Source organism: Pezoporus wallicus, unplaced genomic scaffold (genome assembly GCF_028554395.1).
Source record: "Pezoporus wallicus isolate ANWC-B61680 ecotype Strahan unplaced genomic scaffold, APGP_CSIRO_Pwel_v1 contig_2456, whole genome shotgun sequence".
Classification (NCBI taxonomy): domain Eukaryota; kingdom Metazoa; phylum Chordata; class Aves; order Psittaciformes; family Psittacidae; genus Pezoporus; species Pezoporus wallicus.
The window spans coordinates 1,117,537-1,189,625 of record NW_026637053.1 but is presented as its reverse complement, the minus strand read 5'-3'; positions in this window follow the sequence as shown (position 1 = coordinate 1,189,625).

Genomic DNA, 72,089 nt, shown 5'->3' with positions numbered 1-72,089 from the left:
AGGATCTAATATTTATTCATTACTTCTGTTTAAAATATTCTCAGATCAACTTAAACATGTTTCCTCACCTATTCCAGGTCCTGAGGTCATTTGGCTGTGAGAAGAACTGAGATATTGTTATGACACAATCTTGGATAAGAGTCACAGCCTTATAATTTCTCCTACTGTGAACATGACAAAGAAACACTGCACTTGTTCTTGGTAATCTATTTTTGTATGAGAAATAGTTTTGCAGTGATACACAAAATAGGCACTGTATTGTATCTATTGGGGGTAAAATAAAATATGATTGTGTCATTTGGTCCTGCTGTTTATCTTCAGACGTAGTCATGACATTTGGGAGACAGCATTCCATGACAACGGTCTCCTGACATGACAAAGGTTGTTGTTGTTGCAGTGTCAGAAAATGAAGCACACAAGGACTCATATTTAGCAATAATCTTTTAATGCAGAGAAAGTAAAGAGTGCCCTGTGATGGTATGCCACAAGCTCTCCAGATCAGCGAGACAGCATAAGTAGCATCTCAGTCTAGGCCTGCTATTCTTTTATGTTACATTGTCAGGTTTTCTTTTTAACCATTATAGTAGTTTCCACTTTTTGCAAAATGGTTAAGAGTCTGCCAAGTAATCAACTACAAAAACACTAGATCTAGAAGAAAGGGATAACTCTTGCTGTCATAATGGTTGCAGCCCCTGGTTGTTTCTAAGTGAATAACCTGCAGGTATATTCCACCAAGTAATACGTTTTCATGGTCAGTTTTTAACATCAAAGAATATCATAGGGTTCAATGATGGCAGGAGATGGGCCATGAAGACACACATAATATCCTACCTCACAGCATAGCTGTGAATAAATTAAGACGGGAAATTAGGAGTTGCTTTAAGTCATAAAGGGAGTTAGGTTCTTGAATAGCCTGAGAGAAGGAGTGCCATAGCCCTGTGAAGTGGGGCTGGATGCTGTAATGCATCTTGAACAAGTCAGCTGAATGTAACAGATTTTAAGGCAAGCTTCAGCAGTTCATACAAGCTTCCGCAAAACTGTTCAAAGAAATAGCTTTACCTATGTCACAGAAAAAAATCTCTAAGAGTTTTGATTGGATTAGGGTCAAGAGGAACATCCCAGAAATGGCTCACAGTGATAATTCTGGAATTTCTATGGCAAGTAATTTGCAGTGAAAATTTGGTATTATGCAAGTTTTCCATTTGCATGAGAAACCATTCTTGATGTCTCTGCACACAAATTATTTCATTTGCATTACAAAGGACCCTAACCAAGATAAGTGCTCCAGTGTTTCAAGACCATAACAAGTTCATCATAAGAAATTGTCTCAGAGAAGCTACAGTAACCTGAGCAGTAACCTACTGCACACCTGAAAGTGCTGTTCTGAGATTCACAGGTGTAGCCATAATAATGGCAGCCTGCCAGAGGGAGCGCACAGCCTCCAAGCTAACATGGACCAGCACTTTTAACACTAATTCGTGTAGCTATGAAAACACGTAAAATGGCATAGTAGGGCAGGAGGAAATTTTTCTTTTGCAGAATTCATTCTCTGATTAAGAGTGGAGATACTGTGTAAATAAAGATGAAACACAAATGTCAAGACTGGGCGGCCAATGCCCAACCTGTTGTTGCCAACAGAAAATGTACTTTCAGCTTGTACTGTTTTATTGTTGTAATGACCTATTCTAATTACTTTTTAGCTCAATGCAGTAGGAGCCTTTTGCTAACTGGAATTTTAAATATTAATGCAAGAGTGTTTAAGATGTGTCCATTAAGGTTGGTAAAGTTGTATTTGATTAACAGGCTTTCCATAAACGCACTGACACAAAGTCTTTTTTTTTTTTTAATTAATTCAGCCTGCAAATGAACATCATCCATTTTGCTATCATATTTTATCAGTCTGTAAAGTGCATTCTCACTTCAATTTTCAGCCCTGAATGCAGAACACTTTGTGAAAAATGACAGAATTTTAATGAGAAAGTGAACAACATGCCATCAACACCCTTTCGCCAGTAAAAATGGAAAAATATCAAGCTTTAAATCATGTTCCCTCCACACCTTTGGACATCTGCGATTCTGTCTGAGTCCTCAAAATCTGCTATATCTATCACCAGGTGCAGCCTTTAAACGCTGAGGAGCTTTCTGCTTCATTGGTTGGCATGGCAACAGTTGTCAAATCATCCCTTGATAATGCTCTTTAATTGATTGTATAAATTATTCCTGAGATATGCGATTGCAAAATGATGTACTGAAGCTCTTAAGAGAACTGATCAGAGTATGTGCATTTAAAAAAGCACTGCATTCACTGACCCTAGCCAAGAACCTGACCCTCTTACAAGCCTGAAATTCTTTAGATGAAGCATAAACATGAAGCATTAAGGAAAGTTCAAAATGATGGCAAATGTATATTCTACTCGAAGTTCACATTAACAGTTATACCAAGAAAGATGACTTACAGAAATGTCAACAGCAATAAAGCTATTGTTAATACATTTGCTTTTGCAGAGACAGTTAAACGGTCAGGAAATACAGAGATGCTTTCTTATCCATTATACTCCAAGTCATTTTAGATCACTAACTAGTGTAAACTCCAAGGATACTATTCCTCTGGCCAAACAGGGACATTTGCAGTGAAAATGCCTGTATTTGAATTGGTTGTCTAAACTTACTTTTATGGCCAGCAGAAAGAAACATACATTTATAAGACAGATTAGTAAATGTCTAACAAAAATCAAAAGATTTGCTAAACTCAAAAGGCCTACTTTCCCTCCGCTGACTATAAAGGGCTCTTGTTGTAACTAGCTCAATTGGAGGTACCTATATGCTGGATATCTGAAGTTAACTGTGATTAATTTTTATTTTGCTGTCTCTTCCATCCAATTTTTTTCAAACTGAGACTAAAACTTGCTCCATGATTTATGTGTAACTGATAAACTCTTCGAGATCCATGCTTAAACTGATCTATTTTTGCAAGCTTTGTTTCCATTATAGCAAAACATCTGAATATTGAGATAAATTTTCTATCTGAATAAAAATACAGAGATGCCTCGATCAATAGATATCAACATAACTAAGAGGAACATTTAGTTTCCCTAGTGCTTACAAAGAATTGTGAAATTATTAATCTGGCTTTGTCTCTAAATTTCAATGTCAAAAATACTAATCCCGAATAGACTGTTGATCAGTGAACTGCAACTGGGCCTTAACACATTGAACAAGCTTTAAATCCTAACTAGCATTTCAACACATGGATGAGCACAGATAATCATTTATAGAGATATGTGGAACAAATGCTTATCTCAGCCTTAAAGCACAAATATTTCACTGACCCTCAAACAGAAATTTGGCCACTTTGTAATGGACATCTTCCATCTCCATGAAGCAGGCAAGAAGGTTGGTAAGAAAAGGGTCATTTAAACATAAAACCATCCCTAACAGATAATTTAAATGTTTTGTGTTTAGACCGAATGTAAGGATTTTTTTGAAGCTATTCAAAATCTCATACCCACTGATGCAGGAAAGACCCTGCAGAAGAGAGGTCTTTGTGGAAATAAATAGCTACATGTCTGTTATATTTATCTTTCCAAAATGTTGGTCATAAGACAAGCAGTGTCCCACAGCACCATCATGGAACTGGTTTCTCCCATAGCAATAATCCTCTTGCAGTCTATGTTCATCTACGTCTTAAGTCTGACATAAAGAGATTAAATGTGTGCACATACACACATATGAATTTATCTTGATGCCAGTAATCAGAAAATGGCAGAGAAATGGCTCATTCTTTTGCTATCTAAAAGCATACAAGATGTTCTGTACAATACTCCATTAATTCACTGTTGCCGTTACACTGAAGTTTCTGCTTCCCTTTCACTGGAGAGGTTATCCTGACTTTGAAGACAAAATGGGAATACACTAAAGAGAGTAAATGGTGGCTTTACTGTCAAATGTGTCTCCTTCTATGAGAAGATGTCTACCCTGGAGGACACACTGTTTGGGCAGCAACTCTGGAGAGGTCAGGCTGTGATGTAATGAGCTCACCAACTCTCCTTGGAGTAGCCACAAATGACAAAGGATGGCTAAACCTTGCTATGATGGAGAGGCAAGCAGGGCTGTGGGTTGGCCAGGCTGGTGTTCATGTCAGTGCCTGTAGTTTTCAGGGCCCTCCAGCAGTCGGGCTGAGCCCCCTTTTCCCATGCAACACGCCAGGAGCTGCTCAGCCAGGATGGGGTCTGGCCAAGTCTCCAGTGTCAAATAGACCTACACAAAAGGGCTTTAAATGACACTCTGGATACAGCCATGTTCAGAGCTCAGGACTGGCAACACCCCATGCTCCTCAGACAGCCTGATGCCACACTTGCTGGCAGCTATCTTGCATTCATCTCTATGCCACAGTCTGTTTGGTGCCGGCAGTGTAGGCACCCTCTAAGAGACAAAGAGGGATGGGGGATTTTCACTTGAGTTAAATTAACTGTGCAGTAATTGATATATTGATTTGATATATTGCTCTCATTCCTGAAAATTTCAAGGTTTCTAGCACACAAAAATAAATACTGAAAGTATAGAATGGTCATAAAACGCAAGACAAGGAAGTGGCATCTATCTTTATGTATCTAGAAAATGCAATGTATCCAGATTATAATCTGGTAAATATCCCTTACTCTTGGATGAGGCAAGTATGTTCACTAAGGGAGATATATGTCTTGAATTTGTCCTCTTCAAGCTCAGACTGAAGCCCTTCAGGATCTGGTTGTCCTTCTTGCTTTTCCTGTCTTTTTAAATTCAGTTTTCATTTCCTAGCTATTGTCAGAAATATTCTAAATGCATCAAAACTCACACATTGTTCACTATCTAACAGGAGAACAGATAAATACATATGTCAGGCTTCGTTAGCAAAAACTGTCACTGACGAATGCCTGTTTTCCTTCCCCATGTATCCTACCATACCTCATGCAGCTGATGATCAACAACTGCTGCCACTTAATGAGCCTGAATCTTCAGCACTGCCCCCTCAGATATGCCTCATGTTGTAACACCTTTGAAAACATAGAAAACAAACAAACTGGCTATTTTACACCCAAAGAAAAGGATTTTTTGGAAGAAAGGGTCTGTCATTGAGAAGGGCCCTTCTCAGCCTCAGTGTTTCTGCTGAACTCAGCACAGGAATATTTCATGGCTGAAAGACATTGCAAAGGTGGGAAATCCCCACTGGGGCTGTCAGCTGGAAGCCAAACATCCTAAACTCCATCTAGCAATGGTGGGCAGGCTGTGAAGATGCTGGGAGCCCCGGTAGCACGTGCCTGCAACAAGTGACCCATTTCAGCAGCAGCCCATTGTGTTGGCGCTGGTGGCAGTGCTGCAGGGCTTTGTGATGATGGATGGCCTGGCAAGGGGCTGCCTCTCCAAGCAGCCCCTTCCTCCTGGCTTCTAAATCTGTTCCCCTCCATGTCCAGCAGCAATAGGGTGAAATGAGATTAAATTAAACCAAATGAGATTATGTTAAGAACCTCTCGGGTCTGTTAAACCTGGAGCTGATGGATGAAGGCAGTATTACACCTCCAGCACTGGACATCCAGAATGGGTTAGAAAAGGTGGGCACCAATGCATTTTTACTGCATTGCCGCTGTATTACTTATGATTCTCTCAAAGTCTCCTTGACCTCTGGTTGTAGCAAGCATAGGTTCTTTCCAGTTTTAGGCAGTACCCATGCAAATTTTTAAAGCGTGTATACAGGCATACATACATACTTATATATGCACACTTCAGCTGAAAAACTGTAGATCCTTTATAAAAGGAGGGTACTTAACACAAAAAAAAAATCCATCTGAAGGCTGAAATGAGCTAGAAGCAAATGTTGTTAGGGAGGTCCCCTTCCTCCCTGTGGGTCCCTTACAGATTTCTGGTTATTCTGAAATTGTATTTCCACTCCAACATTTTGCCTTGCTTGGAGGCAGCTGTGAAATAGCAGCAGCAGCAGCAGCTGATTAATGCCAGGTGTACTTTCAAATCCATGCATCTGTATTTGTTGCTGCAAACTTAAGTAAACAATGACCAAATGTGGCTTTTCTAAGTGCAGTTTGAACTGTGTGTGCATACAGAAACTTAATCACTGTCAGCTGCTACTCGCAGGCTCAGAGGGCTCTAACCACAGAGGAAAGCTCAAAGGAAAGTTCAAAAGGTATTAACCACTTGACATATCTTGCATTTTGGGAGATATTTTTGGATGACCAGAGAGCAATAGCAATTGTTATTTTTTATTCTAGAGTCTGCTTTTCCATTCCATGGAAAAAGATAGAAAAGAGACATTTTTTTACCCATATTATATTGGTTTGTTGATTTTTATGACCCGTATCATCAGCTGAACAAAATACAGGAGGAGCTGATTCACCTAAGGTTTGTCCTTCTTGAACAGTGACTGCGCAACATCAGGGAAATTCCTCTTAGCAGTTAAGATAAATTCACCTTTCATTGTCCCTGTGACTGGGGGTTTCCTGGTGAGTTGTTTTAATAGCTTGCTTTGATTAAGACAAAACAAGAAAACAAACAATGTTATTTTTTGAAAATTGGGACCCAACATTGTGCAGTCTGTGACAAAGATAATGAGAAAAACCTAGCCTGACTGAAGTCAGTGCTGAGACCCCTGGGGATTTCAATGGGAGTAGAATTTTATCCGCTATTTTGCATGAATGAGGCATCCGTCTTCAGGTGTTTAGACAATAGTAATCATAATAAATAAAAACCATTATCCATCTCAAAACTGCCAGGCTAGATACAAAAAGTGTTACCGAGTTAAAAAAAGCTATTTTCGATGCCTGAACAAGAAAAAATGAGGGAAGGGACTGAGCATCTTGTGAACAAACATAGGGAAGAGAGAGTAGGGAGGGAGTGGAAGTTACTTCTGAAGCCATGCTGATGGGGTATGCAGACTTGGCAAAATAAGTCACATATGTATGTCATCAGTAACTTGAAGTTTCTGAGTAACATGAAGTTAGAGCAGATGCTGACTTGAAATCTCATTTGTAGCAGGGTTAAATCATGTGTGGATAATTATTAAATATTAAAAGCACAAGTCAAAAAGATTACCCAAAGAAGGAAAAAATGGAATATTTCATAAAACTTCTTGATGAGGAGGTGCTGATGAATGAAGACAGGCATAGGGATGGATTTAAGCACCAGACCAAAACATTATCAATTTTGCATGCCAGGTGTTTGATAAAGGCCACAGAATTCCCACTGTATAGTCCTTGTCTTAGGTATAGCCTTTTCCTGTCCTTAGATCCCTTATGGGGAAGGAAAAGTGTGAAGGTAGCACTTGGACTGGCAGAGAAAGAGGAAGAACCTCTAAGGCTTCTGTCACTTTCAGCCCAATGAAAAAGCATACAACCAGGTTCTTAAGGGTCAAGACAGCTCTTAGATTATGACTACAGCCATAAGGATGACAGTGGCACTGGAAGAAGTATGTTGTTTCTGGAGACTTCGGCAAAGGTCTTAATGGAGAAGGGTGTTAGACCATCCAGCCCTCCAGTGTAACTGGGTAAACAGGGACTAAAATCACTTGCTTACCCTAGGATGATTTCTGCCTTTTAAGAGTGAATATTTATGTGAAGTCAAGAAAGATGGGTAATTTATTATAAAACATAGCAAACAAGCACCCAAATCATAAAAACTTCACAATGTCCATTCAACTGTAATGAACTTCCGCATTTTTAAAGTAAGGAGTTAAGATATGAAGAGCTAAAACAGAACTAAATATTATTCCAAGACTTGATATTTTAAGCTGATATTTGTTTTTTAATCTGCCCGACATTTATTCCTCATGGACTAGGTGTAGGCAGCAGTGCAAAGAAAGGGGAAAGAATCCAGCCATAAACCTCTGAACACTCTTCATTTATCAGGCCCACTCATATAATTCCTATGGTAGTCCCAAAGTTCCTATTAAAAAGTCTCAATACACCTATAACTTACCAATAACAGAACCTTTTTGTTCAGTCTTGGCTTTTTGATTACATCTTTTTTGAAATCTAAAGAAAAAGCTGTGTTTGAGCATGGTTCATTAGATCATAAATAAGTTCAGAAATTATGGATATTCTATATTTTTACAGATGGATTTTGGGATTTAATTTCATTTATTCAATTACAAGGGGGCTTGAAAGTTCAGAGTCTTATCCAAGTCCAGTATCTAACACCTGAATAATTTTCTGCTGCCAGAAGACCAAATACTGTGGTATCAGCCAGCCAATAAGTTGTAATGTTTGTCAAATGTTGGGATTTTATTGTGGCAGCTACTGTGTTTCACAATTTGCAAACTGGTATTGTCCTAATAATACAGTTAAGTTGGACTTGGGAAAAACAGCAACTTAAAACATCAAAGCTACAGGAGAACATTCAACACAAGCTCTGCTCTAGCTCTTTATGTCTTAACTCTCCACATAAAAATCACTGCAAGTAATACTTGAAATTAAAAAGGAGGTCAATTCAAGAAAATAAATTCCTGGAGTTCAGAAAGTGCTTGAGCATGGAGGTCGGAAGAGGGTGAAGGGGTGGTGGCAGTGTATATTTGCTTTGTCACAGAGACCCTGAAACCTCAGCTGGCCAGGTGTGAAGGCTGCCACTTCCATGGATGTCTAAGCTGCTCCTGGCTGCTGGCCCCAGCACCTGAATCCATTTGCAGCTGCACAACCCTCTTGGCCAAATTCTTAAAAAGACAAAGGTCACATTGTGCTCTCTGCTGTAAATACATAGAGGCTGCTGCAGCTGCAGGAATGGGAATGGGAGCAGAAGCCAGTCAAAGTTGTTGCTATAAAACTGCAAACAGGCATTTGGAAAATGAATTCCCATCAGAAGTTTTCATGCAGGTTTTACTTTGGCTGATAGGCTGCCCAATCTGAGAATATAACCCCAGGCTTATGCCTTTTCTTGCTGTTAGTTTATATTAGTGTAACTCTATTAACTCAGCTGCATTATTTCCAGACTCCCTTGTAGGAAAGAGAACATCTTTATTTACCTGGTACATCTGGGTGTAGCAATCCTTCAGCTCAGATTGTCTGACCAATGCCAGAGAAGAAGACTGGACCTCCTAAACTGGGCAAGCTATCTTGCTGCCGGAGCTGCAGTTCACTGTCATTGCATACCATAGCAACACAGAGAAATAAAAGATGGTATTTCACAGAGTAAAGGTGGGTACAGGAAGGTTCACTAGCTAGCATAAAATTTAATTACTTTTCTCTGTTATGAGCTTTTTAAATAAACTGGCTAGATAGTAGAATGCTTCGCCCAAACTAGGTATTTGTATCTAGATATCTGTAGATATTCAAGGTAGAGAGAAGATTTCACCCTGGAAGTTGATATAATGTCATGAAATATATTCTTTCAGAAGCCTACAAGTGCAGTGTTATGTCTGAAAGCAGAGGAACATTTCTTTGCTTTTCTTCCTATCTTTGGTAAGAATAAGATCATCCTTCTCACCAAAATCAGATTCCAGTATATTTGACTACTGGTAAATTATTCAGGCCTTCTGCTCCTCTCAACCTTTTTTGATAGGACTGCACCTTTACCAGGCTTATCGCTTATTTAGCTTCAGGGAGCTGGGGTGGGAGCTACACGCAGGTTGCTTAATTTTAATTTGCAATTGCTCCTTTCAGCAGCCTGTGTTGTCATTAGTGTTTTGTTATTGAGAGACACCAGTGCAAGAGACCACCTTTAAGTCACTTCACATCTTAGAAGACTACGCTAAGGTTACCCAATACATATTAAATATGATTCTAGTTTGCCTCTGTTACAAATGTACCTTCGTTAAGGTTTTTCTCAGACTCTTGAATAATTCCTCAAGACTGGTTTCATTGTACAGAGACTGCTGAAGTATGGAAAAAAAGAATTCACAGCTGCATTCCCTCTTGGTACATTATATCAGTGATGTGTACAGGTGGAGCAGAATAATGAATTTATTGCTGATGAAAGACCCTAATGTCAGTTTTCACCATTCTTTGTGTTTTCCATTTCAGACATACATAAAATTATGTTTGAATCCATACATTTTACTATTCCAATGGGAAATTATTGATAGCCATAGATTTTGTGCTTGATATTGTTTTGAGTACAGCTTTTGTTTTCTCTATTTGTTGAATACGGGCTTAATAACAGGGTGAGAGGATGAGGAAACTCCTGATGTACAAAGAGATAATATTATTCAGCTGGCCTACTTGATATCAAATGCGAAACTTCGAAGTTAAAATGATAATGTTTAGTGTCTGTGAAGATTCAAAAACTACAGCTGGGTCTGAAATGTTCACCATTCTGTGTTTATTATGAATTATTCTTTGTTTCCACACAGTCCCCTTTTAAATGTTCATCATACATGCAAATGCATAATGCATTTCTCCTTATTCAGCCTAACACAGATTCTGTGATCCCCTGTGAACAATCAGCCTGGGAAAGGCTTTGCTGTCTTAACTCATTACATACACTGTAGCTTTGTGCCTGTTTATTGTGCTCATTGTCCACGCTCAGTGGAGAATTGAAATGAGGGATTTTTCAGTCCTTCCTTCTGAAGCACCAGATCCAAAGGTTTCCCAAGTAATCAAAAAAACCTCAAATCATTCCCCGGCATGTGAATAGTCTCACAACCTCTAAATAACACTTGCTTTGCATATAAGAAAAGCAATAATAACTTCTGTGAAATGGAGCAGGTTTCTGCCTTGCACACTTGCACACTTTACACATGGAAACTATCTGGTAGATGCATCCTCCTTCTTCCTTTTGCATAGCATCATTTTTAAGAATGTATAATTGGTTTTCACCATTACACTTTAAACTTTCAAGTCTTACATAGTTCAATTAAGTGCAATCAATGTGTTCTGCCCATGTTTATTCCCGTACATGACAGTGTGACAACATGATTACAAAGGAGTGAGGAAGAGAATGGTAATGCAGCCTTTACATGTTTCTGAAATGAACTGCTGTCACATAAGTGGGTAGGATTTCATTTGCAATAGTCTTGCAATGGGCAGATTTACACTTAGGAGCCTATTAAGGAGGAGGTTTAACACCAGACTGGAGCATGGCACAGCCCCTTTGCTGTCGGATGAAGAAACTAACCTCATACACTGGTGATGGTGAGGTAAACACACCCAGCTTAGCTGTGGGCTCCCAGACACCAAGGCTCAGAAGAAGCTGAAGTTCACTGGCAGTGTTCATGCCAGGCAATTACAATTACTTTCTCTCTTTAATTACTTTTCAATTGAGGTAGAACCCAGGATTTTATCACCCTCTGCTCCTCTGATTCAGGCAGCAAGCATAGGGAGTGTATATCAGGATCTAGAAAACATTCGAAAGGTGACTAAAGAATGCAGCATGAAAGTACAGTTTTTGAAAATTTGATATGGTCTTTGTTGGACATTTCCTCTCCTTATCTGCTTGTATTTTCACTTTCAAGTTGATAACACCCAGGCTGAGTTGAAACATGGTGATATTTCTGCCATTCTCTTCTGAGTTCATTGTGACTTTTTTATCATCAGCAGAAATAGAGGGAGACTGAATTAAACAGGAGCTGCAGAACTTGGAACTTGCGATAACAATACAAATGGATTTTCTCTAACAGAGAAAAACAGCTGTCTCCATTATTTGAATGCTTCACCTTTCTCCATTCCATTAATTGGGTCTTTGATCACAAGCTGAGGTGGAGAGGCCCTGATAAGGAATAAGTTATTAGTAAAGTAGCCTAAAGGAATGAATTGGGCCTAGCACTTGCTGCAGAAGATGAGATAAACCCATAATGCCTGTGTATGTGAGTGGTAGAGAGTGATAGGGCCCTCAGACTGCCCTGAACTGCTTGCAAGAAGACTAATACTCTAGTGCTATGATAGCTAATGCAGGATATAAATTTAGCTCCCGGGAATGGAATAGGATAAAAATTCCATAAAGAGTTTTCTGTAAATGGCTTACACTTTTATATCAAACTGTGTCAGAGTATTCACAGGGAAAAAAAAACCCAAACATTTTCTTGATCTCACTGTATGTTGAACACAACTGGAGGCTTTCACTATAAGAAGGGGGAAAAATTACTGTTATATTTTTTCACCAAGGCATTAATAAGAGCACCCTTTGAAGTGCAGTAAAGCTAAATTGGAGGAATTAAATTTGATTGAATCTAAGCCTGTTTATTTTTCATTTCTGCAGAGCAGACGTTGAGTGATTTGTAATACTTCATTGGAAATCTTCAGGAACTTGCTATCATGTAATCCATTTTTTGCTGAAGAATATGACCGCAGGGGACAAGGCCATATTGGTTTGTTGTTAATGTACTGGAAAGAGGTACTATGGAGAAAACAGTTAATATTAAATTACGAACACAAGGTTATCTTTCTGCTGCACATGCTCCACTGCCCTAGGCAGGGGTAATCTGTTAATAGCATTCAGCCAAAATGACACCATTAAGGAACTGAAGCTACACGTCTTTTGCAAGCTGAATGATGTATAAAGCTGGTTTTCTATCATCCTAGATGCAATAAATTATCCATGCTGCTAAAAATTGATACAAGACAGAAGTTTGATAGAAATGGCACCCCAACACAAATGGAAGTACTGCTTGTCAGGAAAGGACATAGAGATGTGAGTGCTGCAGGCCTACCTTTTATTTACCTTTTATTTGTGTCTCTCTTTTTCCTTTTCTGATTTTTCATGTGTTAAGTGCCAATCTGGCATGTTGCCTACAGTGGCATGTAAATGGTGGGAGACCAAATGTGGAAAGAGAAAGGCAGAAAATGTATAGCCCATAAAGCAGTATAGATGAGGAAGCACAAAAGATGTGAGTCCCTGGTCTACCTTGAATCAATCATTGCTTTTTAGTATCTATCTGTTCTTTGTTGCAGATGTCTCTGTGAAAAAAAAACAAAGACTATGTTATACAGCTTCTAATTAAGAGCAGCTACCTAAAAGCTTTGGTTCAGATTTGTTCAGCCTTGTCTCATGATACTTGAAGTTTCAGTTCCTTCCAGTGAAACTGCTTCATGTTGTTATGGCATAATGAAGGCTTTTATTATGGCAGGGAAGACAAAATACAAAACAGAGTGTTAGGTGCCTTTCTAACTTTAGGAACTTAACAGGGTAGTTTCCTGTTTTAAAATTAATCTCTTTGACTGTGTGGATTCTCTATTGGTTCAGACCCTGTCTAGAAGGACTTGGAGTTAGATCCATGGAGGTCACAGTGCTCACATCACACTTAACCACTTAAATAGGATAAAAATGTGGCCTCAAACCCTTGTATTTTAAAAAGTAACAGAAGTAATTCTAACAATCCCTACTCATCATCAAATTACTCCATGCCCAACCATATCCACATAGCATGAAACACACTGGCAGGACTGCTATAGCCACAACAAGGAAAGAAAGTGATTAAAGCGCTTAGTAACAGATGGGAAGGATGAATATTTTTAAAGGCAGCATGAAGGCTCATAGATAATTATTTGATACATACTGTTACTTGAAAGACTGAGAGAGGAATTATTATGGTATATTAAATCAAGATACAACAGAGAAAAAGCAAAGGCCAGATGACTTTGAGGAAGCAAAAAAATATTTGTAAGGGTGCAGACTAAATGAGTCTCCCAAAACACATTAAAAAGTCCTAGATTCTGAATGATGAGATAAATTAAGCTATTGAGTTCAATATGGCAGCATAGCTTCTTGTATAGTTGTTCAGATTGTTAGCTATAAAGTATTTATTGAAGTTTTGTAGGGAATTTATATAGTATAGTTGTTCAGATTGTTAGCTTGTATAGTTGTTCAGATTGTTAGCTATAAAGTATTTATTGAAGTTTTGTAGGGAATTTATTTTAACCACAGAAAGCCAAATTTACAATATGATTTTATTTTTGTTTTGGTTTTCATTTTGCATGAGTTTAAAACTGTCTCTTGTTCCAAATCTATAGAAGATAATTTGATTTGGTTAAAGGACATGATTGCTGATATAGTTTTTAAATCTCAAGCTAAACCAAAGAGCAGATATATGATATATGAATGTAATTTAAGTCAGATCTCTTGAGAGGAACATGCTGTAGCCTGACTGTCATTTACAGCTACAGAAAGTAATTGAAAAAGTGCTATTAGATTAGAATGATATCCTTTTAATCTGCCTTGGCACAGGTGTAGGTTGTTGAGGGTCCCTCTAATGAGTTGGTAAGGAAGGACTAAGTCTGGTTAAAAATAGAACATGTCCCCTCAAAAACTTCCATTGTGTTTCAGGAAAAGCAAGTTTCCCTGTGAAAAGCCCTGAGCAGAAGCAAGGCAGAGAGCACACCACAGCTGCCTGCAGTGTTGAGCAGCAGGCAGTGTTTCACAGCCAGAGTAATCTCCCCCCTGTCTGACCACCTCAGGCTTTCATTCACCTGTGTGCCCTGTGGAAAGGCGGTACATCATGGGACATCAAACGGCCACATGCACAACAGGGTCCCTGTGTGCATCTGGAAGGACAGGGAGATTAGACGAGGTCTCCTGAGCCACTGTAGCCTGGATGAGTCTCAGCAAACTTCACTGCTAGTGTTTGTTCTCTGGTCTTTCAGAAAGAGCAGAGCCATAAGCAATTTTTGCACCCCCTGGCAAATTTAGTGATATGCAGACTAAAGTGCTTTTCTCAAAACTAAATGCATGTTTTATGACTTTGGGAATTTAGAGGTGGAATGCCTCTGAAGGGTCTAATGTGTCCACAAATAACCCCACAGTAACAAAGAGAAATGCGCATATCATCACAGGTCCATTTCTTCTGTCAGGGCAGGTCTGGTCCTTTCAGTATGCTCCTCAGTGCTGTGCCCAGCAGAGCAGTCAGTGCTTGTCTGGTTTTAAACAAAGGAGTCTACTGTACAACCTGGTGATTTCTTTTTCACATGGGACTTCTGATTGTGAAAAGGAATTTGCTTCATTTTATAGTAATAATGAAACATTTTCCTATCTAATTACTTATTTAAGGTACTACTAATATTATTGAGCTATGGGTAAAATACACAGCAGTCAGATCTAAGAGAAAAGGCTTTTGAGACTTAATAAAATAATATACATTTTGCACTTTATTGAGCTGCATAGGTAGAAGCAAATATTACAATAGCTGATTTTGCTTAAGACAGCATCTGAGTGTGTTAAAAATAGTGTTGTTAATGGCAGAAAAAATACAGGTGATGCGTTTTTTACTATCATTGAAAAAATCTGATATGAGCTGGAGTATCTGATCATTAAGTGAGATCAAAATTACAGGACCTAAGGGATCCAGAACTAGGGAATACTGCCAAGGAAGTAATTCTTGTTGACTACAGGTCTCTAGAGGAGTGAAGGGGGCAGGAACAAGGTCCCAAACAGTCACATCAGTCAAAGGGAAATATTTGTGCAGGAGCAAAGGCAGCCTATGGATCAGCACCTGGCTGCACTGGTACTGTCGCAGACAAGGTTTTGTCTCGACTTTCCAACAGACCCTCTTCTAGGAACAAATATTGCTGAGGAGAGATGGGATCCACCTGAAAACGTGGTACAAGAGTATCTTTGCCAACAGTTCAAACCCTAACATGCAGACACTTGCAGTGAGATTTGAGGCTTGGTCTCACATTGCTCCAACACCCTCTTCAGTGCCTTTGTTATCCACGAAGTTTGGATGACTTCAATCTGAGTGAGAGATAACAATATGCTAAGGCAGTGCATGATGAGGAACCCAGCTTCAATGAAGCCAACGACAAAGTCATTCTCCTGGGATGGAATAACCCCATGCAACACTCCACATGCAGGCTGCATGTGGTTAAGCAACAGCTTTGCAGAGAGAAAGATCTGCTGGTCTTGTTGGGCAACATCAGGTTGAACATAAGTCAGCAATGAGCCCTTAGGGCACCTTTCTGGTGCCAGAAGGTAAAGAGAAATGATCATTTTCTTCTGTTCAGCCTTTGCAAGACACACTGTGTCCAGTTTTGAACTTCTGAGTGCAAGAAACACCAGTAAGCTGAAGTGAGTCAAGTAGATTGTCGCTAAGATGGCTGGGGGCTGGAGCACATGGTGTGTGAGGAAAGACTGAGAATTTGTTTGGTCTGTGAAAGACAAGGCAAAGGATGGATCTAATTATCATCTTCCACTACCTATTGGATGTTTACAGAGAAGATGAAGTCAGACTTCTCTCAGGGGTGCACAGAGAAAGGCAAGAAGAAACAGTTGCAGTTTTTGGCAGTATCTATCTGGATATTAAAAGAAGCTTTCCATAATAATACTGGTTAAGCAAAGGGACAGGCTGACCAGAGAGGTGGTGGACTTGTCCTCGGAGATTTTCAAAACTTGACTAGACAGTGTTCCAAGTGACCTGACCCAACTTTGATGTCAGCCCTGCTTTGAGACCTCCAGAGGTCCCTTCTGACCTGAATTATTTTGTGATTCCCCACCAATTTTTTAATGGCTTCTCTTTGAACTCTACAGAAACATCTTCTATGAAAAACAAGCTCTTTCTCTAATTTTAACCATCTGAAAAATAGATTAGGGAATTTGAAGAATGTGAAGTTAAATCCCAACGTGATCTACAGAATACAGTGTTTGCTTCTGGTTAAGTCAGTGATAGCCAGAAATCGTTACACAGGTTGGTGTGGCTGTCACTTTGACAGGTGATCAAAGGATGAAAGGAGTAAACTATTACCTTGCTCCCAGTTTGTTTAAAGACACCAATAAGCGATGGAGTGACCAGTGTAGGGTGTATTACATATGTTTCCAAAACCACTGGATTTTGGTTATAAGCATTTCAGGACAAAAATTTCAAAACAATCAACTCCAATTTTAATGAGGAAAATCTGTGTAAGAAACCAGCTTTTGGACACAAATCATAGTACTTGTGCCTCTAAGTAACCGACTGCTAAAATCAGGTTCCCAGAGGAACAAGTATTCTGAGCCCTTTATTGTGGAGGGCAAATTCTGGGTGCTCAAAATGGCTCCACACAAACCTCTTTGGAAAATCAGTCCTTGCATTTTTATGCTTTGTGGCATGTGCAATTATACATCTCCTACTGTGTCAGTAAAGTCACTTCTCTAATTACCCCTATTCCACTCCTACTTCCCAAAATGACATTCAAAAATACAGGTGTGCAAAAATCATTAAGAGGAATAATGTTTGCACTACCCTCATAATGGCTGCTTTAAGTTTTATTCTCAGTGTATCAATCCACATGAGAACTTTGCAGATGTTAAAAACACATACACTCTATAAATTAATCTATGCTACTTGAGGGAATTGAAGGAAAGGAAGGAAATTCGTATAATTCAGGGTAGTGAATTCAGATATCTAGCAGTGTAACTTTGCCACCAGCTTCATTTTCCTTTTAAGTGTAGAAACTGGCAATCAAAGTTAGCACAAAAGTCATAGTCTTTTTATAAATGCACATGTTTTGCTGTTGGATGATTCTCGGCTGGTAAGCGTGGCTTCTCAAGAGCATTTTTAGACAGAACCAAAAGGCAATGCTGAATAGTTCAGATGCAAAAACTGAATAGGAAATGATGCTTGAGGCAAACAAAAGCTTCAGTAATGCTTATTAATTGATTATAAATAATTTTATCTTAGAATAAAGGAAATGATTCTACTTGCAGTTTTAGAAAAGCAGGCCACAGAGCAAGGGGAGGGCAGATGTGAACTGAAAGGTTACAAGGAATATGAGCACATCTATGCTGTCTGTGAAAACATAAATTGTAATAGGCAAGCAGTGTAAAGAGTAATTTTCAAAAAGTAGCATGAGGGTTTTTTTTAAGTAAGAAAAGATTTTTTGTGTGCTACAGTAATCACAAACAGTAAATCAAATTACACTTGTAGTGACCCCACAAACCTCTCTTCTTCCATGCATGGATTACTGAGGAAGCATATTAGAAAGGATCAATTTAATAGCCTCTCATTTCTAACTCTTCTGGAAGTTTTTAGGTCTCTTCAGCCTTGCAGACAGGGACTGGAACCAGACATTTTTCCATCTAGCTGAGCCCAAAATTGTTCCAGCCCAGTCTGAGTTCCCATCAAAACCGAATTCAATAGAACAGCTCAGATTTGTTTCCAGTGAGACACAGAAATAGTGATTCATCAGTTTTCTGCTCTGGCACTGGATTTCTGCACAAGTTCATGTTTCTCTGCCTCTTGGGTTGGGTGGAAGGGTTGATGCTTGATCTCTTCAAGGAGGCAGGGAGGACCCTGCTAATGAGACACTAAACAGTGCTGCTGCATTTGTAGGACTATCAGAGCTGAACAGAGAGGCAGCAAGGGGACCATCTGGTTGCCAGTATTCAAAAGGTGGGTGTTGGCCTTGCAGTAGGATAGAGATCTGTGGCCACTTCTGGAAGTGACTATGTCTTTTCTCCTTCTTACCGCAGGGCTAGCATCACAGCTGATTCTGGTCACCCAGGGTCTTGCCCAGTCATCTATTTCAGTTCACCAGTAACAGAAATTTTAAAGACTCCCTGAGCAGCTTGCTTTCAAGTAACTGAAGACTGAAAAGTACTGGGCCTTCTTTTACCATCTCTGAAGTCCTGGGGGGAGGGGGATCTTCTGCCCCAACCAGGACACACCAATCCACCCAGGACTCTGGTTTTGTTTCCACAGATATTTATACCAAATAATAATACTACTGATGATTCTCTGATCATATCCAATTTACTTAGCAATATTCTAGCTAAAATTCTGGACGGTTAGGCCAGGGATTTTGGATCCTGTTATTTTATGTCAACATGTGGTGCCTTCCAAATCTGTGGTGTGTGGAGGTTGCTGTGGAGTCATGATTCAGCACTGGATGTGTTCTAATTTTTTCTTCATAACCTATCTGTGAATGTACTTCAGAAATTGTAGACTGGAGTTTGAAGACTAATCTTGAGCATCTGATGACTGGCCATCTATGGATATTGTATGGTACATATACACATTTGTACTCATATACTGGCACAAATGGCAGAACTGGAGCCAAAGCAAAAAGAACAATCTATGACAACAAATGCTTGGAACTCTGAGCACAGGGTCCGTAGGTGAGCACACATCTTTATGAAGCTCACAGTTAAACAAGATGACCTGAATGGTATAATTGCCTATTCTGCACCTGGTGATGTCTGTCATGCTCTTGGCTGGCCCAAAAGTCTCCACAATGTATGAAATTGAAACATTTGGATAAAAAGAAAAACAAAAACATTTAGAAAAAAGGTAGCTGAAACTACCAGGAAACAGAAATTTGGTGAAAAAAAGTCTAAATCTGATGGATAAACAGAGTGAAAAGCTGTGCTGACACTGCTGGTGGAGAACTTCCAAGCCTGTATCAGTTGGCATGGCAGAAGAGTTTAGGATGAAATAGTATTCCTATTTTGAGTAAATATTGTCCTGCATGGCAGCTGTCTTCTGATCCTATTCAGATCATCATCACAGGGAAATGGGAAAAAAGATCACAAGAGAAATAAAACGAAGACCCTCCAGTAGACAGACTTTGGAAAAATGCTCCCATGACAATGATTTGTTTCCACATACAGCCTTAGTCCCACCTGTTGACCAAAAGCACTGCTGAAAGTCATGAAAATAGGTGCTACCTTGTACAGTGGCAAGGAATACACTTTCACTGCTCATCAGAAAAATGTGTTAACAGACTCTTGAGAAGGAACATACTTATCAATGTTCGAAAATTATGTGCCTCTTTTAGAGCCTCAAGTCGTCGACAGGACCTGCCCAGGAGCCGGCAGCTCAGCTGACGCGAGCGAGCAGCTGACTCACAGGGGGCGGAGCCAGGAGGAGCGGCACCAGCCCTGACTGGGTAAAAACCTGCCCCAGGGAGCGTGAGCGATCAAGAGTGCGGCGAGGCAGTTTGCGAGGCTGTTTGCACGGGCAGGTGGGCACTTGCCGTGTGACCAGGGCCCGGTCTGGAAGCTCTGCTCTGGCTGCCCCGGCGGTGGCCAGCGTAGGCACCCAGACAGAGCCGATGAGAGGGGAGGCTGCAGTGCAGAGCTCGGGGTGTAGAGAGTGCCTGCACTGGTCTGGTGAGGGGAGGGTGCACAATGGGCAGGGCTGCACTCGGTGCTCCCTGGTGGAGGTCCTCCCGCAGCAGGTGGCTGAGCTGCGGGATGCTGTCAATAGGCTGCGAGATGTCAGGGAACCTGAGAGGAAGCAGGAATGCTTGCTCCTGGCCCAAACTGTGCAGGGGCCTCGAGCTTCCCCTCTACCTCATGAAGGAAAGAAGGAGGCCGTTAACCTGGGAAGCTGGGAAATAGTGACAAAAAAAAAAAACACACACACAAAAAAAACAACAACAAAAAAAAACAACAGAAAAAAGGAGGAAAAAGACAATCAAAAGCAAGAGGCTTCCTCCTAAATCTGTTGTCCCCATGCAGAACTGCTTTACTGTCCTGCAGGAGGCTAATGAGGAAACACTCGCACCAGAAACAGGTGGCTGAAGCACTGCTAAAGAAGATCTCTACCAGTGCTGCTAGGAAAAAGTGGCGGGTCGTAGTAGCAGGGGACTCTACACTGAAAGGGACAGAAGCACTCGTCTGCCGGCCAGACCCCGTCTCAAGGGAGGTGTGTTGCCTACCAGGGGCACGGATCAGGGATGTGGCAGAGAGGCTGCCTGCTCTAATAAGTCCCATGGACTATTACCCACTTCTGGTGATACATGTGGGTGCTAGGGATATAGATAATAGTAGCCTGGGGAGCATAAAGAAGGACTACAGAGCCCTGGAGGAGGTGGTTAGCGGCTCTGGAGCTCAGATAGTCTTTTCGTCAATTCTCCAGGATACAGGGTGTCGTGGTTTAAACCCTAGCCAGACAGCTTGTTCACTCACTCCCAGTGAGTGGTGCTGGGCTGAGAGCAACCGAGCCCCCACCCCTCCGCCCAGGGCTCTCCCCTTCCCTGCTCCTGGAGGAACGGGGAGGAGGATCGAAAGAGTGCAGCTCCCACGGGTTGAGACAAGAACAGTCCAGCAATCAATGTACAACACAAATCACCACCGCTACTACCAACAACAACGATAAGAAAAAATAAGAAGGGAAGAGAATACGATACCACCGACCAAGAAACGAGTCCCACCCGGAAGTCCGTGTCCTTCCGGGTAACTCCCAGTTACCCCCCACCCCAGGCATGACGTGCTGTGGTATGGAATACCTCCTTGGCTAGCCTGGGTCAGGCGCCCGGTTTCTGCTTCCTCATGGCTTCCCCTCCTCCCTGGCAGAGCATGAGCCTCACAAAGTCCTTGGTCAGGGTAAACATCACTTAGCAACAACCGAAAACATCGGTATCACCAGCACTGTTCCCAGGCTGGAAGTCAAAACACAGCACTGCACCAGCTACCACAAAGGAGAAACATGACTGCTACTGCTGAACCCAGGACATTATCCACCCCTTATTCCATACCATTCACATCATGCTCAGATCCCACATTTTCAATACACCATCGCTCTCCCACATATATACGTCCATATACACACAGACCAAGAGAAAAAGATCATTTTCTTAGTGCACGGACCAATCCCTATAATGCTGCCGAGTCCATTTGGTCCATGATGTCAGGTTCCATCTCTTGTAACAATCTTTCAGGGCAGGAAAGGCTGTGTGCAGTATTGGATCGTTGCCTGCTGATGCTAGTTGTTCCTTTACTGCGGAACTCATCCGGTTCTACCAAAGTTCATTCTCTGTTGGGATGATGGTTGGAGGAAAGTCAGGGCTAGTCGCTGGTGACCTGGAGACATCTAGTTGATGGGCTATAAAAGCATTACACAGCAGGCAACAGCATACAATTGAGTTCACTGGCTGTTTTCCCCTAAAATCAAATCCCCTTGAGGTATACATCGGACTTCCCCATCTTCCCGCATTACCCACCAAGTATATCCAGGTGCCTGAGCAAAAGCAATCCCACGAATGGGTTTGCCTTTACCTGAAGCAGGAATAACCCAGACTGTCTTCCCCAGCAAATTCTTCATATGCACCACGGGAACTTTGTCCCCCTCTACAATATGTAAAAGTTCTGACTGGGCTGGGCCAGCCCTGTTGGCAGATCCTCTGGTGTTGACCAACCAGGTGGCCTTTGGTAAGTGTGTATCCCAATGCTTGAAAGTTCCCCCACCCATTGCTCTCAGTGTAGTTTTTAACAGCCCATTATACCATTTGATTTTCCCAGAGGCTGGTGCGTGGTAGAGGGTGTGATATACCCTCTCAATGCCATGCTCTTCTCCATGATCCTGCAGGTAAAACCATAGGGTAGCCCATGGCGTATACCTTCTGTATCTCCTCTCTTGAACAATAGGACACCTTTTGTTAATAGCTGAGACGTGTGTTGGTACACGTGAGGAGCTGGATAAATCAGATGGATCGTCCCTCAATTGTTCGAGGTCCTGGGACAGTTTTTTCACAGCTGAGATGATGGAAGGGGTGAGATTGTCTTCGAACTCTCAGAGTTTATGAACCATTTCATCCACTGTTAGTGGTACTATGTCATTCCAGGTTACTGTTGCCAATGAATGGGCATATGATGATGGTGCATTCCGTGTAAGTTTTCGCCACATGGGTCGTGTACATTCAACTTCATCTGGATCTATGGGTGTATCCCCGTTATTCGGCTGGATATGATAGATCATCTCTACGATGGCCGATTCCCTCAGAGACTGGATGCCTTTGTCTATAGTAGTCAACTTGGCCGATACAACTCATCATCCTTGTATGGAAACCTTTCTTTCACAGCTGCCAAGAGCTGCCTCCAAAGACTGAGGGACTTTTTCTCTCTTGAAATTGCTTGTCAATTCCCCCTTCTCTAGCAAGTGATCCCAGCTGCTTGGCTTCTGTACCTTCTAGTTCGTGACCATCGGCCCCATTGTCCCAGCATCGGAGTAACCAGGTGATGATGTGCTCTCCTGGTTGACGGGTATAATCTTTTCGCATATTCCACAGATTGGTTGAGGTCTGAGGTCGTCGTCTTCTTCTTCTTCTTCTTCTTCTTCTTCTTCTTCTTCTTCTTCTCCTTCGTCATGTGATGATGACTCCTGATCATGGTGGGTGGTGAATTCATTGTTTCTTCATCTCGCTTCACCCTTCTTGCCTCTTTTTTGCTTGTTCTCTTGCGTGCACTGGCAACCGATATTGGTACGAATTGGTCCTCTGGTTTGGCTGCAGTGATTATCACTGTGGTTTGAGTAGCGACTGTACTTGTTGCTGGGGGTGGTGTAGCTGCTGTGCTTGGAGCTGGGGTAACCGCGCTGTCTGTTGCAGTTGAAGTTTGAGCATGCTGCTGTACTTGCCACTGGGGTAACTGCACTGTTCATTGCAGCCAAAGTTTGAGTAGCGACTGCGCTTGTCGCTGGGGGTGGTGAAGCTGCTGTGCCTGGAGCTAGAGTAGCTGTGCTGACTGTTGCTTTGCCCTCAGATCCGCCGACATTCTTTTCCTTTTGAAGGTGCTGGATAGTGTTGAACAAGGCCCAGCATGTTGCCATGATTTGTCCATCTCTGGTATGGCCAGAATGACCACACACCTCATTTAAGTGTTTTACTAATTCTTCTGGATTTTGCAGTTGTTCGGTAGTGAAATTCCAAAGTACTGGAGGGGCCCACTGACCTAGATACTTGCCCATACTATCCCACACACCCTGCCACTCATGGCTGTCCAGCCTCAGGGAAAATCTCTTGGTCCTCCTACATCGTCGTTTGACTCCAGACAAGACCCAAAGCTGACTCTGCTTAACTCTTGAAATCAGTCGTCGGCAAAACACACTCTACATGGGTGCTAGCATGGTGATTCCCATCACCATCAGCAAACAAGTCTCAACAGCATTAAAAGGCCATTCAAAAAATTCAAAACTCTCAAATGTAAATGGTCTGGGGGGACGACTAGGAGGGTAAAAGGATGTCTCCTTCACAGGTTGAGCACCTGAGGAGGAGAAAAAAGATGTGTAATTGCTAAGCACCTCCATCATATACCTCCCAAAGTATAAAGGTGGAGACCACACTGGGAACATAAGCCAGATCAGTTTCATGATCAATGATTCTACTCTATTACAAGTCATTACCATAAAGTACAATGGGATAAAAACCTTAGCCCAAGCCCCACACTTGAAAAACACTAATACAGCAAATACCGGATGGACGTAAGATATGATATACTGAAACTGTGAGATCAAGAGGAACAACCTTGAGAGCCAATAAATCAGCATTGTGACGAGTGACTATCAATCCAGTCAGATCTGTTCTTATCTCAACCCCTCGTGCCCCACGTTGGGCGCCAAAAAGAACTGTCGTGGTTTAAACCCAGTCAGTAACTTGTTCACTCACTCCCAGTGAGTGGTGCCGAGCTGACAACAATCGAGGTCAGTGTCCGTCTCCCCCCCCCCTGCACCGGGGCTCTCCCCTTCCCCGCTCCTGGAGGAACGGGGAGGAGGATCGAGAGAGTGCAACTCCTACGGGTTGAGACAAGAACAGTCCAGCAACAAATCACCACCGCTACTATCAGCTAAAACAATGATAAGGGAAAATAACAAGGGAAGAGAATACGATACCACCGGCCAAGAAAGTGAGTTCCACCCGGAACCCCTGTCCTTCCGGGTAACTCCCAGTTACCCCCCCACCCCGGGCATGACGTGCTGTGGTATGGAATACCTCCCCGGCTAGCCCGGGTCAGGCGCCCCGTCTCTGCTTCCTCACAGCTTCCCCTCCTTCCTGGCAGAGCATGAGCCTCACAGAGTCCTTGGTCAGGGTAAACATCACTTAGCAACAACCGAAAACATCGGCTTCACCAACACTGTTCTCAAGCTAGAAGTCAAAACACAGCACTGCACCAGTTAACACAAAAGAAAAACATGACTGCTACTGCTGAACCCAGGACAATGATAAAGAAGGGAAAGAGCAGTTTCGGTAGGAGACTTGCCAGACTGGTCAAGGAGGCTTTAAACTAGATGTGTTGAGGGAGGGGGGCATCATTCCATCCCAACACACCCAGTCAGTTGCCAGCACCTATAATGAATGCTTGGTGTAATGTAGATATATTCCAGCTGCTCCAGCCAGTGAACCAGCTTCATTTGGAGCTCGGCTCATATGCCTCTGTACAAATGCCCGTAGCATAGGGAACAAACAAGAGGAATTAGAGATGTGTGCACATCTACAGGGGTATGATATAATAGGCATCGCAGAAACATGGTGGGATGGCTCCTATGACTGGAGTGTTGGAATGGAAGGTTAGAGGCTTTTTAGAAAAGACAGGCCTGGCAGGTGGGGAGGGGGAGTTGCCCTTTATGTTAGGGATAGGCTGGAGAGTATGCAACTCTGTCTGGGGACAGGTGAGCAGTCCACAGAGAGTTTGTGGGTCAGCGTTAAAGGGAGAACAGCGATAGGAGACATTACTGTGGGGATCTGTTACAGACCGCCTGATCAAGGAGAACCTGTGGATGAAGCACTCCATAGACAGATAAGAAAAGCCTCATGCTCGCAGGCCCTTGTTCTCATGGGTGACTTCAACCACCCTGACATCTGTTGAAAGGATGGTACGGCCCAGCACAAGCAATCCAGGAGGTTCCCCGATTGTGTGGAAGACAGTTTCGTTCTGCAAGTAATAGAGGAGCTGACAAGGAGAGGTGCCATGCTTGACCTCGTGCTCACCAACAGGGAAGGGCTCGTTGGAAATGTGATGCTCCAGGGCAGCCTTGGATGCAGCGATCACGAGATGGTCAAATTTGAGATCCTCAGGACAGTGAGAAGAGTGTGCAGCAAGCTCACTGCCCTGGACTTCAAAAGAGCAGACTTTGGCCTCTTCAGGAACCTGCTTAGTAAGGTTCCATGGAATATAGCTCTAGAGGGCAGGGGGGCCCAAGGCTCTTGGTTGATATTCAAGGATCACCTGCTACAAGCTCAGGAGTATTGCATCCCAACTAGATGGAAGTGCAGCAGGACGGCCAGAAGACCTCCTTGGATGGATAAGGAGCTGCTGAGGAAAATTCAAATGAAAAAAGAGGCTTATAAAAGGTGGAAGCAAGGACAGGAGGCCTGGGAAGAGTACAAGGATGTTGTCCGGGAAGATAGGGACCAGGTTAGGAAAGCTAAGGCCCAGTTAGAATTAAACTTGGCTAGGGATATAAAAGATAACAGGAAGGGATTCTACAGGTACATAGCAAATAAAAAACAGACAAGGGAGAACGTAGGCCCCCTCAGGAAGTTCTCAGCAGAACTAGCTACACAGGATTTGTAGAAGGCTGAGGTTCTGAATGACTTCTTTGCCTCGGTCTTCACTGGCAAAGGCTCTGACCACACCACCCAAGTCTTGGAATGCAGATGCAGGGACTGTGAGAATGAAGACCTCGGGCCCACTGTAGGAGAGGAACTGGTTCGAAACCATCTTAAAAATCTGAATGTGCACAAGTCCATGGGTCCTGATGAGATCCATCCGTGGGTCCTGAAGGAGCTGGCAAATAAAGTTGCTAAGCCGCTGGCCATCATATTTGAAAAATCATGGCAGTCAGGTGAAGTTCCTGATGACTGGAAAAAGGGAAATATAACCCCCATTTTCAAGAAGGGGAAAATGGATGACCCAGGGAATTACAGACCAGTCAGTCTCACCTCTGTGCCTGGCAAAATGTTTGAGCAGATTCTCCTGGAAGGCATGCTAAGGCACATGAAAAACAACAAGGTGCTTGGTGACAGCCAGCATGGCTTTACTAAGGGGAAATCCTGCCTGACCAATTTGGTGGCCTTCTATGATGGGGCTACAGAACTGATGGACAGGGACAGAGCAGTTGATGTCATCGACCTGGACTTGTGCAAAGCATTCGACACTGTCCCACACGACATCCTTGTCTCTAAATTGGAGAGACATCAATTTGATGGAGGGACCCCTTGGTGGATTAAGAACTAGCTGCGTGGCCTCACACAAAGAGTTGTGGTCAATGGCTCAGTGTCCAGTTGGAGACCAGTAATGAGTGGTGTCCCTCAGGGATCGGTGTTGGGACTGGTCTTGTTCAACGTCTTCGTCGCTGACATGGACAGTGGGATTGAGTGCGCCCTCAGCAACTTTGCCAATGACACCAAGCTGTGTGGTTTGGTTGATACGCTGGAGGGAAGGAATGCCACCCATTGGGACCTTGACACGCTTGTGAGGTGGGCTGATGCCAACCTCATGAAGTTTAACCATGCCAAGTGCAAGGTCCTGCAGCTGGGTTGGAGCAATTGCAGGCACAGCTACAGGTTGGGCAAAGAAGAGATTCAGAGCAGCCCTGCGGAGAAGGATCTGGGGGTGTTGGTTGATGAGAAAATGAACATGAGCCGGCTTCAGTGTGTGCTCACAGCCCAGAAAGCCAACCGTATCCTGGGCTGCATCAAAAGGAGCGTGACCAGCAGGTCGAAGGAGGTGATCCTGCCCCTCTACTCTGCTCTTGTGAGACCTCACTTGGAGTATTGTGTGCAGTTCTGGTGTCCTCAACATAAAAAAGGAAATGGAGCTGTTGGAACAATTCCAGAGAAGGGCCAAGAGGATGATCAGGGGACTGGAGCACCTCCCGTATGAAGACAGGCTGAGAAAGTTGGGGCTGTTCAGCCTGGAGAAGAGAAGGCTGCGTGGAGACCTCATAGCAGCCTTCCAGTATCTGAAGGGGGCCTGTAGGGATGCTGGAGAGGGACTCTTCATTAGGGACTGTAGAGATAGGACAAGAGGTAACGGGTTAAAACTTAAACAGGGGAAGTTTAGATTGTATATAAGGAGGAAATTCTTTCCTGTTAGGGTGGTGAGGCACTGGAATAGGTTTCCCAAGGATGTTGTGAATGCTCCATCCCTGGCAGTGTTCAAGGCCAGGTTGGACAAGGCCTTGGGTGATATGGTTTAGTGTGAGGTGTCCCTGCCCATGGCAGGGGGGTTGGAACTTGATGATCTTAAGGTCCTTTCCAACCCTAACTATTCTATGATTCTATGATTCTGTAAATCCAAATAAGTTTTGAGTAAAGGACTGTCACAGATGTGAGGACTGACATATTTGTTCATGGTCACAGTGGTCATCTCTGGAATATTTTCTCTTCAATCTCCTCCTCAGTTCCATCTCTGCTGCATATCTGCTGACTTTTCTTTGTATAATAACTTGTTATACCAGACAGAGAATAGAAAATTTGTCTACACCTTCAGCAAACAAAAGGAGTGATAAGTCTTTCAAGTTATTAAAGATGAGCCCAAAGTTGTCATTTTCTTATCCTGCAAGATGTCTGTTTCCATGCTGATCTTTATTCTTCATTAATAGCAGAATGTAAACTGACTTACCTTTGGCATCCTGTCCTTTTTTTATTTTATTTCATACTTCCTATCACACAGTTTTGATAAACGGTCATCAAAATAATTGTTGCACTGTATTTATAAACACGATAGTAATTCAATCTTCTGTTAGCTCATACATAATGCTTTTCTGTAACTACTTGTATTTTTCCTCATTTGTCGTCATAGCTCTGTCATTTGTTCTAATTTTTCATTGTCTTTTTTTTTCTTTGTCTGAAGAATGTTTCCTGTATTCCATAAATATTTTAAATAACATTTTCAAAATACTGATGCAAATAATAACAATAAAGTACTAGCAGGGTGCTATTTTTTACTTTCTTTCTATTTATCACCTGCTTAAATCATGCATTCTCAGGTTCTAACTTTCACTTGAATACTTGTCCTGGGTTCAGCAGTAGCAGTCATTTTTCTCCTTCTTGGTAGCTGGTGTAGTGCAGTGTTTTGACTTTCAGCTCGGGAACAGAGCTGATAGCGATGTTTTGGTTTGGCCAAGGACTTTGTGAGCCTCATGCTCTGCCAGGGGGAGGGGAAGCCAGGAGGAAGCAGAGACAGGACACCTGACCCAAACTGACCAAAGAGGTATTCCATACCACAGCACGTCATGCCCAGGATGTAACTGGGAGTTAGCCGGAAGGGCTGGGAGACTGCAGGGTTGGAGGAGGTATCGGTCGGAGCTTGGTCGGGCTTGGGGAGCGAGTTATCGGTCAGCGGGTGGTGAGGTGTTGTATTCTGTTCCTTGTTATTTCCTTTATCATTATTATTATTGGTGGTAGCAGTAGTGACTTGTGTTATACCTTAGTTACTAAACTGTTCTTATCTCAACCCGTGGGAGTTGCATTCTTTTGATTCTCCTCTCCGTCCCTCCGAGAGCAGGGGGAGGGCAAGAAAGGGGGGGAAGTGAGCGAACGAATTACCTGACTGGGTTTAAACCACGACAATACTACAAATCACTTCAGAATCTAATTTGATTCAATCTCAAAATGTTTGTTGAAGGAAAAGAAAATCCATATTTTATAAAAACACAAATTGTAAAAGTTATCCTGAAGTGACCTGGCCAGCAACTTGGCTCAGGAAGAGGTCACAAGAACACAGAGTCTCCATTCTCTGCATTGAGTGTAGACAATATTATCTTGATATTTCTCTTTCTGTTGTCTCCATAACAATGCAATTGCTTTCCCAATAAGCCATTGGTGCCTTAGAAGTATTGGAACTTCCTAATTTGGCTAATATCTTGACTTTGAAAACTTTCTCAAAAAGCCCTTGAACATCCAGTATAAAAACCTTGACATTTTATCATAGGGGACCAACTTATGTTTTGGTTCCTGCTAATTACAGAAAGGTATTTTTTTTCTGGATGATCTGTGCCATCTAGGTGTCTGTGCAATTTCTTGCCTCATGTGTTCAGTCTACATTATTATATTCAGTTCTTGACATTCAGAAAACAATTTTCTTAGTATTCTCTTTGAACAGTACATTTTATTGATGATTTAATGAGACCAGTACTATTCACAGACCTGTGAGGCTTCTAACAAAAATAAACAACTGTGAACAACTGTTCCTTAGTTAAGAAGCACAGCAGATAAGATCAAAAATCATTTTCGCCTTAAGAAATATACCTTAAAGTGTAAAAACCATGATATTGATTTAAACTCTGAAAAGCAAGGCTACATCCAAAGATGTGGCAAAATTTTTACAGTGCATACTGAGAGCCAATCCGTGTTTCAGAGCAACAATATTTTTGGCATAAAACTTTTTTGGCAAAACTTTCACAACAGTTCCATGAAGCCAAGTATACACAAGATAGAAAAATATTAGCTTTTATTGCTTTTGAATTTCATACTTTTAAATATCACTGAGATGCCTTTAAATGTCATTTAAATGTCATTGGTCTTGTGCAGGGCTCAAGGGAAGATACAGAAATGTAAAATGGAAAGGACCTTTCAGAGTCATCACATGATATTTTCCATAAACTGATCAAAGTTCATCATAATCCTTTTTAGGCTATTTCCCTTTCCCCCTTTCTTTCCTATCGCAGCTACTCCCATCTGAAAATGGACAGGCATCCCAGGGAATTGAAAATCTGTCTTCTTGACATTTCCATATCAGGCCACCTATTCAATGTTTTCTATATTCTTAATTAAATCCTTTTTTTAATTAATTGGAGCTTATCAGTCTTTTTTGTGAGCTTCCAAATATTTCTAGTATCACGAGGAGACAATGCTAGGGAGTGATATGTCACAGTTATATTGAATCTAAAGCGTAAACAAGTCTAGAAGTTACTCATAAGCTAACTTTTTTGACATTTGGTAGGTATTATTTCCAAACACACACTCTCATATGTATTTTACCTGGCTATTAGCACCTTCTGTATTGGAACAGTGCCAATTAGACTGATTTGTTAAGATGCACTATAACTTAGTTGACAATTTACCCTAGGGGAGAATTTTTGCCTTTTGTATAATGTGTCTTCAGATTCTAAGTTTATGAAACTAATGTCCACTGAGAATAGTATAGATTTTCAGTGTCAAACCCTGAGTCAGGTTGTGTCATTGATTTTTAAGTAGGACTCCACGTTAAAATCAATTTTTCAGAGGGAAAAAAATGAAAACATCAATAAAAACTTCTCAATTCTTTTCTTCAAGCAGCAACCCGTAAAGTCAGCAGGAAGGTTATGAAAGTGTTTTTTAAGTGCAAATACATTTAAATACAAGGAAGAAACTAGGCTTTGTTGTTACCTGAAAAAGCATTTAAAGATCATTAGAATGAGACTAGATGAAACAAGTAGTGTTTCGGTAATAAAGCAAAAATATCAGAAGGCTGAAATACTAAATGACATGAATCAGGTATGCTTAGAACTGATTTTTCAGCAATTAATTTGCTATAACTTGTAAAAAGGCCATAAAATAAACGAAATTAATTGTGCTACGAAATATTTTTAGAAATACAGAGATCACTCCTAACTACACAGAAGACTATGGAAGAACATTAAGAAATTTTAAACAGTATTTCAGGCATTTCAGAATCCCTTTTCCAGGATAAAAAAAAAAGAAAAGTGCATTTAAGACTTTGGCAAATTAAACATCTTCGCGAAGCAAACTTGCCACTGATCCAACAGATCATTTCAGTGAAATACAAAATACTGTTCTATGTGCATAGATGCCATGTGTCACAAGCAAGCCTGATCAGAAGTTGACGGAGCCTTTTCTATGAGGGATCCAGTGCAACTCCCATAAATTCAACAAGGCGAGTTAACTGAAGCGTCAGTACATTAAAGAACAACTGCAGACACCAAAATCTTTAAAGACTGTCCTCATCAAAACACATGATGAGAGAGTTTCACAAAGCACCCATGGACATTCTTCAGTGACAGCCCAAGATTAAAGAAGTGTCTTCCTATCCCACCAAAAAGTAAAGCTCCCCATCTGCTAAGTCAGGTGTGGTGTCTGCTCTCTGGTGGGAGGAAAATTAAGACATATCCATCTTTAGATGGATTGTTTATTTATAATATTGCATTTAAATTTAAACCTATTTAAAAGATAGGTTTGCGGCCTTCCCAAGTAATCCATGATCTGCTAGTTTGACCAGAACAATTGAACCATTTATGTAGCTTTGTTAAATATGGTCTTGCTAGAATAGGTTTACTGAGATTTTATTCCAAATCTTCTATTTTATAAAGATATGTCCAAAATAAGAATTTACTAATACACTTATCTGTAATAACTTTGCTTCTTACGCTATCTCACAATTACTAGTCCTTTAAAGAACAATTTGAAAAGTGTAAGCAAATCTTGCGTAACGTTTTAAGTATCTATTTAATATCTGAAATTAAAATTCTTATTACACTGTACAAGTCTACAAGGGAGGACAAAAGCAATATACTCAAGAGAAAATAAAGAAACTCAACAGATATTTATCATCTAGTAAAAAATAAGGAAAATGTCGATTAAAGCAGGAGTTTATTAATAAAAATACTGTAGTGTAGTAGCAATTCTTAAATTTTCCACATACAAAGACATTTTAATAATAGCAAAATTTAACATATTTCAGAGCAACATATTAATAGTGTTGCTTTATTTTAACCTTTTAAATGATAAATATATTATTTTTTTCCTAAGCCCTGATTTTACAAAGAAGTGGCACGTCTTTCAGTATGTGAGCAGTTGTATGCAATTCTGTATTACAGCTCACAGGAGTAATATTAGAATACAGCAGCAGTGAGTTTGACCTCACATAAATTTTAGTCATCTTATAGTGAGTACAGGGCCTGAATTGGACATTTTAAAGTTTTGTGTCTCTCTGGGGGTTTGGCTGCATTGAATCAGATTATTCTACTTTCACCTGCAATTACCTTCAAATTCACATGCAGTTTTAACTTCATCATTGCAAATATTTGGCTCATTATTGATGTACTTATATCTTGAAGTTACAGCAAATCCATTTTTGAAAGGCAGTGTCTCTTTCTTCCAGCTGTGCTTTGATCCAAAACCTTCTTCTTTTGTTCTGTGCTATTGGCAGTGGGCAGAATAAAGAGAACTAATTGCTATGGACAAGTGGTCTTCACGCTTGAGAAGCCCATTCTGCACTGCATCGTCGTCCTCCCAGGATAGTCTGAACAAATACTTATTTTCAAGCTGTACAAAATCCATTTGGCGATTCCTTACTTTTCAGATTAAATTTAGACTTGTGCACTTCTAAGTTCAGGGAGGTTTTGCCTTTCAATGCTAAATCTGCTCAATCAGATTTTCAGGTATGAATTTAAGGGCTTCACGTAAAGAGTTGTTTTCAATATGTGTCTCTACAAGACCGAAGAACAAAGAGTGATTGCACAGAAAACCACTATTAGCTGTATTTTAGATGAAAATCTAAGCCAGGTTAACATCAAGAACTTCAGAAAACACACAGAGAAAACAATGGTACCTTTAGCCAGCCCTGGCAGCTGTGATTTCCAGTATCACAGCCCAAAAGGTCCTGGAAAAATTGATAATTTTTTATGCCATCAGGCCCCATAAAGAAAAGTGAACACTTTTTCTCAGCCTCTAATACAGTTTAGCAAGGGTTTTCCATTGCAGTAATCAGATGTACAGACTGACTTAGGCAGTTGTCGAACTGGGTTGATTTTAACACAACCTGATGCACCTGGGGCTGCAGAAAGAAACAAAACGGTAATTTGTGTCCTGCTGCTGTTAAGCAAAGCTGAATTATACTGTTCCACTGTTAAGGTTTTTGTTTTATGATGTATTTGTGAGTTACACCAAGGGCATTTAGATCACAGCTTTGCTGCAATAGAAGGATATAATAACTGAGGGATATGAACTGAACATCTCTGATCTATTAAAGGCAGGGTTTCTAGTCTGCAGTATACTACAAATGGTAATAATTACTGGAGAATGCATAACAATAAAAAGGCACTATCTTTTAAGCCATAAACCAAGGAGAAAGAGTTAAAGTTTAATTAATTTTGTTTTCTTTTAGGAAACCAAATAAGAGCCCATCCCACACTGTAGGGCTCCTCAACACTAGTTCAGCTTTCCTAATGAAGTAAAACAATGGACAGCTCATCATTCTCCAAAAATAAATGCACAAACAAAGTCAATCAAATAAAGCCCCCTCACAGCAGGCAGAAATCGCAAAGTTGGGCTTTCAGCTTAACTCTGTATCTTCTGTTTTCCAAGTGCTTGAGTTCTCAGCTTTTTACTGAATGCATGCAAACTGCTGCGTTAGACGAAAAAGTTGGGTGGGGGTAGATGTCCACCACGACCCATTTTCTCTAAGAGAATGACTCAGATCAGAGAATCTGCATGAAGGAAATATAATCTTATGGGGGAGATGAGTCAAACTGCCAGAACTTTCTGGAAAAAATGGGTGGCTTTCATGCATTATTAGTGGATTTCAAGATTTTTCAAAAAAATATGAAGCAATAAAGTTAGCATTGCAAATTGCCAAAAGGAAGCTATATTTGATTAAGTGCAGCTGTGAGAAGATCCCAATTTTCTCTTCATGGACCATACCAAGAAAACTAGAGAAAATCTGGCCATGTTGATCTCACAGTGGCAAAACTCTACTGCAGAGGAACATTCTTAAGGGAAGGAGCAGGTAAAATGTACTTAAACCAATGTAAGGGTGAAAAAATGTGGTAATTATTTCAGGAAGTTAAAAAAAAGGGGGGGGGGTTGGAAACACAAGAAATACTAACTATATTTGAAAGAATTTCTAGAATACAACAGAAGGTCACGATCATATAACAAAAGTTTAGATAAAAAGAAAGCAGAGCTAAATATAATGAAGAAAAAGGAAAGAGTAAAAGGATAAATATTGCAGAGAACAATATTGAGATTTGGTTACTTGTCAAAAAACAGAACATAGAAAAGGTCAAAAACCAGGGACTGGTGTTCCACATGTAAATTTGCCCAGGAAAAGTAGAGATCCATGCCAAACCCTGGCAAGGAGTTGTTGTGTGCAGTAGAAAACTGTCACGTTGTTTCCATATTTTTTTTCATTCCTAGAAACTGATATAACTACCTAGTAAATGATCTTCCATGCAACAACTATTTTTCATAAGACAGATATATAGCCTAGGCAGGACGGATCACCACTGGACATGTCTTGGTTGCCCAAAGAAGTGATAAGTACTCCATCCCTGGGAGCGTTCAAGGCCAGGTTGGACAGAGTCTTGGGTGACATCGTCTAGTGTGAGGTATCCCTGCCAATGGCTGGGAGGGGGGCTGGAACTAGATGATCTTAAGGTCCTTTCCAACCCAAACCATCCTATGAGTCTATGATTTTATGATTCTATGATTCTATGTCTTGCTCTCTCCTTTCATTATAATAGGTAAGCGTCTAGATAAGTGGTTTAAACTAAATGTCTAGTTTAAAGATTGCTAAAACAAATAAATCTAAACTACTTGGAAAAGAACAAATTGTTAAGTCTTACAAACAATCCTAATGTATGTTAAGCAAATCTATTATGGGGCACATGAACTAGAATCATGTAATGTAATGGCAGCATGTCTGACATTTCTTGGAGTGGAAAACTAGACTTTGGTCTCCAAGATCTGAAACCACATACTTCAACAGAAGTACTTAAACAGAGTAACACAAAGTACTGAAGCATCGTACTGTATGCTTTCAATAAAGGTGTGAATTTAGATAATGGTGGAGTGTGTTATAAGAGTATAAATCATGCTACCAGTACATGTTGCATTTTTCCTCTGAAAAGTGGAGGTGGGCTTTCAGGTGCCTGGAATTGCCCCACCTCTGGTTGGGCAAAAGGCTGTTGAACCTACCAGTCGGGCACACACAGACTGTCTGCTTCCTTCTCCCTCCACTTCTCACCTTTGAAGCTCCTAATTTTAGTATTTGTTAGGTCATTTATTGTTGTGTCCCAGACTCATCATAGCGATTGACTGATTCAGAATTATCATTAATCACTGTTAAAGAGCACTACAGTGGTTTTAAACCTGGAGTAAGTAGGAAGGTTGTGAAAGAGAGACTACATGGCAAGTCTTTCTTTCCTTTCCTTCCCTGCTAGTAATTAGAAATATGTCTCCTCTCCACAAGAAGAGCTTACAAGATAGTTGTCTCCAGAGAGAAAAGAAAGATAGGAGTCAGAGACACAATCTTCCTAAACACAGCTACTGTGCCTCGAGAGAACAGGAAGGATCTGAGCTGAAACTAGGTATTTATGTTCTTCTGGTCCAGCTGCAACTCTCCATTTCCTGAAGTGAGTTACCAATCAGGGAGGTAAGAGATACTCTAAATAAAATAGAGAGTAATACTCCTCTTCACATTCTCTACTTGCAAGGAAATAGGGAGTTGACACTCAGAACTTCTTAAGGTCACCTATTACCTCGTTTATCATTGAAACAATGAGTGAATACTCCGGAGAGGTGTTGTTTGATGTTATTCATTCGGAGGAATATTCTGTTGAATGTTACTATATTTACCACTTGCTCTTAGGAGAAGATCCTTTCTTTTTCTGCACTGTTGCCAAGACACAGTGCTGGCATTAATGACCATGTTCTTTGTTCTGTGACTGCAATATTCCTTTACTGAACTTATTTAGGAAGCTCTTTAGGTAATATAAAGAAGGTGTTTATTCTTCTACTTATGCATCTGATCTATTACTTCGTTCTCTCTTGAGTCCCAGCTGTCTCTAAAAGGGTAATTCATACTTCACAGACTGAGACTCATCCTTACCACTACTCATGTTCAGGCTTTCAAGAAGAGAGTGAACTTCCTGTGGTATAAGACACATGGAAAGGGTTAGAGCCAAACAATATTTATGTAAGCATGTTGTTGCTTTGACAGAGCCATGGGAAGCACTGTTATGAGCTTCTCTGTTTAAAGGCTCGCAGGACTTTGTGAAGGAGAACACAGAAATCTGTGAACTCAGAGTGCTGTGAGGCATTTGGAGCCAAAGCTCGAGGGTGGTCTTTTTTGGAAACCTCACAAAAAAAAAAAAAGAAAGTTTTCTGTTTCCCCTCATTCTTGCCCCATCTGCAGTTAGTCCCTGAATAGCATATTTTGTTCAAATGTACAACAGCAGGGATAAGATCAGGAGTTCAGGCAGGCACAGGGATGGGAGAGAGGTCTGTGTACTCCAACACAGGGAGAAAAGGCCAACAGAGATTTTGGCCAAGATCAAATCTCATCTGAGAAAGCTAGAGCTGGGAAAATTGGAGAGGAAGAAAGAATTTGGAAGGAAGTCAAAGGAAACAAAGTTTAGAAAGTGAGTCTGGCCTCAAAGTTAACACCAAAACTCTGAGGCCTTTGCTGAAAAAGGGAGGTAAAATTCCAAAAAAAGATAAGTAGGAGGGATGAGATGGGAAAGTCTGCCTTTAATTCTTTAATCTCTGTTGGCTACTTCACATATGTCTTCCATAGCCACCTCCCCCTCCCGACAGCTATTTGCAAAAGAGAGACTGAAATACTCAGGGTTAAACAAACGTTTTTTTTTAAGAACTGTGGATCAATGTTCTCCTTACAAGGAGGTCAGGGTGGGATTTATACAAGTTTTCAGTTTAATATATATATGGTTTATTGTTTTATGCAAGCAGTCATTAAAATTTTCCTTAATTTTCTTCTCCTTTTTTTCCAATCAACTCTACAGTTTTTGATCCTCATCTTATCCCAGTATCACTATCCTGTTCTAATTATCTTCCTTACTGCCTAAATTACTATACAAGCATTCATTTTCCCCTCCAGGACTTGGTTTCTCATACTTTGATCTGCTAATTGGCTTTTTAATCATCTCACTTTGTTTTCTTTTCTTTTTGATACTTAAAAAGGAATTATTGACTGTAATGACCTGAAAGGCACCAGTTTGATAGCACTGGCTCCTGAGACCTGAGAGTTATCCCCAGATATGCTGATTCCAAAGCAACTAGTGCAACTATACAGCCGAGAGACAGAGCATCTCTGCATCTGGGTACCTGATTTAGGCTCCATCTCCAAGTGTTTCTTGTTTTACCCTGGAACTCTTTTAATTTAAATGTCTGTCTACAGGTGTTTGAACTGAGACTGTCATCTCACTGAAACCCCTGCACACTTTTTGGTAGCTGCTACCTGGACGTACTGACCTGAATATGAAAATCCATGGGATCATATGTCGGTCAAAGCATGCAGTGAAGCTAAACTCTCTGTTTTCTTTCCAGGTGTGGTCCAGACTCTTCATTCATCTTCAGATCATTTATTTCAGTCCGGTTTCTCTCCTTCCCTCAGGCCTCGTATTGATTCTGCTGCTTCTCCTTGCCAGTGTTTCTGTCCTTTAATAATTCATGTTAAATTCCATGAAGCTCCAGTTTTCTTATTTTACTGACCCTTTTCATAGACCTCTGCTTTTCCTTTTTACAGTTATGTCTACACATTGTCAAAGCATGTAGGGCCACACTACAAGGGGTTGTGGGCTAAAGATCGAACCAGTCACCAAGTAGAGAAGTTCACAGTCTTTTGGATAACATACATCCACACTTGCCATTCTGCTGTACGGGCATTTCAGACTCTAATAATCCTCACTTGACATTCCTGGATTTGCCTAGTGATGACAGTCTCTGTATATTAAGGCTAGTAAATGTCTCTATTGCAAATCACATTTATGATTTTTTTAATGTCTTGAAGACTGTCAGAGGCAGACATCTGAAGGGTGCGATTTCTTGACAGACTGTTTATGTACTAATGTGTAAAATTTCCCTAAAATCTGCTCTGCCATTTCTGTTGCCCGTAGGGTTGAGAAATTCAGTAGTGCCTTATGTTAGTGGTTGTCTAATCATCTTGAATACAAGTTCTTCCCATTGCACTATCATCATACCATAAAATGGTTCATTGAAGTTTCCTAGAAATAGAAAAGGAGTTTAAAAAGTAAAAATCACTGCTGGTTTTCCCTCTGTAAAATAAAGATTTAATTTAATAAATTTCAGTGCTTATGTGTAGAATAAAACATGGGGGTTTGGGGGTTGTTTTTAAATAGGAGAAAAATTTGATTCAAAGTCATATGGAAAATTAGGTTTAAAAAATAATTTTGTGAATGTAAAGGAAAAATGTTACTTTTTTTTACAGGAGACAGGCTGCCTGAGGAAAGAGAGGAGCAATGCTATTCTTTGTGCTGGGCCAGAACCTTTTAATAAGGACTGTAGCATAGGAAGTGGGCAGACAAACCCATAATGGAATTCATGCTATTGTTTTGTTTACTGTCTCTCTAGCAAAGGTTTCTGGCACCCCTACCTCTGTGAATCCAGCCGAGCCATCTCTGATAAGCTAGTCGAGCAGAGAGGAAGGAAGGGGTGAGTAGTCTTAACTATAATTAAAAATCCTTGAATTAATTATGCTATTTTATTGTGTTTAACTTCTGGAGAATTCTGACTAATCACATCAACATATTTTTGTAGAAAAACCTGTATTTCTAGCAGGGTTCTGCATGTATTCAGGTACCAGATATAACCTACCAGATTTCCCATTACACGTTTTTTCCTAATGTGAGGCTCTACAGGTCTAAGTAGTCCTGTCAAGGAGTTAAAGACTTTCAAACAGGGAAATGTTCATTTCAAATCACAGTAAAACATAATATCGAAATCTACCATTAAACAGAATGACTGTGCAACTTTTAGCTTCTCTATTTATGCAATATGGAAAACAAATCATGCTCTTCCCAACCCTGCACTACACATGTAGGACATAAATCATTATCTAAGCATACTCACAGTAATTCACTTCGAGGTTATTTCAACCTTAGCAAAATTCTGCCTTGAAATATTGGTAAAACAAATAAAATATATTTAATGAAACAACAATGAATGTTAAAACAAACAAACAAACAAACAATGTCTAGAAGGAAGAGAGATGCCACAGAAAGACTTAGACATGAGTTGAACTATGAAATGGCTTAGTAATTCTGAGGTACGCCACAGCAAGATCAGTGTCATACACCTAGTCTTTTCTATCTGAAGTTATATCAAGTCATATCTAGGAGAAGGATAACATTTGTATGTGAAGTTAATTAAAAAGAAATAATGAAATGAATAATGAGATGTATTGAAGCAGATAAAGTAGAAACCCAAGTCCATAATTGGTGCATTATAAATAAAGCTTTCAATATTCACATAGCACTGCATGTATATTAGACACTTGGTATTTCATCAGATGATTAACAACACAATAATAACAGCTAAATACAGCTCCATGAAAGCAAAAGTATTACAAAAGAAATACATGTCTACTTAGTGTGTCAACAACTTCGTATTTTTTATTAAAGCAAATATTTCAATTTCACTGAGTATAGGATGGTAAATTTTCTTTTGCATTAATTTGTGCATCTAAAGCTAAAAAATCCTTATTTTAAAATACATGTTTTCTACCACAAATCAGACAATGAAATTAAAACCTGATTATATCATTTCACTGCTATAAAGTCTGAGAAGTATTTAAGATAAACACAAAGATATCATTATCAGTATATATTTATGTCATATGCAGAGCTTATTTATCAACTGCTTCAATTGAACTTAATTTAGTTAATTTTTCAAAAGGTTGTAAAGGTCTCTAAAAGATAAGATTTATTATTTCTTAAGATTTATTATTTCTTAAGATTTATTATTTCTTAAATGTAATACAACAAAAAAAAAAAAAGACTTTATGCCCCTTAATATACTTCCTCCAGCCCCATTTTGCCTTGGCAATACTACTAGTGAATTTTTTGGCTGAAGAAATAAGTCAGTGAAACAAATCTAATTTTATATCTGATGATAAAAGGGTCTAATTTTATATTTGATGTCTGGACCTCCATACCCTAAAATATGGTCTTATTTTTCAAATTGAAAGAGATGCAACAATACAGTTTATCTGAAAAGCCAGTGGCTTTAAGGCTGGAAGACAAAATTTTTAACGAGTATGGGAAAACATATACTGTGAAAATGGAGACTGAAAGTTTTTTTCTGAGTAAAACTACTGTCCCCTGAATTGAAGAAAAATGGTCTTCAGAGGAAATAGATGGCATGCTATAACTATCAATCAATCAATCATTTGCTTGATCGATGTCTTTCACTCCTTGAAGAAATGACAATGCACAATACTTTGCTGAAGTGGAACAAATGTTCACTTGCTCATCTTTAATGTAAATGTACCTTATGGATTGTTGAACTTTCCAGAGACTACTGCTGTGTTGATTAATTGCTAATGAATGCTAATGAAGGAGTGAGGTGAATATACACAGTGATGTATTTAAGTGATGATTGATTGGATTTAACACTAGCTGTCAGGAGAGTACTTACCACATGCACAACAAGTCCATAAATATGCACAGAACTGTTAGCTGTCTTCATGTGTGTCTCTCTGGTCTTTTAAGTCGATCTGTGACAGGGAGAGAACTGCCCCTCTAGACTTTCACTGCTAAAGTAAATTCATTCCTTAGGAAGGACATCACCTTTCAATGACAGTTTTTAATTAAACATTGATGATCAGTGCACAGTTGCATAACAAAATGTCACTCGAAGAGTTCCTTTTTAAAAGCAAAAGTAAATTTTTAGAAAATTTTGATAATAAAGAAAATGCTTAGAGACCAACAAAAATAGAAAGAGTGTTTATTAAACCTTCAAAATACAAAGGGGACATTAGAATAAAAGAAAGAAATGTCATTTCCAATTTAAGAAGAACAATACTGCATTATTCCTTTATGAGATGTAGAAAAATAAATTGAAGCGGCAAACTTTTTCTGGCAAGTGCTATACAGCTGGTTAGAAATTTCAGTTGCTAGGAAAAAAAACAGCTACTGACCAAATAAAGAAAAGTAAGAGAATTGTGTGCCTGACTCAAGTGCAAAGGAGGAGAGAACAGGAGGTGGAAGGTGCAGTGAAGCAGACCCTGAAGCAGGATGGGACATGCTCTGTGGAACAGCTCTGTTGCCAGCTCAGAATAAATTGCCAGAGGGGGAAGAGGGAGTTATTTTCGTCATTTGGATGATAAATGTTCCGTGTTCAGCTATCAATATCTAAATTTCTGTTGTGCGAGGGTCTTTGAAACACCTACCATAGATGCATGTGAATATCTCTCAAACACCAGTCTCTGGGAAATTCAGTACAGTGATAACAACCATTTAAGATGACCTTTCAAAATTAAAGCTAAAATTCTTTTCTTCAAAAGGAGATCTTTTTCAATAATAAATACATCCTTCACACACTCAAACTAAAGATAATCAAGTTGTTTATTTTATACAGCCCACAAGAAAGGAATAAATAGGAACAGCTATTTCTGAACATTTTGGAGGCACTCACGTATTTCCATGGCTGTTATTTTTCAGCTGCCTTTGATTTTCAAGTCCTTAAGGACTTTCCAGTAGGTACGCATACAGATAATTTAAACCTACTGGTAGTTAACAGCTGGCTGTTGAAGGTTGTTACTATACTTGCAGGAATAAGAACTGAAATTCTGACATTGGCAGGAGCATATTCAAGTATTTCTAATGATTCAGAAAGTTTAATTTAGATTCAGGTTTGCTGAAAATGGTGAAATTTGTTTGTGCTAAGTTGAGCTGGCATCCAGGTTTAAGCAATTATCCTGTGCTTCCACATGCCAAATAGGAACTGAATCAATTTGGTGACAGACAGGGCCAGGTCTGGAGTTGATGACAGTATCTTGCTGTGGCATTCAGAGAGGTCTGATTTGACAACAGGCCTTAGCAGTGACTTGGCCGCTGTAAATGGTAGGCCCAGACCTATTGCTAAGCAAAAGGAAGAAGAGCATCAGCTACAACTCTGTCAGTGCAGAACTTTTCATTTAGGAGAGAAAATCCATTTCAGTGCTATTCCTATAGGAAAATCCGCATAACGGAAATGTTAGTATAATTCATTGTAACCTATTTAAGCAAAATGGACAAATGAGGAGGACATTGGCTCTGCATGGCAATACTTGCTCCCATGTTACTGGTATCTCAAAAGCAGATGACTCAGATCAGCTGTAATGAAAGAATTTAAACAAAAAACTGCAAATGAGAATTGAAAAACACCTTTAAAATATTGTCTGTTTACAGTCTTGCAATTTGAGAAGTGAGACACATGGGGGAAAAAAACACAAAAACCCAACCAAATTGAATTTAGAGGGAATGTAAAAAATGAGAGAATTAATTACTGGTTAATATAAAACAGTTAAAAAAAAAAAGAGAAGAGGATGTTCATAGTGATTAATGTAAATTAGAAGCTATGAATAACAGGAAACAGATAAGGGAGACAAAAGAACATAAGCAGTTTTCCAGGGTCAGCTGATAAGATGATACAAGGGAGCATTTTAAATATATTAGGATCAGAAAAAAATGCTCAAAAGCTGTTGGAAGTGAGAAAAATCCTGATACTGAAACACACTGGACACGCTTCTGTCCTGTAGTTACTAAAAAATGTCATATCATATGCTGACAATGAATTGGCTTATGTTCCAATGAAAATACAAAAAAATGAAGATAATAACGAGCAGCTATTAAAGGTAGATTTTTCAACAGTGACAAAAGAAATACATTTGCATACTAGGATTTAGATGAGTTAGTCCAAGAGTCATCTGAATTATGTGGCATATTTTTTCAGTATGTTTGGTATACAGATAAGACCCCAAGGAATGGAAGAATGTTCCTGGTATAGAAGAAAAAGAGAGAACACAAAGAGACTAATAACTACAGTTTCTTAGTCTGATGTCAGTTCCAAACAAAAACGACACACGTGCATATAGCACGACTTGGTTAATGAAGAATATCACTAGAAATTGGCATATTTTTAAATGATTACCTGACTGCTCTAAACATATCACATACACTCACTTTTACAGTGCATTTGTCCTTTTACTGTACAGATTTTTAACTAAGAACCCAGGAAAAAAAAAAACAAACACAAAAAAAAAACCAAACCACAAAAACCTGTTACTGTTTAAGAGGCTTAAAGTTTTGCAACCTGATATGTCTCAAAATGCAATTGTGAATGGAGAGTTTTAGAAAAGGTAAAGCTTATAAAGGCACCAAAAATCTTTTATTATAGTACCATTTTACTAATGCATCTGAAAAAGCTTCTAGCATGTTCCTGAGGTTCCACACTGGCAGAAAGGAAAGTTGAACATTTTGTTTGGTTTCTGACAAGCAGAGCTGAGTGGCCCCTCATGGCTCCCAAAGAACATATTAGCAGAGCTAGCACTTTTTTTTAAGTCCTGTCTTCTCATTCATTTTGCTCTGTTGCTATGCCAGGATTTTATAGGGAATCTTGCCACTGCCACCTCCATTATCCAGGCAAATGCACACATAACTCAGCTTCTCTCAAAGACTTTGGATACCTAAATCACTGTGTAAAAAAATGTTATGATTACTGGAGGCCATTGTGCTGTATGAAGAATTGTATCAAGTGCCAGATTTTTTTTTTTAACTTATTTTAGAAATTTTATTTTGTTTTTATTTCTTTCAGTGGCTAAACAGAAAATCTCTAGAATAGAAAGTCTTTTTAATGGGACACTTCTGCTGAAAATATTTGTCAGAAAGGAGGTAGAGCTAGATTTGAAATTTTTAGGTTATTTAATGACTCTGGATTGAAGCTCCAGATTTGAGATAGTGCACAGAGCATATATGACTTGGGGGGGAGTTTCAGGCAATCTTAGCTGTTGTTGTAGCATTCTTGTGAACTAGGAAGAATTTCAGAGGTGCTACCTGCAGTTTCCAACAGGAGCTGCTACATACCAACGTGCTGTGAGAACAGTGCTGTAATTTGTGAAGCATAAGATTGAAGAAATAAGCTGTCTTTTTTGGATGGGAGACCACATTAATCTTTACACTCACTCACACAAAGACAAATTCTAATAGATCAAGACAATAATTTTTATTACCTGTCCTCTTGTTTTATTAATCTTCAAAACTGCTTGATTACCACCCATCACAGACCTTTCAAGTGACTGCTGTCCTTGTGTGCTGTGTAAGCCAGCCTGTGCTGCAGCGAACTGTTTTGTTTTATACCAACTGTATAAAATCCAGGATTTCTCATGAGCATAATGTGTTTTGGATTTGTGATAGACCCATGTGTCTCACTATTTCACTGATAACTGCCGGAAAGTTGCCAGGCTGCTCTGTCTGGGCCTTGTGTCCATGTCTGGATCTACATGCTGTCAAGTTCTCTGGTTTTAAACATCCCTGTGATGCAGCACTCTTCTTAGCTTCTCTGGCAGACGTCCAGGAGACAAGCACTGTGCTTGAAGGTGACAAGACACAGTCCTGCATAATTCTTCGAAAGAACACACAGGAATGGGAAGGATGAGTCAATTCCACCGAGTGTCTTCAGAAACAGCTATATAAGAAGGAACAAATGCACAGCAAAATTTATTTGTTACCACAAACAAACAAACATCAACATCAACAACAAAACACCTTCAGATCTGTTATGTTGAAGTCTACTGCAATGACAGCATCAGCAGAGCATGTTTTGTTTGTACTCATCAGTCAGATGAGATGGTCAGCATTGTTTCTGTGCTGGGGCATAAATGGGCCTAAAGGACAACTTGACCCATGACAAGACCTTCTCTGGTCTCACAACATTCTGGTCCAGCAGGGACTGGGTGTAAACAGTCAAAAGGCAGCATGACAGTTTTTCCCAACATTGGTTACCATGCACATGAAACATCGGTTTATTGCAGCAATCACTTAAGGATGCTGCAGCAGTAGTTGAGTAGTAGTAATCACTGAAATGGTTTAGCACATTGCCCATCGACCGCAGAGGGCTCCCCATCAGCCACCTGTGCATCAAGACTGTTTGGAGGCAGGGGAATGTGAAATGAAAAATACATGTGGTACCTTTTCTCCTGATTCGGTATACCAGCTTCTTCCAGAAAAACATAAAAAAAAGAAAACAGAAAAGTAAGACCCTAGCAAACACCCAAGGAAGTTTTGACAGGAGGAATGGGCAAATATGGAGAATAAATTCCTGGAGCTGGTTGTGATATTATCTAATCTCTGTTAGAAAAAGATGGACAACTGTTTGCAATCTTTGGGACAGTTAATAAATATCTTTCCTCACAGAGCACTAACTGTAACAAATCTCTACTGATTGTCTCTGATTTTGTCTGATGATGGTTTTGGATTTAACTAACCCATGTGTTACAATAAGTACAACAGCTAGAATTGAAGACACAGTGTCTGATTCAGCCTTCATAGGGCTACCTACTGTGTACTCCTTCTACACCCACCACCTAATGTAGTTTTGACATTAGTCCATGTCTGTAGTTCAGTCACTGTGTACAGTTCTTGGTAAAAACTCTTTAGAAAAGCTCCTATTCACTAGTTTCTGTTAATCCTAAACTTTAATGAATTTGGGCAACTGCTGCTGTAAGCAGTGGTAACTTTCAAATGCAAATTGTTGACCTTAACTTTTTGCAGAAAAAAAAAATCTTTGGATTTTAATTACGCAAGCATAGTTTTAAACCATATGAAAAAATATAACACAAACAAATCACAACTCTTACACCAGATTACACAGCTGTGTTGGTAATATTGCAAATGAGAACCATCCATTTCCTAATATTGATCAGTATTGATCATACAGAAGAAATCAAGCCTATTTAAAATGTTAAGCAAAGCTATTATGTCAAATTCTTTAAAAAAAAAAAAGGTTCCCCATCCATTAAAGTAGACTTCATCATTAACATAAATGAAAACCAATCTTGATTTTAAATTAAAATTGCAGGGCAGCCACGTTCTGGTGGTGTCTTTAATAGTGTTCATCTAATATTTATGTTAGTGTTTCTTTGCTTAGTTTTAAAATTTGTTTTTGTTTTAAAGACATGTTTCAAGTGGGTGAATCATCCTTCACCTAGTTCAGGGCTGCCTAACAACTCCCCATTCTACAGAGGAGGCTGGTTCAAGTCAGTTCAGCTATTGTTGTGATGTATCAGAAACACACTAGGTTTTCACAATTTGTCCCAAAGCCTGAAATTCTTTTTTTTTCCCCTGTATTTTCTAATTCAGTTGGGTATTGGACCATAGATCAGGACTCCTGTAGTCTTCAAGTAATTCAAATTAGTGAAAAGCCATTTTTTCTTGTGCAACCCATGTGCTCAGCCCTGCCTGTACTAGAAGACAGTGCATCCCGGTACCTTGTCCCTTCCTTTAACCATATTCCCAATCCCATGGTTCCACCCACTTTGTACATTCAAGAACCTTTTGGGGCTAGACATTACAGTATGATGTCTAGAGCCACACATTTTTTCCCTTTTGTAGTGGGTATGATATACTAAGTTTTTATAGTGGATTTTTATGAATATTGGTGAGGATGAGGGTCTGAGTTGTGAGGAAGTTTTGGGCTTTGGGATAAATCTGGATCTGACAAAAATTAATTATGATAATCTTACAGACCTTCCATCACCACAAATTATGTTTTCCCTCTTTTTCTAAAATAAGCCAGCAATGCAATACAATTCCCATATTTCCTGTTAGAAAACAGATAACTGCAACTGCTGCAAAAATTTATTTTAGGTCTTCCTTTAACAGAAAAAAAATAATTATCAACTCACAAGCCTTTTGCAGCAAGGCTATTCTTCTTTTGATGATCCTCACAGAGGCTCTCACCTTATTAATATTTAATCTTGTGCTTCAATTTAATCATATGTTTAGTTCCTTTTAATTTACTGGAACTTTCCCTGAACTTAAACTGCAGAGGCACAGAAAAGCTAACAGGAATCATTTTAGACCTAGGAAATGGAGAACTAAATGAAACGGAATATTAAAACCCGATGTGCTTCAGGTTTCTTTTCCCCTGCCCCTACAGCTCAAAACCTGATATTTCTATTCTGTTTCATTTGCTCCCTGATTTATTCCACATTATTTTAAAAACAAAATGTGGCAGGTGAGTCACAAGTGGGTGGCATAACACACTTCTGTAGCTTATTCACCCCTGATCATCTAAGCCAAGCTTACAGTGGAAATATCTGTTAAGTTGGGAGAACATTTTGTCTTATCCAGAGAACAGCCTGTCTCCTATGAAGGCTTGTTATCCAAAATCAAGGTGGCAAAAGGAAGCCACCAGCAATAGTACTTTCGAGTGAGTGAGGCTACTGAGACAGAAAAATAGCAGCAGCTGTTCATGAAAAATAATCTAAAATGGATTCAGACCATAAGTAATATAAGGATGAACAGTCACTCTTCCATCACCATGTGAGACTGCATCTTAAAAGGAATATCTGTACTGAATAAAAATAAACTTCCCAAACATACAACAAGGGAATTGCCTAGCTTTTCTGAGGTTGATAGTTTCTGTCATCATAAATTTTCCCAGCTTGTTAAAGTCAATCTTTCTGTCTTACTTCTTACCTACTGTGTCTCTGCTTGTGTTTCAAAGCTCATTGACCACAGCATCAGTGACAAGCTACATTTCTTGTCCTGTAGCTCCACCCCATTTTTCACTCTTAAGAGTTTAAAGCACATTAGCAAGGCAAAGGCTGTTATCTGGCTCTACACTTCTCTAGGCTGATTCAACTGAAGACATAGAGGAGGCAACTTTCTCTTTTAACAGTTATGCATACCCTGGATCAGGTATTCGACATGTTTCTGTCTCTGTTCTTGTGATCTTCATTTACTTAATCAAAGACAGCTGCTTTCTCCAAAGAAGAGCACAAGAAAGAAATACTGATTTATTAATCTTTTCTGAAGCTGATGCATTCTTGAGCTGAGCACTGTCTGAACTCTGAATGATTTACATTCTTGTTTATTCCAAAAAAGCTATTTTCCCATTATTGCCTTCCTAGCAGTCCAAAAGATTTTCAGAGTAGTAAAACCTCCATCTACCACACAGGTGAATTTAGGCATATACCTATTCTATTCTCAAGATTAGGCTCATTTTGTTCACAGCTCTTTGTTTCTGATTAATTTGAAAAGCAAAGGAAAGAACACAGCAATAAATGGGCTGTATTTTTCTTTTCATTACATTTTTTTTGTGTTTTTTGACATTGAACATAAATCTTGTCACTAGAAAATACCAGACCAAAGTTTGAGATCTTGTATCCTTATATTACACCTCCAAATGCAGAAAGCTCATATAATTTAGCAGTTCAGTACCATGAGGCACTTTGTCTTAAACTATGCAATTTGCTAGCATGGACAGTATGCTATCATGGCTTTTCTGCAGTCAGCAACTTCTGATGCTTCATAAATAAATAGCTCAATAGCACAAGATATTGCATTGTACACTATAAAATAATTAAGGTATAAAAGGCATTATTGTGTGCTGATTCTTCTGCAGTAGTTATTCTGCCAGTAAGTTTTCCTGGAATATGGGACAGACGGTTGCTGGCCAGGACCTCTACACTTACTGCTGTTTGATTGTGTGTGTTTGTTTTGCTGCTGTGTTCTCACATCGCTCTGGTTCAGCAGGAGTTTTGAATCCAGGGTAAGGCAGATGACATGCAGGGAGTGCTCCATCTCTGATGCATCATGCACTGGCTTCCTCCTTTAAGACAAGTGTGAAGCTTTGATATCTGTGAGACAGGACATGATGCATCAGCGTGCATGGGAGGACCAGGCACCTACGATCAGAAGGCTGATCAAGACACACATATCGAAGGCTTACATGGAACTTAAAGTAGCTGAAGGAAGTTAGTTAAATTTAATTAACTGAGAATACTAGTTGCTCCTCTAGCCTCTCCCCCACACCCTCCTTCCCACCACTGTGCACTTGAACGAACTTAGTAAGGAGCTATGTCTGCCTTCAGCTTGCTGACATGTCCTCTTCTCCGTCCCTTCTCTGTTCTAAATTAGCTTAATTTTTCCAATGTAAAAAATTTTCTTCACCTGTTTTATTCCAGATCAGGGCAATCACACCCAGTAAGTCAGTGAAGCCTCCCACCTGTACACACACTATGGCCCAAATGGGAAGCAGTGTGCCTCACAGGAGAACCACAGCAGACAGAAATCCTGCCACGCAAGGGAGGAAAGGCAAGCAGCAAATGCCTGCTGGCCTCTCTTCATGCCAGGACAACTGCCAAAGGTGAAGAAGGGCAAGGAAAGCAAGTTCACTCCTCAGACCTCCTTCAGAGGAAGAGAGGTCTGTTTTCCTCCTCATTCCCTTCTTTAGGAATATTTCTACCCACAGCTTGAGGCAAAGGAAGAGGAGAGAAAGGAAAATCCTCCAGCAATGCCTGGTCTGTCCCAGTGAGGGAGATAACTTTCCCCATGGCCAGCAAGGCCAACTCTGAGCAGCCATGCTGGCTCAGGTGAGACTTCAGTGCTTCTAATGGCAAGACATATCACTGATGATTTGAAAATTACCCAGCAATTTAGATTATGGATTCCAATATAGGACAGTAAAATTAGAGACGTGTACAGTTAATAACAACATAAGTGGTGTTTCTATTCATGGGTAGATGTTTAGGGTGCAGAGTTTTTCCTCACCTCCTGAGAGATTTACAAGTTGAGGTGCAGACTTTCACCCAGGTACCTGAAGGATTCGTGTTCATTAAGAAATAGCTAGGTATAAGTCTGGGCTAAGCTGTCACGACTTCCAGGACATGAAAAGCTAAGCCTGGTGGCAATGCATTTTACTGGCATGTTTTCTGGTTAAATCAAACTTTGGGCAGCTAGAGTTGTAAAATGGGCAATAAAGTTTTTATAACATATCATAAATAAAAATACTCACACTGACTGATTGAAATGGGTACTTCTTCATACCCCATATTTTGTGATCTACTGGCTCCTGCATTACTTTCTTTATTACTACATTGACTGGGTATTTCCCCTCTACTTGGGGAGCTTATGGAACGAAGCAAAGTTCTCTAAATGTTATTAGTATGCAAGCTGCTTGGTGCCTAGAGGTTAATACTCTCAGATGTTGCATACGCATCATTTATTATTCTGTGCTTGTGACTTTCAGGTGGTTTTGTAACATGTGATGTACTAGGAACACAGCAAATGTTACTAAAAAGTAGTGTAATTCAAAGCCATGAATTTGCTTCCTCCTTGTTTGTTCCTTCAGTTCAGTTTCTGGAAATATTCAATGAATGATTTTTCATTCACAGGCATGCTCTTAGATCTAGGCAGTTATTTACAGGCACATCTGTGGCACTCATTGCTGGTATTTCAGCAGCCTTGAGAGGAAGGCATGCATTCATCTCCCCATTGAGCAAGACAGCCTTAGCAATGGGGAGGTAAGGAACTATGCCCTTAGTCACAACCACCACCCTGTGACATAAAGACTTCCAGCAGACCCTGTCCCTGCACAGTCTCAGATGTTACCAGGGAGGAAGACAGTGGGACCGGGACTGAGCATGGCTCTAGCGCAGGAATAGGAGAAACAGTTAGTGGACCAGGAAAAGCTGGTTGAGACCAGTGCTATTGAAACCATGTTAGCTCAGGGACCTCCATGCCCCACGACATTTTTCCAGGTCTGTTAGATCTCAGGGTGTGCCTGAAGAAGGAAGGCTGAGTAGGCATCAGAAAGCCAGGGGACACCCCACTTTAGGTCTTGCAGAGTAAAGCAAGTGACATTTCTCTTGGTGATGGTGGGTGAAGGACACTGGCCAGCCCCTGAAAGCTACACAGGGGAGAGCAGTTCTGCTCTCATCCTTGCTGTAAGCAACAGCCAGGAGAAGGGAGCTGACTTTTTGAAACGTATGGGTTGAACAACATATGTAACTTATGCACCTCCTGTTCTGGAGTTGTGGCTGTGGGGAGAGATGCTTATGTAGGTGCACATGAATGTGTACCCAAGTCACTTCAAAAACACCAAGCAGAATTTGCATTTTATTGTAAGATTCCCCCTGGTGCTGACAATTCATATGCCAAATTTCAGCCTGGAGTGACAGTTAATGGCCACATTTATAAACCATTAAATACAAGGATTTCTACTGGAAACACTGACATACCCCAAACTCTAGCAGCACTTGTGAGCTTGGCCCTACTTTTGTCAGTGCTGTGTAAATCACAGCTTTCTGCCTGTCACCACTCAAGGCCCCAGTAAGAGTCCAGAACAGGTTGATGTGTGGGGATGATCAGAAGGAGAGTGATGGCACACACCTGAGCTCCCATGGTTTCAATTACAATGATTATTAATGTGAGAAAGCCAGAATGATGGAAAGTGTCCCAGGTTCCAGGAGAATTTATAGCTTTTAGTGCCAATGTCCCTCAGCCTTGACCAGCTGTCACACACCTGGAGTAGAATACTGACATATTCTGCTTCAGTTTATCTTTTTTATTCCTTATGGGACTAATGACGGACAGAGTAATAGGTAGTGTAACTATAGGCACCCACTTGCAGACAATTAATTTCATGAAGAAACACAGCACTCTGCTGACAAAAAGCTTTCCAGATAATCCAGTGTCTTAAAGCTACATTTTATCAATAGTAAAGTTTTGCTCCTATAGGAGCAGCATTTGAAGTTTTCTTTTTATTTCCTTGTTTTATATACGTATGCCTATATACATGAAATATGGCTAATAAGAGTAATTCCTACTCCAAAAGTAATTTGTAACTCAAAAATTGTTATAGCATGTGAAAAATGGTACTAACATTTTATTGAGTGCAGGGCATGCTGCATCTCCTATGGATCACTTAGCATTCTCAGTTTTAAGGTAGCTCCAGAGATCATTCTAAACAGAGGCACCCAAATAATTACAAACAGATATATAATTTTATGCCACATAGAATTATAGAATCATAGAATAGTTTGGGTTGGAAAGGACCTTTAAAGGTCATCTAGTCCAATCACCCTCAGTGAGCAAGGACATCTTCAACCGAATCAGGTTTCTCAGAGCTCATCCAACCTGACCTTGAATGTTTCCAGGGATGTGGCATCCACCACCTCTCTGGGAAACCCATTGTAAAAAGTTTCTTCCTTACATCCAGTCTGAATCTTCCTTCCTTTACTTTAAAGCTGTTGCCCCTTATCCTATCATAACAGTCCCTGCTAAAAAGTCTGTCCCAGACTTTCTTATAATCCTCCTTTCAGTTTTGAGAGGTCTTCCCAGAGCCTTTTTATTTATCCAGGCTGAACAACCCCAACTCGTCTCAGACCTTCCCCATAGAAGAGGTGCTTCATCCTTCTGATCACCCTTGTGGCCTCCTCTGGACCCTCTGCAACAGGTCCACATCCTTCTTGTGCTGGAGGTCCCAGAGCTGAACACATTACTCCAGGTAGGATCTCATGAGGGAAGAGCAGATATGCAGAATCTCCTCCATCCAACTGCTGACCATGTTTCCTTTGATGCACTACCCTCTGGATGTGACCATCAAACCAATCCCTCATCCACCAAACATTTTATCCATCAAACCCATCTCCCTCCAATTTAGAGAAGAATGTTGTGATGTCTTACAGAAGCCCAGATAGACAACATCTGTAGCTCTTCCCTTGTCCACTGAAGTAGTCACTGCATCCTATAAGGTTATTCAGTTCGTCAGGCAACATAATTCCATGAAATTCATACTTATAATAATAAAAGGTGCAAGCAGATTAAAATATAAAGAAGGAATCCCCTCTTTTGTCTTTCTTTCAGTCACAGCATCTATCATTAACAGATTAGAACACTCAACCAAATTCAAAATGGCTGAGTTAAATTTGTAGTCAGAATTTACAGATGAAATCTGATTCTGCTCACATCAAATGCAATATTTTCCTTGACTTAAATGGGACAAGAATCTTTTTCTAAGTTCTTTCCCATTAGCAAATCCCTTTTTTTCTAGTCTACATACTATAGTTGGTGCAAGGACAAAATGTGTTGCACGGATTCAGTAAAATACAGATATCCAGATAGTGCTGAAGGAAGATGAAGGGACAAAGAGTTTTATCGTATGTAGCAGAGCAAGAAAATGATCCTAAAGAGAGTCACCTTTCTGACTCAACAGCATCAAAGTTCAGTGTTCTCTAGAAAAGTAATAGGAGGATCTTTAGGAGAACAGAAACCTATGATGAGTAAAATATGTGATAGGCACAGAACTGTCATCACTCCCCAGTGTGTTCACTTGATATGTGACATACCCATGTAAGAAAAGTAGTACATCAAACCTTTCCACGCCGTATCTTTGTTCTTGGATGAGAATAATGCTTTCTCTTCCTCATCTCTCTCTATAACATCTCCAAATATGTTTACAGTTGCTTCTCTACCTTTGGTAAAGGCAGCAGGTTTTTAAATTAATTTCATACAAATGCAGAAGAAAGAGAAGTATTTTGCATGCATTTGAAGGAATTGCTATCTGTTTGTTAAAGCCTTTTCATGCCTTGTCTGAGATCTTGGAATAATTTATTTACTAAAATGATGGCAATGACTCACAGCTTCTCTAATAGAGATGTTTTCATTTATGTTGTATGCAGAAACAGCTCTGTTAATAAAAAACATATATAAATAAAGTAGCTCCAGAAAGGAATGCTGATTTGTATAAGAAAACCCTGGACAATTAGGAACTAATGTCTGTAAAATACTCTGTTGCCACAAGACACACACAAACTGATTGAAGACAGACACTTCCATGAGAGTTTTGTTGAGGCCAGCTTTATAAATAGATGCTCAGTAATAGTAGGCCAGATGTTCAAAATAAATTGTCAAGCAAGGTTTCTTGTAATCAAGCTGAGGAAGGCCATCAAAGCAATTGTTTCACAACTTTAGATCATATTCTGAGCCTGTTAGTCTATTGTCAAATCATGCTTTTAGAGATGATGAAGTGCTCTCTCTTGTCAAAAGTGCCAGCGCCACTTCTGGAAGACTGGCTAAAGTAAAAAAGTGGACTGAGCTTCTATGTAAAGCTGAATGTAATGAGGGCATTTTGAACCAAACCATAGTGTTTCTTTAGAGATGTGACTCTTGCTAGGGTTATTGTTCTCATTGGTGAGCCAAAAGCTTGTGTATGTTCTGCATGCTACACCAGTAATCACTTACAATACTACTTCCACCAGCTTACTTGTGTTGGCATATGTCGGGGGGCTGTAATATCAATATTTTTGAACAAAGGAGAAAAGACAAGATTTTTTTCTTCCACAAATACAGACATCTGAAAGTCAAGTGCCTAGTCTAAATATCAGGCTCCTAGTGTAGTGACTGGAGAAACAGCTGCCTCCAAAGGGTCATTTCTCTTCTAAGTTAGGTATGAGTCACTTTTTGATGGTGCTTTTCGCTCTCCATTGCCTATAGAAATTAGATACTTTCTGTGACAGAGTTTTGGCATTTGGGATTATGTCACAACTCTGAGGTACATCTGCTAATATTGTTTCTTTAAAGAAGCACTATAAAAACACCAGAAGGAATCTGTATTTGAAAAGTGAAGATCTCCTAGAACGCGCATTTTTTAAACAGACAAAAATCCAGATGTGCTGGGTAAAACTGAATTAAAACAAATGGATTTGGCACCAACTTACTCTGCCCTGCCCCTTGTTCCTTGCATGCCAAGTAATTTTCTCAAGAGTTTAACTTCATCCAGCAATTTTTATGTGAGTTTTCTATGGGTCCTTTGGAAAAGTCTTTCTTTTTACCACCTTTGAAAACTGCTCTTCAGAACTGTTTCCCAGTCTGGACTCATTTTGTCTATCCCATGTTAGGTTTCAAAATCTTCCTGTTTGGGCAGTATTTGGTCACTCTACAGGAAGGAAAAGTCTCCTCCTTGACACAAAGGTTCTACTTAACCCAGAGTGAAGGAGCCAAGAAATGTAAACCAGTAGCCTTCTTCCCTGGTTTCCTACTTTTCCATTTAAAACATATATACCAAGAATTAGGTAAGACAAAATGTCACTTTTGATTTGCTTAAGCAGAATAATACTACTGCAACTCTGGATTTCCATGTTGAAGTAAACAACAAACTTTCCATGGGAAACCTGTATTGTGTGTGTGCATGTCTGGTATTTTCTTTCCAATCTGGTAACAAATTCCACAGGCTAACTTTGCAGCATGTAGGGAAAAGTATTTCATTTATTTGCTTTAAATTTGCTGCCTGGCAATTTCATTTGATGCTCTTCAAAAAGAGTAAGTATATTGCGGGAAATACTGAATAAACGTTCTTCATTCATCAACCCCATATTACTTGTAACTTTACGTACCTTAGTCATATCCCTGTTAAATCACATCTTTCCCAAACAAGATCATTGTGGTCTGCAAAATCAAAGATATGAGAAGTGAAAAGAATTAGACAAAGCCCTAAAATTTCACTTATTGCTGAAAGGCAATCATGCAGCCAAACAAAGACAAAATTCTCATTAAATGTTACCCATAGTTATGGAAGTCTGAGGGCTTCATTTTTTCTACAAGTGGCTTAGATCTTAATTATAAAACCTCCTCCAAAAGAAAGGAAGAAAAGTTTTACATAGCACTGTTATATAAATAAAGAAGTGCTATCTACTGCAATTGACTAAATGCCATTGTTCTTTTCCAGCATTATCCTTGCTGCCATATGTTTAGAGTCACTGGGACTGCAGTACTGTGAATACCAGCCACACAAGCTATCAATTAACTGTTTCTGAATTCCTCCATATTCTTGCTATACATCACTGTGGCTCCTCTAACCTTTGCAAGATGTTTTCTTCAATCTTTTTTAGAACAGCATTTTGATGCTGTTGATAACTTGAAGTCTAACAATTACAGTGGCACAATATTAATATACGAGAGAACATATTCATGGCCTTGAACCCTGTTGCACTGGGCTTTGCATGGATCCAGGTATGGATACAAAATTGTTCCTAACCACATATATTTTAAAAATGGGGACAAAATAGTTCAAAACCACAAAAGAGTGTGATTCTTCTCAAAAGTTTCAGATATCTCAGATACTGGCATCTGAGCTGGTGACCCTCAGCTTCTTTTACATCCGGTGAAGGGAAACAGGCACTTTTACATATCAACACATCGTATCTGATCTGACAATGCCTTGTTTCTTTTTACCTACTAAAGAACAAGTCAAAATGAGCTGTTTCACAGACACACTTGTATCTAAATATGTCTGCATCTGGTCGGATATAACCCGCACAAACAGACATACTGATCATGAAGATGGTGATGGTCTTAATACGCTGCTAGCTAAGCAGGCTTTACAGAAAAAAAGAAAAACAAAACAAGACCTTAAAGTGGCTCTTTGGGTGCTTTGGGGAACTGTTCATTATCATAAGAAGTCAGAGAAAGGTCAGGGAAAATGTCAACATACTTAATGAGAAATAAAATGATAGGATCTATACAAGAGTTTCAGATGTGTGGGTGGGTAGGAAATGAATCTTAGAGAAGTTAGACTCTGCAAGAACAAGGTATGACATGGAATGGGGAACTATAGACATCTCAACAGATCACATCCATTTAAGAGCAGCATTTCAATACTGTAGCAGTGAAAAGCAGTTGTGAAAAGTCTGAGAAACCAATTTATAAGGAAGAGAGGTTAAGAGGTTTGTGTTAGTTGTGTTCAGCTTGGCCTGATTGTTGAATTTTAAGAGACATTTAAAAGTTTTCATTTGGATATAAGGAAATACATTTGGAGTAAAGACATTTATGATAGACATACCTATTTGTCACAGACACACTGGTTGGTCTTGTGTTCATAGATAAGGCACAGCAAAAAGTGAGAAGAATCAAATCAGAAACACTGTAAAAACCCCAGCCTTAGTGAGCATCACTCTTCTCTCACTAATAATCAGGAAAGCAAATCTTCCAGAGGACTTTCTGAACAAGAATTAGGAAAGCAGGAAGAAACTGGAAAGAAGAAAAGCCTCACTGAAGACAAGAAAAGGATGAATTTTCCAAAAGTATGTGCTGATTTGTGTTCAAGTCCAAGGCAGACAGAAAGGAAACCAAACCGCAGCTGGGGCTTGGAAGGGGGAATGGAGAGAGAATGGTCAGAGGCTAGAGGGGCAGACCAGTGTGAGCTGAGCAAGACTAAACCTGTTTGCGTGGCGATGGAAATAGAGCCAGAGCATACTGAAAAGATAAGGAAAAGACTAAGGAAGAGAATGGGATGAGATGGGACTACTGGAACAACTGAGGAGTAAGAGGAAGATAGAGGAATCTCCTGCATTATGACAGGCAACAGGAAAAGGAAAGGAAGGTCAGGGCATATTGTATATTTTTGTATTTATAAATTGAATATATAATTTTCCCCTTGGGAGAAATGGAGAATTGCAGTTTAGGCAGAAAGAGATAAAAGCAGGAATAGGGAGGGGTTAGAAAAGTGTGTGACAGGTGGTGAAACGGCAGCTGCTATTACAGGTGTAGGCACAGTGGAAATAGTAATTTATCTCTGGAAGTGACAGAGACAAGAGATTGTCTGAGCTGAGATCCAGAACAAAGAAAGCAACAGTGCTTTACAAGCCATTTTTAAAGATCATCCTGTAATTTTTGCCATGATACCTTGAAGCAGATGAAATGCATTTGTAATTTGATGATTCAAAAGGACACTGAAAGTGCAATCCTAATTTACAGTTCATTGGAGCACCAAAGGAGACATCAGCAAAGCTGTATTACTATTTTTTAAAGTGACAAAAATATGGTCACAAAACTTCCATTAAATGAGTTTTAGGCTACACTGGTACTTCAAACTTCCTGATTATAGTTTTTTAGAGACTCCAGGCTAAAATCTAAACAGATACACCACTTATTTCTGTGATTGAAGAAAGTATATCCAGTACTTATAAAAACACTTATGTACTTTAATGGTATAAACTGTTGTTAAAAATATTTTTCATTTCAAAAGCCTCTTCAGAAAACTCTTCAAATCCTGGCATCCCCAAAAAGCTGAAATTTCTGGCATTTCACTTCAGCAAAGTGTTAAATAGCAGAGCTATACAGATCTGTTTAATGCGTATCTGTAAGGTATTTCACCCTGTGCAATACCGGTTAGAGTGGTTAAAGCATACTGGGGATTTTTGATGTAATTGACTTTTGTCACTAAGAAAGCCAAAGTCAAAACCGAAACTATTTTAAGAGTGCTGGTTTCAGCATAACCATCTTGGGTCCCAGCTGGCAAAAAGCTCTTTGGAAGCAGGTTGAGACACTCACTGTACAAGAACAGCAGATTTAAGTCCCTCTTCTGTCTGATTTAGAGGGGTAATTCTGGGTGACTAATGGGTGCTTTTGGCTGAGTACCCTCCAGCAGTTCCTGAAAGGCTTGGTTGTTTTTATTCAAGCTAGGAACATTTCTTTTCTGAATTTCAAAATGTTCAAAACAGTTTGGTAATAACTAGCACTAACTGTTAGTCCACATATGGAATTCTCCATCTTATTTATTTTTTCATTTACAGGTAATACCCTGGAGATTTGTATTTTATTTTCTAAGGATTAAAATTTTTTTTCTTTTTCATACCAAGCTTCAAGATTTATGTAGATTCCCTAATTAGAAAGAAGATAGAAATGCACATGTAATTAGTTCAGAACCATTCTTAGAAAAAAACATGAAACGAAGTACAAATCTCACAATCTAAACAAAATCTTCCTTTCAAAAAAGTATGTTCACAGCTTTCATTCTGGTCAGCAACTTTAGACAGCTGGAGCCCACAGCTAAGAAAAAAATATGTTCCTATAATTGTATAAATTAGACCAAGAATGATTGTAATTGCCCGCATTCACTGCCAAGATGTTTCTACAGGTTTAAATTAGAAGACTTTTTACAGGCTTAGGAGGGCAAATTGTTGCCATTTAGGAAAACAATAATTATTAAGTTTTGGACATTGCACAAGAAAATAAAGTTTCCTTTAAACAAACAGCATTTTTTTTATTTAAGTATAACATGATTTGGCAAGACAAGCACATAAAACCCATCAATTACCTGGTGTGGGAAAAATATAGTTTATGAATAATCTCTGAGCAACATCTGCATTGAACATACCTGTGTGTTACCTACAAGGCTAAGAATCTAAAGGTTGACATGATTTATGCCAGTTAACAATGACACTTTAAAAATGCTTCTTTCTTACTTAGTATGATTTATTCAGAGGTCTGAGGGTGCTACAGGAAGAAGGAAGGGCATCATTATTTCTATTTTACAGCTAAGGAAGCAAAAGAAAGCAGAAGCATTACAACAAGTCCACCTTCCAGAAGAAGTAAGTGGGGGATTTGTGACAGAAAATCCTTCTCTTGCCTCTCCAGATAACTCTGTCCTCAAAACAGTTGGATTTTACTGGAGCTGAATAACTGCTGAGTAGTGCTTTCACAACTATGCACAAAAAACCCACAGTTCCTGATTTGATTCAGCTGCATTCCTGCCCTTGTTTTGCTAGTCTTGTTTCAATCTATTTTCTCTGCATATGAATGTTGGTGAAGGCAACTGATATAGAGGGGTACACATATTCATGGAGGAATAGGAGTTTCAAAAAGTGTACTCATCTTCTGTTTATTATTCATGATTCACTATTCATCATTCACTTTTTTCTCTATTCATAAAGTTTCAGGCACCCAATCAGGAGCAGAGAAGGAGATGAATAATGGAAATACACAGTTCATGGATAATACTCAGGCTGTAATTTGTACAGGCAAATGATCTGATGAACATTTATAAATAACTGAAACACAGTATTAGGGGTGACAAAAGAAAACGTGCCCTCAAGCAAGGAGGCAGAGAAATGAACTTGATTATATCTAGAGCTCCAAACAAGTATCCAGAGTAGATAACAATCTCCTCTGATATAACCTGATATAACTTATCCTAGAAAGACAGAAGGTCATGAAGCTATGAAAACCACTCTGTCTTATGAAGATACAGGTCTATCTTCTTAACAGAGATCTCTGGGGAAAGATGGACCAGTATCCACAACTGGATTGAGGGTAATCTGGTCCCAGGTCCAACAAGACCAGGGAAAACTTCTTGTTTGCTGAGTAAGGAATCCCTGTCAGATTGTCATTCTAGGGACAAGAACATTATATCACATCCTGTAATCAAGGGGATTACTTTCTGTGCTGTGTGCTCCATTCCTAGCTGGCCAAGAAAAGGCCACTCCCAGCTGCTGTATTTGCTCGGAGACATTCAATACTGCACCAAAGTCTCACAACTTTTGGAGAACAGTGTATACATAAATCTTTTCCCCGCACTATAGGTTAAATAGCCCGGTGGAAACATTAAGGAGCCCCCTGACAGAAAAGAGCAATGTCCTTAGCAGTAGTTTGCTGCGTAAGGCAGGGGCTTGACTCCTTCAGTCATACAAAAAGCACACTGAAGATGAAGAGGCACCATTTCTGCCAAAAGTCTCCTCTGTGGTGCTGTCAAAGTGGTCCAACTCCACATCCCAGACTGGCCGCTTTCTTATCACATGCTATTATTAACATGCGTGTTTTTAGCTGTTCTACAGCCACTAGTTATTTCTTACTCCTGCAATACTGTATTCAGGTCAACATCAGGATGAAACACTTTAAGCAATCCTACCAGTTTTTTGACCCACTTTAAAAGAAAAGATGTAAGTATCCTGAAGAGAATATACAGGCACTGTGGGACACTGCAACTTATAATCCAACATTTTAGTGTCAACCACAGCTAGTTTGATAGTACTTAGGAGGCCAGGTTAAAACCTGGAGCCCTTCACTTCTTCATCCTCTTCACTCCATCTTACATGCCTGGTAATCTCCCCCATCTGTGCCTAGCTACATGGAGAGCAAGAAGAAGAATAACTAGTCCACTTCTGGCTGTACTTTTAGGAATTTAACTTCTTTCCTAATATATGAGAAAGAACTGATCCTGAAGTGACTGGCAAGAAGGTAAAAATGAGGAAGAGTGCAAGAAAGCAGGATAGGGGCAAGAGAGAATCAAACTTCAGTCTGAGGCCAGCAAGGTGATCTAGGAAGAGGGAGGCAACCTCCCCGTGTGTTCCGCACAGCTGTGCCACAGCAGGTCATGCTGTGACCAAGGCAGCTTTCAGGGAGCTGAGGTTGCAGCAAGGTGAGAGGATTGGCAGACCTGATGTGCTTTCAGCCATTAACCCCATGCTGGGACTTGGTCAGAAGATCAGCAAGGAGGAATAAGCACAAGCAGAGAAAGGAAAGCAGGTGGGGATAGAGATAAAAGGCAAGAGGATGAAGTTTAGTTTATGGCTGGGGTGGGAGGAGGTGTCAGGAGAAAGAGAAGAAACCAAAATCCAGTGGGAGAAAGTGGAGGTATGTATTTGGAAGCCTTTAGAACCTAGGAGGAATCAGAGATGAAAAATTATGTCAGATGTGATGGTGTATACTGGTTTACCACTTTACGGAAGCTGCAAGAAACTCATGCAGCCTAATGTGTGGGGTTCAGCAAACCCCTGGAAAGGTTTCAAGCATAACTGTCATGGTTTAATCCCAGTAGGCAGCTAAGCACCACAAAACCATTGGCTCACTCCCCCACAGAGTGGATAGGGGAAAGAATCAGAAAGGTAAAAGTAAAAAAACTATGAGTTGTGATAAAGACACTTTAATAATGAAGGGAGTGGAGGAAAGGGGGAGAGGAGCAAAAGAAAAAAACCCCAAAAATAAAGAAAACCAACCCAAGTCCCCCAAAATCAAGCAATGCAGAAAACCCCCAGTTGCTCACCAATGTCCAGCCAGTCCCTGAGCAATGGCAGCCCTAGCCAACCTTTCTTTCCCACCCTGTTTTATTACTGAGCACAATGTCATATGGGATGGTCAGTTGGGATCAGCTGTCCTGGCTGTGTTTCCTCTCAACTCCTTTTGCACCCCCAGCCTGCTCACTGGTGAGGTGGAGAAGCAGAAAAGGCCTTGATGCTGTGCAAGCACTGCTCAGCAATAGCTAGAACACCTCTATGTTATCAAAACTGTTTTCATCACAAATCCAAAATAGTAACTCAGATTGTTGCATTGTCTGTAAGATTTTTAGGAGCTGCAGCAAGCTAAATTTTGGTCTATGTTTCCAGCTCCTTCCACCTGGGAGATCTCCATTATAGCTACCCAAGGAAACCAATAATGACATAATGACATCAGGATACCTCCCAGTGAGAAAAGCTGTGGGTGAGGAGGGACCAGTGTTAGAGGCAGACTGAAGAATGAGGCTATTGAGCAGCAGCCAGGGCTATTTGTTTGCTCTAGCTGGCAAACTTCATTCAAGAATCATGATTAAAAATGCTTTACACTTTTAAATATTTTCCTCTTTTTGGGGTTTTTGTTTGTTTGTTTTGTTTTTTTTTTTTTAGGTTGTTTGGGGTTGGTCAGAAAATCAGCTGGCAACCTTCTCTGAGAGGTTAATTAGAGGAGACTACTCAGGAACACTGTCCAGGTGCATGCACATGCTGCCTGGTGGGAAGCTAACAGATGTATATGAAGCTTGGAAACCTCTATTTTTCTAACTGGGGAGTCTTTTTCTCTGCAGGACCCAAGTTCAGGCAAAGGTTGGACCTTTGTTTCCTCCCAGTGAGGATCAAAGTCTGCTGAAACTGAGTAATGCTTAAAGTGGGAATCAGAGCTTTGGCTGATGGCTATAGAAACCGGAGAGGTTTTGCAGTCTCCTCAGTGCAATGTTATTGATTTCCAGAGTAAGAAATTACTGCTCCTATGGTTTAAACTTTATTCTGTTCTCTGATGTTTGAAATGGGTTTGCCTTTTAAGCTATGCTAACACTTGACATGTAACACAAGATGATTTTGTTGTTGCTAGTAAACAAATGTTTGACCACAGCAGAGAATGTGAATTTGAAGCACAAATCTATAGATTTACTTACCAGTTCTTAAATTTGTTTTGACTGCACAGTATGGAGAGGGCTCCAAATCCAGCTTAGTCATTTGTTGTAAAAGGACTGAAAAAGAGCCATTCTTCTGCCTGAATTTTTGTGTGGGCTTTGAATCAGGCATCTTTTGCTCAGTCAGGGAATGCCAAACAGCAGCGTGAAATGTGATTTACCTGCTCAGTCAGAAGACGACAATGGTGAGTAGATGCCCAAATGGACTTAGTACTTTGTACCAGTGCCTTCTGATCTCTTTTTCTCTCCCTCCATAGTCAGCGAGTGCCACTAATATCGCCAAAAACCCACCTTGGGAACAGAACGACAATTAGAAGCCCTCATTCTGACACTCATTTGTTTGCCTTAGCAGATCTTTCTGACTCCCTAAAACAAAGTTCCTGGAGATACTTGTACTAACTAGTATTTGGCAAGTTGATTGATGTATAAATAAAGGGGAAAAAAAGCAGACCTTGAGGAGCAAGAGGTGCCATGAACTTGCAGTATCTGCACTAGCAATTCATGTGGCCACTGAAACACAGTGCTAGCTCCAAGGAAATCTATTGCCTCCTTTTTTCTGCTTGCTGAAAACTCTGGCATGAGAAGGGAAACTTGGACTTCCACACAGAATAGCCCAATTAATCTGAATAACCAAGAAATAATGCAGGAAATAGACACCTGAGGCAATGAAGAAAACTTCTACCCCCTCACTCCTTAAAAGATCAAGATTGCATTGATTTATTTACCTGCATTCAGTAGTGACACAAGTTAATTAAAGGAGATCTCCTGCAAATTCCCCCATGAAATACATCAGTGGTTCATGATACTACATATGATTTCTACTGGAAATAATGACTTGTAGATGCAGTATTCCCAAAAATACACCTTTACTGCAGTCTGTCTCATTAGCACTGGCACTGAAGCCCACTACAGGGCCCACGACTTTGTCATCTCTATGTAATTCCTTTAGTATTTTTGTTTCTTATTTAAATGAGAAGCTAAGTGAAACCTTGATAAGATTTAAGCAAGTGCCTTTGAAGTTACCCCATCACTTTTCTTTTCATCTCTTTGCAGGACCATCTGGAGATAATACAGACCTATAGGCACACCCATGCTCAGTCATACATAGCTCCACCAACTCCTCTTGAAAAAACTGGCTGCGGGCTCCCCTGAGGACTCCAACAAGTGGCTGTGAGAAGTTTTCTCTTTCCTGTAAAGTCACAAAGTGTCTATCAGTTTTTGTAGGAGGTAAGGTAACTGCCTCATCAAAACCTTTGCCTCAGTGGAATTCTTCATTGTGCTCTTTGTGCAGGATGCCCACCCTGACTATGAGCTTTTCTTTCTCCCCTGCATTTACCTACCTGCAAAAACTATGTGGTGTAACGATTTTCTAGCTTAGCCTCTGCTAGACTCATCAGTCCAAGATCTTTGGTAAAAAAAAAAAACTATGAAAAATCCTATTTGTAAAATAGAAGTGAATTATCTTCTAAGGAAGCTTCTAGAAACCACGTTGTATTTTTTCCATCCTCCTTAAGTCCTATGCAATAATACCTTGCAACAGTTTCCTGTTTCACCTGCTTCATTGTAGCTGTATGATTCATGATAGCCACACTGGGCTGGCTGGTGGCTCACCAACACAACAAAACCAACCAAACCATCCTCCTCTTCCCCTCTCTTACATTCATCCAGTTAACTTCCTAGCAGTTTTGTGTTTCTGGGTCCATGGTGTTGTGTTACGCAATCAAAAAGAGTTATAAATAGTAAATAAAAATCAGGTAAAGATCCGTTTTTCCTGTTGCTCACAAGAGTCATTCAAAGATTCATTTTCCTTGGGGTAAAAAGATCCTGCTAAATCTCAATATCTGAGTTTGTAAAGAAAGCTGAAACCAGACAAATGTTACTAATCTCTGTCAATATTTTTGTCACAGGTTATACTACAAAACTGCTGCATACCAGTTCTCTATTCATCCCCACACTTCCCCTTTATACAGCTCTATTTGTGCCAAGTACAAAACTTCTAGAGTACTATAGAGCCTGTGCATTCAGAGTTGCTCTGAGACTGATGTGACTACTCTAGATTGATTTGGACACACAGTATTCAGTGTTGTAATTTTAGTAGTTCCAAATGCTGTTGTAATTTACAAAAATTTGGTTGCTACCTTTTTTTTTCATCTGGGCTCTCATTTCCCCATATATCCCTTGTATTTCCTTGCTGTGATAAGAAACTCCACTAGTGAGAGTAAAGACTTTGATCCCTGCTGGGCTGCTAGCTGAACATGAATACACAAGCAATATTGAAAGAAAAGACACCATGAAAAGTGTAAATAAAGCATGGTGAGCCCAGCTCACTCATTTTTTCTGCTCTATATCTGTGGCTACAGTTATTTCCCTGGGGACCAAGATAGTGAAGGAATGCAAGGTTCATAATTTATTTTCTATCCAGGGAGACCACATGAGAATGAGAAGAGCAGATGACCATCCCTGTAAGTCAGAAATGAGACCTGTGGTATTCAAAGGGGATGAGTAAAAAAAAACAGGAAGGAAAACAGGACAAATTGATTCCTTTAAAAGCTCTTTTAAACAAATGAGAGACACTATTTTAAATGATGAGTTTTATTTAGAAGTAGGTTACATTGCACACAGTGAAGGTACAAGAAGAGGAGATGCATAAGCTCCCACCTCTGCCTTCCATTATTCTTCTGAGGTCTGAGATCATATTTATAAATTACTTTCACTTTCTGGCTTCATAAACTCAGTGGTTTGGCACATACAGATAAGGGACATTTCTGCATGTTTGCACAAAACCTGTTGAGAATGTGAGTTACCTGGACCTGTACAAGGGCATTCAGAGTTATGCAGGGGACATGGGTATTGCAAGGCTGAGATGTAGACTTGAACTGCTTGAACAGGTCTTGTGAAAGTGGGAGCTAGCTCCTCATCTTCTGAAGAAGCAAGGAAATGTAGTCTTTCCTTTTAAGTCTATAAGGAAGAAATTTTTGGTATTGTACCTAAGCACATCCATTCTCCTGTAACCATCCTCTACCAGAAAGCTGTCTACAGAACAGTGAGATTAAACTCAGATTCTCTCTGGGGCAAAGAAAGGACCTGAACCTGAATAAAGGAAATGACACTGCACTTTTCCTACCTGCTGTAAATGAAACACTTGCTGGGCTCTTGCATAAATATTAGCCTGTCCTCATTCCTCCACCTCAGGGAAAACAAAAGCTACCACTCTGTTCTGTGAAGAATCCAGTATTTTGTACACACATGTGCATGTGTATGCATGCATGTGCATATGCGTGACACTGAGAAATCCTACTGAATCCAGCCCCTCAGAGAGACTTGCCATAAGGAATTCATTGCTTATAGATCCTTTCAGCTTCCAGTATAGTGATGGTCGGTATCAGCATATGGTAGAAACATGATTTGCAGCACAGAAAATTTAAAAATTATTAGATGCTAGTAATATCATGCAAGTGTAATATTAGTGCCCACTATGTGCTGTTCCGCATGGGCTGCCCTAGCCCTGACCTGCAGTGGTTGGCCACCATGTACATGTTAACCTCCATGGTCCCCACAGAGTTGTCTTGTCCCTTTCACCAGCGAGGGTCAAACAATGTTTTCACTGCCGCTGCACCCACTTTTATGTTCCAACACTTGAACTGAGAAGCAGGGTGGAAGCTGTACAATGTGATCAGTGAGGGTCAGTCACCAAGGAGAAGTCTTATTCTAGGAAAGTTGCTTACATGAACTTCAGGAGATGTAGTCTCCTTGTGCCAGGTCAGACCATCTGGATAGCAAAGAAGTCAGCAAGGAGAGATAGATCCTTGCTTTCAGCCACAATGAATCCCACTAACCCCTTAGATGCAATAACACTGGGCTTCTTGATACTACCTTTGGTATTGCAAAAGATTCAGCTGTTTGTGTCTGTTTCTGTGCAGTCAGAACTGAGTCCTGAGCTGTGCTGTTTCTTGAGCCGCTCTGGTTAAGCGTGAAGTGGAACTTCAGCTTGTCTGGGGTTTATACAGCTCCAAAGTCATGTGCAATGAGTTCCCAGAATCTCGGCATCAGACTTTGCTGCCTAAAGTGCACCAGAGTCCTAATCTAGATCATAAATCTGTTTTGACTGCAGTCTTAATGGAGCTCAGGTGTCATAGTGTCTTACTTGATTTTTCATTACTGATGACTGGCAACTCTCACATTGCATACACTTTCTATAAGAGATGTAAATGCTTTGAATAAAACAATAAAATCCTTTTCTTCCTCACCTGACTTTCTTTGAACCTGTCTACTTTTATCACTTGTAGCTCTTGTCTTCCTTCACTTCTCTGATCTAAGCTGTGCAATGTATCATCTCATTTTGTGAGGGTGTCCCACCAGACACAATGTTCCAGTCAAGGCATTTATTAATCTTTGATTCCTCTTCTGGTTTCATCTTTTCTTCTCTAGAAATTGCTATTTTTTAATTTTTTTTTTTTTTGAAGAGGGTGTCACTCTCAGTATTAAGGATCCCTCAACACTGCCTGTATCCCTCAAAATTAGGAAGAGATTTGATCCTCAAAGAACATCTATTCTGGCCCATAAGAAAAGTCTGTGATAGAACCAGTTGTCAGATTCCTTGCAAAGCTGAGCAGGCAGGGGCTTAAAAACAAAACCATCCTCTCTCACTGGGTATGAGATTTATTTTCCCTAAGAGCTCCTTATTCACTCACTTTCCCTTGTTCAGAATCCCAGATAATATTGTCTGGCAGAAATTCAGCATGTGCTGTCCTACTGTCACTCGTAATTTTCTGGTTACAGCATAATCTTCCCATGTTCCACGGCTGCCCTTTCCACAGTTTCTGAAGTCTTTCCTTGAAACCAGCTGATGTTAGGGACAGACTATTGGACTAACTGTTCTGGTAGCTTATGAAAACTGGGCCTTTTCTTTTAACAGCACAGCCACTTGTCGATGCCCTCTCCAGGGCATTTGGATTCATGTTCAATCCAAAATCCCTAACATTTGGCAACTGGATTGATCTAGTAAGCATGATTTTGCAGTAGGTATTTGGGTCTGACATTAGTTAACCAATAGTTTTGTTAAAGACTTAGATGGTGACATAAGGAGCTCATACTAGCAAAGTCTCCAAACTCCAAAAGGCTTTGATTAAAAAAAAAAAAAAAAAAAAAAGCCCTGGAATAAACAGGATACAGTTTAATAGGGTAAGTAAAACACATGTAGGCACAATCAGATGTGTGCTTAAAGGAGAAAAAATGTGAGCTGGATTGCAGGTCTGCAGAAAGAGACAGCAAATTGCAGCCAGAGCAAATGCAAAACCAAAGAAGTATGCTAGACAGGTGAAGTAGTTCTTTCGTTATTCTCCCTACTTTTGATGACTTATCTTGAGCATTGTGTCCTGTCTTCCGTGCTGCATCACAGGAAAGGTATGGTCTAGCTGAAAAAAGTCTGAGAAAACCAACACAAATGGTCAGTAATCAAGGGAACACATCCTATGTGGGAAAAACAAGCAGATCTGGGATGTTTCTTCTAGGCTGACAGGAATCACTATTTCCAAGGCCCACCTGACTAATCCTTCCTCCTACTCTGACTATACTAGTCTCTGTAATTAACACCTTAGTACACTCTCTTCAGGCTTAAATGCTGACTCCAAGACATTCCTTCCTGAATTCAAAGCCTTCATCCAATTTACTGGGAAACCTTCTGTGTCTTCTCTGAAAAACATTTCAGAATGCTTGGAATGGTAATTTAGCAGACAGGAAAATTTTCATTTTACTCACATTTGGATGATGTCTATCACAACCCAAAATTGTAATATTTCTTAACAAAATTGCAAGCTCCTTGTAGGAATGAACATTCTGGCATTTGTCCATTTTCAGTCATCCAAACAGACTTTGGTATTTTAATTAATGAATACTGACACAGGATAGCTTTCACCTGTTTGCCCTCAGCATATCTCCTTTATATTTCTGGAAATTTTATGGTATTAATTTTTGATTTTCAGATGTAATAAAGCCCAGGGACATGAGTATTACCATAAGCTTATGAGGCCTAACATTTTATTACTCACACAAAGCTTTTCTGGATGAGATTTGTAAAAACAAAGTCTGTTCTCTCATAAATTAAAGGGTTGGTAGCACGTTGAGTAAGGCTGGAGATACCTGAGATATTGTTTCAATATCTATAACCTTGGAAACACTTCCTCCCCTGCCCCCATGGAAAAGTCTGATTAAAAGAGACCTTGGCTAAGCTCAAAACAATCTCTGAAAACCTATAAATCTTTATTAAATTCTTTGTTAAAACTCAGCTGAGGAGGAATGCAGACACACTTTGTTCTGGCTATGTTTTTGCTACAAAGTACTCAGGGGCCTGTAATAAGCACAGAGCTCATCTGTTGTTAATGATTTGGAGGAAGGACTCTTCCACATTGCAGGATGATATTAAGGGCACTGTGCTACAGCAGTAGCATTTTACTTCATCTGTGACTTAGCTGAGGCCTGACATTTGATATGTATGTAAAACACCACTTACATATGGTGCTGAAGCTGATGGCTCCTGAGCTGCATTCAGCCCACGGGATGCGTCCATCTGGCCTGCAGCCTTGGAGCTGAGAAATTGCATCCATGTGAGAGCAGCAGTCGGGGATGAGGAAAAGCTGCTAGGCAGGTTTTGGAGGGCCAAACACCGAAGAGCTTGGGGAACTGCTGCCACCTTCATTTGGTCTACGAATAGGGTCAAAACCAAAGTCCCCGCCCACTATTAAAAGGGTCTATCTTGTGTTTGATGATGGAGGAGGTGGAGAAGCTGGTTCGGGAAGGGCTTCTCAGGCACTGTGGACCTCTCCCTCCCTCTAGTGGTTTGCCTACGTATAGAGATTGTTGTACATCATCTGCTGCGTCTGTGCTAAAGGACTTGACCCGGAGGTTCAAGTATTTCCAGGTTCAATTTTGCATTTTTAAAGTATAGGTCTAGGGTTAAATACCTACTGTGAGCTTCACTGCCACGAGAAGTCCTCACAGTGTTGAGCTGAGAAACTGTGGCCCCTGAGGGACCAGGGATCTCCTGGGCAGCCCTAGTGTGAATCCAGTACTAATACAGTGCACGCTCTTAATCCTCTGTATTGACAAAGCAGCATTAGAGATTGCTAAGAGTTAGAGGCTCTTGTGCTTTTGGATGTTGTGGCTGTTTTTATAAGACTAAGGGATTTTGAGACATAAATCCCTGCTGACATCTAACAAGATTGTTAAAAAAACTACTAAAATCCATAAATCGCATCACTTCTATGATATATTTATTATAGAGACTAGGGTAATTATGGTCTCAAGAGTTTCAGTCTTCACAAAAATGATGCAATCAAGGAGAAAATTATACAATGTAGAAACCCAGACCCAGAGGGAGAGAGAGGGCTTCTGATGTGAGATGTTACAGGTTTGTTTGACTTCACAGCTTGGTTTATATGGTGCATCTGTCAAGGTATTTGCACTTGGCAAGTGGATTGCCCTTTTGTCTTTTGTTTTCAAGGTCAATGACTTCAAAGCTGGGTTTGGAAATATTAGAGAGAGGAGAAAGAGTTTGAAGTGGAAAAAAAAAAGAAAAAAAAAGTATTGGGAAAGATAGGGGAGGGTGGAAATGAGCTGAAATGCCAGTTTCAAAAACATCCAGTGCGCATGTCCATTTCGTTTCAGCTGAGAGAGCACAGTGAATGTGGACACCTTGCAGAAGACAGTACTCAGAGTCGCTGTGTGAATGATGGGGTGTTACCATGAAAGAGCAGGCATGTGCAGGACCTGGTCTTCCAGCTGATGGGAAATGCTATATTCTTGAGGATGAAATTCTCCTCAGCAGAAGTCCACAAGAGCTTGCTGTTGTTGAATTTAGTGTACCAGAATTACATCCTGCTGCTGAACCTCATGTTGCGTTGCACTAGTAAATGTGTGTTCTCTCTCCTCTAACTCATGTGGCTGTGGGAAAAAGGGTCTTTTCTGGTAGTCCTTGGCTGTATTATGCCCCCAGCCAGCTGCAGCTGCAATGCTTTCTTGGAACCTGCCACCTCCTCTACCAGCTTCTTTTTAACAGGAACTGCTTACTCATTACAAAGCAATATAAATAAAAATATGGCCACTGCTTTGCAATGGTGACTGCAATGCTTCAGCTGAAATGTGAGCACATTGGGGAAATGTGACAGATTCTGTGAGTCAGGCCCTTGAGACAAACACTGAAAGTAACACTTAAAAGTTATGTCCAATTCTAAACCTCTTTGAGCATAAACTGAACCAATGAAGAAGTGTTGCATCAAAACACTACAAAGAAAACAAAGTGCTGTAGTGTTTCAAGTACAGGAGAGTAAAAGCAGGCAAACAGCTTGATTAAATCTGATGGACACCATTACTTTTGTTCCAGCAGCAGAAAACACAATTCAGATGGTGCTTTCATCTCTCTTTTACCTCCTTGTAAAGGTCCAAAAATAATCCCAGAGAGTGAGAAGCACAATGTGTTGTTTCCTCTTGCCAGGCTGGCTAGGCTGAATCACAAACCTACATGACTGTCTTCCTCTTTGATGAAGAGTGATGCTATTAGTCCTGCAATACAGAAGGGAAATTGATGCATATGGGAGGCCATGACTGGTCCAACATAACTGAGAAAGCAGATTCTTTTGTATCCTGGGCTCATATTTTAGCTACTTTGTCCTCCTTCCAGCCCAGCTGTGTTATAAATGCTTCTGTTGATGCATTTCAAACATTTTTTTCAAGAAGCAGATATTTGTTTGTTCTAACAAAAGTATGAAATGTGCT